Source organism: Phocoena phocoena, chromosome 1 (assembly GCF_963924675.1).
Source record: "Phocoena phocoena chromosome 1, mPhoPho1.1, whole genome shotgun sequence".
NCBI lineage: Eukaryota > Metazoa > Chordata > Mammalia > Artiodactyla > Phocoenidae > Phocoena > Phocoena phocoena.
The window spans coordinates 7,069,310-7,139,401 of NC_089219.1; the positions used below are offsets into that span (position 1 = coordinate 7,069,310).

The 70,092-nt window shown below is 56.1% G+C and overlaps 1 protein-coding gene across 1 annotated transcript; it reads left to right on the forward strand.

The window, feature by feature from the left end:
• The first annotated feature begins 19,559 nt into the window (after positions 1 to 19,559).
• On the forward strand, positions 19,560 to 28,826 carry SPSB1 (splA/ryanodine receptor domain and SOCS box containing 1). Its single transcript, XM_065891686.1, has 2 exons — positions 19,560 to 20,253; positions 28,699 to 28,826. Exons 1-2 carry the CDS (start codon positions 19,560 to 19,562, stop codon positions 28,824 to 28,826), a joined length of 822 nt encoding a protein of 273 aa, XP_065747758.1.
• The last annotated feature ends 41,266 nt before the right edge of the window (positions 28,827 to 70,092 follow it).

The following is a 70,092-nucleotide window of genomic DNA, read 5'->3' on the forward strand; positions in this document are numbered from 1 at the left end:
CAGCGGTTAAGACGCCGCGCTTCCACTGCAGGGGGCACGGGTTCGATCCCTGGTCCGGGAACTAAGATCCCACATGCCGTGAGGTGCGGCCAAAAATAAAAAGAGAGAGAAAGCCAGTTTATGGATGTTCAAACATAAAATAGCACTAAGGGGCTTTTTCCCTAGCTGGGCTCCTGGTGGGTAAAGCAGCAGCGGTTGCCATAGCCCACGTCCCCAAAGGGAGGCAGGGACGGGGCGGGGTCACACCAAGGAGGCTCTGGCGTCTTAGTTCAGTGATTCTTGTCTCCTTCCCTTCCCCCTCCAACATCCAAGTCAACACCTGAAGGTCTGGAAGAAACTTCTCCATCAACTCAAGTGAGAGGTGGAGGGGGCCTTTCTGGTAGCTTCTGTCCAGTTGTCCTAGAAATGCCCCACTTCAGTTCCCAGCGCACCAGAGCCAGGTCTGAGACTCTAAGCCTGGTATAACCCCCGCTGCCCAGCGCCCCCTAAACAATAGCTCTATGCGTCTGGGGCGGCCGGGGCTGGCCCCCAGGTCCCTCTGAGACGGGCAGGGACTCGGCTGGGTGGGCCGGGGGACCTGATACTCAGGTGAGCCAGGCCTTCACCACCAAAGGTACTGGTTTGATTTTTTATAAAGGGGGGCCCCTCAAGGTGCCTGCCACTGCCGTTGTGGCCACTGTTGGTTCCCCTCCCCGTTCCAGAGCACAGCCCAGGCAGGTCCTCGCACCCACAGGGGCCCAGGTTCTCACCCTGGAGCCGCTGGCCTGCCCGGCCAGGGAGGTCGTTGACTTGTTTTAACTTCAGGCCCTTCCTGGTTTGAGGACAGGAGACCCTGTCTGTGGGGACAGGGGAGCAGGGTGAGGCTGGAGGGTGGGCAGAGGTGCACCCCCAACCTCCTGCCCTGCCCCCAGCTCCCCACCATCCCTGCCTGCCCCCCCCCCCGCCCCGGCACCATGGGAGGCAGCTCCCACTCAGAGCCTCAGCCCCGCCCTCCCGATGGGGACGCTGGGCCAGCCGTGGCGAGGAGCCCAAGTTTGTTGAGGCTGCAGGGTCTCCACCCTCCTGCTTCCCGTCCCCTTGCTTCCTTTGCACTTCTTTCTCTGTGTCTCTCTGTCTCTGTCTCTCTCTGCCTTTCTCTCTCTGTGTGTGGGTCTCTCTGTCTCTGTCTCTCTGTCTTTCTGTGTCTTTCTCTGTATCTCTCTCTCTGTCTCTTTGTGTGTCTCTGTCTCTCTATATCCATGTCCTTCTGTATTGTATCTCTACCTCTGTCTCTGTCTCCCTCTGCTTCTCTGTCTCTGTCTCTCTGTGTCTCTGTTTTTCTCTGTCTCTGTCTCTCCTTCTGCCTCAGTCTCTCTCTCTCTTTCTGTCTCTGTCTGTCTGTCTGTCTGTCTCTGTCTGTCCCCTGGGAGGCCAGTGAAGCCAGGGTGGACTCTTCTCCCCGAGACCAGTGTGACTTGAGCAGGATAGGAAAACTGAGCAGTGTGCCCTGTGGGGTGGGGTGAGGGAATTCAAGAGGGTGAGACGGGTCCTGTTTGTCGGGGGTTTGGACCTGCTGCCACATTCCCCATCCAAGGTCAGCAGTCTGGCCCCCCAAAAGGTGCCCCACCTTCCCAGTGAGGGAGCAGGGAAGAGAGGGAGCCTTGAAACCGGTACCTGGAGGGCCTTGAGGCTCAGATGCAGGTCCATGGTGGAGGGAAGAAAACCTCTTCCTGCGTGTGCCCCCCACCTGGGGGAGACCTGGGGATGGGGCTGGGGTGTCACTCTGCTCTCCCCCTCCCCCATTTCCACTGGGGCCTCCCCACGGTTTCTGCTCCTGGGTCTGGATGCAGCCAAGGCCCTGGGCTCAGGGGGCGTCCTCTGTTCCCAGGAGGAGGTGTGCGACTGGCTGGGGGGTCTCAGGTCTGCTGCCAGGCGTCAGTTGGGGATCAGAGCCCAGGCTGTACCTGAAGCCCCCTCCCCGGGGACAGCGCTTGGCTGGTGGCCACGGCCCGGGGGCGGTCCTGGTGGATGGCCCACCAGCCGCAGCTGGAGCCTGGTAAGCAGGCACTTCATTCTTCGCTGCTGAGTTTCTGTTCGTTACATGACAACTTGTTTGGGAACAAGACAGCTGTTCGTTGCTGGGAGGGGATCTGGAAAGGGGGCAGTGGTGAGTGCTGTCGTGAATCCGCCCCTGCATGCCGGCTGGGGTCCACACCTGCCAGGCTGGGCCCACCTGCCGTTCTGGAACATGCCTTGGACACTGGAAGGGCGCACTGCCTGCCCATGACTGTTTGCCACGCTTCCTCTGTGACTCCAGCCTTGCTTTCCTGGGCGTCCCCTGAGTGGGGTGGAGGGAGAGTCCCTGGGTCTCGGGGAGGATGCCACGGCAGCAGCGGGAAGGGAACGGGTTACAAACCAGCCTCCCATTGGGCCTGCAGCCTCCCTTCTGGAGGGCTTTTAAAAACTGGCCGGTTACCTTGTAATTGTTCCCAGCAGTGAGGAGGGAGTCCAGTGTTTGTTTTGCCTTCTGTGTTCTCCTGGCCAGCGGTAACCAAGGGCCGCTTCCCCTTGGTGACGGTGGAGCTCACTCAGGCCAGGGCTGATCCAGCCCGGGCGAGGGAGGCCTGGGGACCCGCAGGGCCCGGCCACTGGCAGGGAGACACCCTGCTCCCGGGGCACCAGTGAGCCGCCTGCACTCCGCTTCCTTCTCCCTGGCCTGAGGACCAAGGGCTTCCCTCCTGCGGTTCCCCACTGACACTGCCTGGGCACTGGCCCGAAACATTCCAGAACTCCGATCCTCCGGTAGGTGTCTGGGAGACCGTGAGGCCACTTGCTGGCAGGCCATGTGGGGCTGGGTCGAGGGCAGGGTTGTGGACCTCAGCCGGGATGCTGCTTGGGCCCCGGGGGTGACCTTCATTCTAGATTCTGGCAGAAGCCAGGATCCTGAGCTAGTTTGGGGGGATACTTTGCAGGGAAATGGAGACCTGCTGTTAAACAGCCCAGGTCGTGGAGGCCAGCCAGGGAGGGCTCTGTGGCCGAGAGGGACTGATCCTGGATGGCTGGGATTCTGGCCGGGTGGGGTGTTTGAAGTGAAAGGAACGGCGTTATAACAGGTGTGGCTGCAAGGAAGCGTGAGGCTCCCGGACGCGGCTGGACTGGCTTGGCTGGTGGGGGAATTGGGGATATTTGGAGGAGCGGAGAGAGCTGAGGAGAGCTCAGAAGGAGCTTGGGGGGCGGGGCCCGGAAGTGGTGTTGCCCCCACCTTGATCTTCCCAGACCCCGAGTGACCGGGGGCTTCCAGAACGTCTGGGCCAGGGAACCACAGCCTGTTTGGTGCGCCCGACGGGGCCCTGACAGGCTCTGCCCGTAACTTCTGTTAAACTCGTCGGCTTCTAGATTTGGTTTGTTGGGAGTCAGATACGTTTCAGGACTGGCTTCCTGAAGAGGGATGGACGGGGCTCCATTTATCTTCCTTGCTGATGTGTTTCCTCCTGGCCTCTGACTTGGGGAGGGCCCACAGCACGTCCGCCATCCACCTGGGCACACAGAGCACCTGTGTTAGGGCCGTTCGGAGGCGGTCTGCATTTCCAACAGGCTCCCAGGTGATGCCCCTGCTGCGGGCCCACGGGCTCCCCGGGGCGTGACCGGATGCAGGGCACATGTGGTGACTGGCTCCCTCGCTCCTAAAGGGATCACTTCGCAAGGAGGGACTCGTACTGCTCCGCATGCAGGATCTCAGGCGCGTCTGCTTTTCCGTTTGGGGGCCTGGAGGGAGGGTGCTGTCAATCAAGAGCGGGGCTATCTGGGCGGGGGGCTGGGACACGGCGCAGGGGGAGGGGCCTGAGCGCCTCTGTCCGACTTTCACACGGATTCCTTCCACCAGCCCAGCTGTCGATACTGTTTAACCTCAGTGATTCATTGAAGTGCGTTTCAAGGGAAGGCGTTGTGTTACAGAAACGCGGGTCCCAGCGGCTTGTTTTGTTGGCAGGTCTTGCCACCTCAGCAGAAAAGAGGCGCTTTTGATATGGGAACGGAAACTTGGGACAGTGTTAGAAGCACTCAGTGTGCTGGGCGGGAGGGGACCGTGGTCTTCCTGCACTTATGGGACCGCACTGCCTGGCTCCCCACCTGGGGGTGGGGAGGGCTCCCCACACCTGGGTCTGTGGTCTGTGCCCCCCGCGGCTGTGACGAGGCTGGCCTTCCTTGACACTGAGGGGTGGGGGACACGTCCTCTGCTCCCCATGTCGCCTGTGAAGGTGATGCGCTGCTGTGGTGATTTTATGGAAAGTCCAGCTTGCAGAGGAAATACCTTTCTGAGCGCGGTCTGTATGGAGTCGCAGAGCAGCCCAGCCGAGGCGTGTGCACGACTCCTACTAGGTACCGGGGGAGGGGGGGAGCCCTGGTCCAGCTCGAATGGCCCATCCTGGGCTTGCTTGGTTCCAAAGTGGGGCTGACAAGTTTGCCAGACAGGCAAGTGCCTCCGTCTGGCTTCTTCCTCCCTCTGCCCTGATTGTCACCCCGGACTAGCCCATTAAATGGATATTGGACCAATTTCCCTTTTTCCACTTCCCCTTTCTTCCTTTTGAGTTCTCAAATGTGGTAAGTGGCCCAGGCTCACGCCAGATCCAAGTTGCTTTCCCAAGAAACTTCTCCAGATGTGTCCGTCCCGGCTGCCTGGCCCCAGAGAGCACAGAGGCATGGCACCCCACTGCCACGGCTGCCACCCCCATCACTCCCTTCCCGGAGCAGGCACAGCGGGGAATGAGGGGGAGGCGTCGGGAGAGTTCTGCAGAGGCAGACAAAACCACTGCCAGCCTCGGGCTTCCCGTGGAGACCTCTCTGTTGCCGTTAGTGAGCCTGAGATGGCGAGAGGCAGCCACAGAGCTGGGCCACGGACACCCCGAGGTGGCTGTTCTCTGAGAGATTGCTGAGTTTGCAGTGGGGAGTGGGTGTCAGGATTTGCATGGCTACATTCTACTGTTGGGGAGCTACCAGAGACGCCTTCTCAAGAAGCCCTCCCTCCCTCCCTTCCTTCTCCTCAGACCACAAACTACAAATACACGGCCAGTGTTGGCACTTTATTAAGCTTTTCATGGGATCCTCACTTAATCCTTAAAGCAAACCAGTAGGGTTGAACTGTCATTGTCCCCATTTCAGTGGATGAGGAACCTGAGGCTCAGAGAGGTTGGAGCACTTGCCCAAGGTCGCCCAGCTTGTGGAGCTGAAGGTTAAGCCTAGGCAGCCCAGCCCCAGACTGTAGTCTTCTCCATCTTCTCCTTGATCCACCATGTTTCAGTTCCAAGAAGTCTTGGATAGGGGCCTCAGGGCTACTCAGATAAGGATCCCAAAGGGATGGACTGGGCCCTTGGGGTCATAATGGCCCATCTACATTTTGCAGGTTCAAGAACTGGACTTCTTCCCCCAGTGTATCCAATATTGATACAGTTTAGAGATATCTACCAAACTCACAAGAGACTGATGTATAAACCTGAGGTGGGACACTCAGTGTACTGAAGATTTGCATTTGCCTCTGAAAGGGGCAAATGGGAGGCACTGAACCAGAGCTCAGGGAAACGGGCAAGAGGCCCTCGGGATTTGCGCCTCAAGCTTTGTAGCCCGATATCCCTGTTGTCACAGGAGTGGATGGAACGAGAGCTGGAGTCCTTGGTCCGTGGATCAGGCCGCCATCTTCCCGGGTTCTGTGTCTGCGTCCTCACTCACCGCCAGCTTTTGAGCTTAAGCAGTCCTTTGCTCAAGCAAGGTATGATCTCACCTATGGGGTTATAGCTAGTTCGGGTAACATTCTGGGTCCTACCACTTCCACCACCCCCTGGTCCAAGCTGCATCCTTGCATTGACTCCCTAGCTGGTCTCCAGCTGTCAACAGCCTCTTCTCAACACAGCAGCTAAGAGGGATTCTGTTAGAAGGGAAGCACTGTGCCCTCTGCCTGCACAAAGCCCTCTGCCGGTTTCTTGTCACACTGAAGACAAAATCCAAAGCCCTTCTTTGTGGCCCTCAGGGCCTGGTGTGCCTGCCGTCTGCCCACCTTGCACTGTCTCCTCGGCCTCTTCCTCTCTCTGCTCTGGCCGTACCGCATCTCTGTTTTTCCCCCGCCATGCCACGCATGCTCAGACCTCAGGGCCTTTGCACGTGCTGTTCCCTCTGCCCAGGACACGCTTCCCTTTGAATAGTCACATGCTTTTCTCCTCCCCTTCCCCCAGGTCTCTGCCCATGTATCACTGTATCAGAGAAGCCTTCCCTCACCACCTTCTCCCATCCCTTGCTCTGTCCTCACTATTCTGCTTCATTTTTCTTTAACACTTATTACCTGGCCCTACGTTAGATATTCATTCAGTCAACGCTTGTTTCTTGAGCACCTGCTTTGTTCCAGGCAATGTTCTAGGCATGGGGGCTCCCACCGTGAACACACAGATAAAAATCTCTGCCCTGAAGCTTGCATTGATTGTTCAAGTGATTGTTACGATGGCTGTATGTCTCCCCCACTAGACTGTAAGCTCCACGGGGGCAATGATTTCTACCTATAGAGTATGTATGTGCATAAGGTATATAGTAGGTGCCTAATAAATATTCTTGGAATGAATTCCAGCCCTGAGTCACCTTATTTGGACTTGGCTGTTTTGCAAACCTTCATCAGCTGAACATTTACAGACCACCTCTCAGATTGGGTCACTTCTGCAGGTGTCCACCTTGTAGGTTTTGTCAGTTTTTGCTGGTTTCCACCTGGGGAAGATGCTTTCTGGGAGCATAGGTGGAACATTCTCCTACTTTCTCAGACACCGACCATCTGTGGCCCCCAGTTTCGAATCATCCACTTCATTGAGGTTCTCGGGGACTAAGGAACAAAGAAAGGATCCCGGGAAGCCCGCGCTCCCCAACTGGGGTTTAGCAGGTGCTTGTGGGACGGGTAAGTAAACAACTCAGGTGTTCTTGAGCACCTACTGTATACACATAGGCCTTGAGCATGGCCCTTTGGGGCCCACTTTCTGTGTTTTCCACGAGCAGGTCTGGCCAGAAGGGGTCTGTGGGAGATGGTAGTACCTGGCATGAGAAGCTGGGGTCTGTCCAGGTCTTGAGCGACGATCCTCACGAGAACACAGAAACTCCACCCATTAGAACAGGTTTGCGTTCGGCAGCAGGTCCGGTCACACTGTGCGTTAGCCTGGGGCCCGGCTGGCCTGAGCCAGAGCCCCGTGGTGTGACGTCTTAGCTGGCAGACGGGCACTGACCGAGGGAGTGAGTAAGGGGCTGAGTGGCTGGGATGCTTTCCTGATAACACAGAGTGCGCAGCCTTTGCCAGCTTGTCCTCGGCGTGTTGACGTGCCCTGTGGAAAAGCTGGGACCTGGGAATCCTAGCCCTGCCCTGCACCCAGAGTCGGGGGTGTGTTGGGCGGGGGTCCCCCGTGACCTCGGCTCACGCACAGGCTCATTCTCAGACCAGCGGCAGCTGTGCATGTGTTGGTCAGTCCCTGCCTGCGCCGTTTCGGGTGCAGGGATGAGGATGCGGGCCCGCGTTTCGAATTCCTCCAGAGAAACTCGATCTACAGGTGCCGTCTCAAGGCAGCGGGGTTGCCAAACCACAGCTCTTCGCTTTTCTGAGGAAAGACGAGGGGGGTGGGGCGGGGAGCAGAGAACTCAGCTCTAGAAGGCTCCACGCTCCCCACATATGAATATCGTTAGCTGTGTACCCATGTGTAACCCTGGCTGACGGGCCTGGCTCTGCCCGCCAGGTCTCTGCAAGCTCTGAGCTCCTCTCTGCTCTGCAGCCCCTTTCCACACTTGCCTCCTGCCGTGCGGATTTCGGAGAAGCGCATGGTTTTCATCCATTTATGTTCTTTTATTTGTTGCGAAATTCACATAACAGTGACCTTTTTAAAGAGGACGGTTCCGTGGCATATAGTACATTCACGATGTCATGAAGCCACCACCTCCATCCAGTTCTAAAATGCTTTCATCCCCTGCAAAAGAGACCCTGACCCATTAGCCGTCACTCCCCATTCCCCCTCCCCTGGCAACCACCAAGCTGCTTTCTGTCTCTATGGATTTGGCTATTTCATAAAAGTGGGAGCGTCACCTTTTATATCTGCCTTCTTTCACCAGCATAAAGGGTTTGAGGTTCCTCCATGTTATGGCAGGTGTCAGTCCTTTATTCTTGTTTATGGCTGAATGATATTCCATTGAATATATATTCCACAATCGGCTTATGCAGTCATGCATTGATGGACATTTGGATTCATCCATTTATGGTTTTGTAACAATAGGACAACAGTAAGGAAATGTAGCTCATCCCTCTAAACAGAGAGGCATCATATTTCCACCTTCCTTTTCATCTCTTTTCCTGCATGTGCCTGTATAATTTTTTCTAGATTTTACCTTAGGGCAGATACAGCTGTGTCCTTCCTTTTACTTAAGATAGCAAACCTTTTTCCGTGCCTCTCAAAGAGTGATCCTTTCAGCTAGCATCTTGGATGGCTGTGTCCATCTCCGCAGACGTGGCTGGGGAGCCCCCTTCCTGCCTCCTCGCATCACCCCCACGTGACCAGCTGGTGCCGTGGGGATCTAGCACCCGGCCGCTTCCACTTGCCTGGAGGTTCAGGGTGAATTTATCCACCGCCCGTGGGCTTGCTGAGAACCCCACCCCCCCACTCCTCCCCGCCTTGTCGAGTTATCAGCCCAGGTGTTCCGGACTTTCCAGGTTGACAGGATTGGCGGAGGAAGACCAGCAACCTAACAGAGGAAGCTCCTGCAGGCTATTGTGGCTTTAAAGGATGCTTCAGTCCTTTTTTCACCAACTGGCCTGTGAGGCCCAGGGATTTACCTCTCCCTTGGCAGCCCGTTGAGTTCCGTGAAATCCCACCCAGGGTACGGCGATCAGGTTGCACTAGGAGACGCACTGCCCCTTCCTTTTAGAATCCTGTCCAGGTTCATTGGCTGAGGTCCATTCAAGGTCCAGTTGACAAACCTTCAGCCCAACTAGCTGTGCGGAAGCTCCTGAGCACCTTCAGACCCCACGGTCAGTTCCAAGGTCGGGAAGCCTTTTGGTAGGTTACTTTCACGTTTGATTTTCTTCTTCAAAAAATGGACAGTGAGGGATGGGGGGTTCTGAGGGCCCAAGATTTTGAGGGTGATGAGAGGAGAGGTGGCCGTGAAACTGAAAAGAAACACGGGACTTCCCTGGTGGTCCAGTGGTTGGGACCATGCTTCCGTTGCAGGGGGCATGGGTTCAATCCCTGGTCGGGGAACTAAGATCCCGCAAGCCACACGGTGTGGCCAAAAAAAAGAGAAAAAGAAAAGAAAGGAAGAAAGAAACGGCTCTAAGGCCAGCTTGTTAGGGAGAAATTCTTAACCTCCCACACGTGACCGTCATTACGGTCAAACAACCCAGATGTCCTTCTATAAGGGAAAGTTACCAAAATTGTGATAATGAAATACTCTGCAGCTACTAACGCATAAAACTGATGTAGGAGCTGATATATTACGGCTTGGAAAAAGTGTGTGTGGCGTGATCCTTTGCCGTAAGTGGGCGGCCCCTGTGTCTGCATTTGATTGGGAGGGGGACGCTTTTAATTTATACTGTATACATTTCTTTGAGATTTCTTATGAGCACGTATAACATTTGAAATATTTCAAATCAAGACAGAACAGGAAATGTTTTTAAATTGTGTTCATCAATCCAAGCCTGTCAGTTCTCACTTAATGTGGATTTGAGATTCCAGAATGTCGAGCTATAATTCCTTCAAACCAGCAGTGTCCTAATCCCCTGGAGGGCTCATTAGTATGCAGAGTGCTGGACCCCATCCTCAGCGTCCCCGATTCAGGAGGTCAGGGGTGGGGCCCAAGCCTCTGCATCTCTAACGGGTGATGCTGATCTGCTGATCCGGGGACCCCACTTTGAGAACCACTCCTGTGAACCTGTTTGCAAGAGAGCATCCCTGCGGCCTCTCCCCGCTGTAGACATTTTACGGGACATCTGCCCCTGCTCTTGACCTAAAGGGTTTACGTTATTTAATGGGGTTTTAGAGGTTGTACAACCACAGGTGGCTTTGCTGGAGCGGTGGTCTCACACGATGGGACTGGGCTCCTTGGGCCACACCGTGAGGCCTTAACTCGCACCTGTCTTGGTATTCCCTGGCTGAGCGCTCTCTTGCACTTGGCATTCAAGATTCTGTCCTTTGCTTTATCTCATGTTAAAAGGAGGCAGGAGGGGGCAGGGAGCAGCATGTATTAAGCACCTACTGTGTACGCCCGATGCTGTGTTGAGTGCTTTAGCTACCCTGAATGCTGCCCTTGCCCCTCCTTTTACACCCCCGCGTGGTTTGAGAGCATCACCTGGATCTGCCGGGTGGGATGAGGGGACCCGGGCCCCTCTGCCTCTCTGTGAGCTGATTCCTCTCGCGACCACGTCTCTCCCCGGCCTCCCTCCTGCTCATTCTCCCTGAAGGGATGTGGGGCGACCCACATGATCACTCTCAGAGGCGACCTTTCCCAGTTGGCACATCCCGCTGAAGGAGGCCAGAGTGTCACCTGCTCCCGCTCAGGCCTCCGGGCCCTAAAGCCTGGGCGTGGCCAGACTTTGTTCCAGGGACCCTGATGGAGGCCAGCGGCTGGTGGAGTGAGCGGGTAGGCGAGCATCCTGCGGGAGGCCAGGGCCTCCAGAGAGGACCCTTGTTTCCCTGTAGAGCCTTCTCCAGGTGCCCACCTCGGGGAAGGTGAGCCCCACTTTTCTCGGGACCGGAGTGAGCTCACTGGGGCCACCAGGCCACCCGGGGATTGTAGGCTTCTGCCACCAGCCAGGTGGGGTGAGGAAACACCTGCATCCCCAAGCCTTTCCCCGTGGGCACCCATGGGCTTTCCCTCGGGGGTGGCTATGGCACTGTCCTCCGTGCTGCCTTCCTGCCCCCTCTCCACGGGGCCCCCCAGCTCCTGCGTGGACCAGGCAGGCCCACTTTGATGGACCACACAGCCTGAGCAAGGTTGGGGGTCACCATCTAGACTTCGTTCCCTCTGCCGCTCAAAGGCACATCTGCCGCTGTCTCAGAAAACTTTCAGGAAGGTCGCTGTGTGTCATTGTGTGTCACTCAGCTCCCTCCAAAGAGCAGAGCTGCTCATCTGAGCAAAGCACAGGCCGTTGCCGTTATAACCTTGACTCGGCTGCAGCCGTGACTTTTTTTTTTAATTTTTAGTCTCTGAATGAATGTTGATGCTATTTCCCAGGGACAAGGCTCAACTGATACGAGCCCTTTCTGAAAGTGCCATGAGTAATCTGGGTCCTTCCGTAGGTGTTTACGGCAGGTGCATTTTTTGGTCTTTTCAAGTCAGAGGCTAGAGCTCCGGCCCGTGTGGGATTTTCTCTCCAGAATCACTCGTCAGAACTTTCCAGAAAGGTCCAATACTTTTGGTGGATTCTAGGGCCAGACACTGACTTTTACATCCCTGCTGGAGCAAGCTTTCCTGGGTCTTCCTGGGTATCCGGGAAGGGTGCAGGTGAGATGGGGTAGCGTTAGGGTTAGGGTAACCACATAGCTCTTGTCCTCTGGCTGGTGGCACCTTGGCCGGGGCTGCGTGGCCAGGCTGCACGGAGCACGCCCACCCTGGGCACTCCCACCACCGAGATGTGTTCCGGAGCCCCGGCTGATGAACCACAAAACCCTAACATACAGGCTGCAGAAGTTGCGTCCTGATCTAATAACCGATCGCTCAGGCCTGCTTCTCTTGCAAAATCCTGGGCTGCAACCAGCGATGTGTGAGGTGGGGAGGCGGAGGGAGGGAGCTTATTTGATCTGCAGGTGAAAGGAGGCTTTATAAATAGGTCACCTTGTTCCACATCCTGAATTTTATTCTTTCCCCATCTTGGGTCGAAACAATGGTTTTACTGTTCTGGGGTCAGTCAGATGCACTGAGGGGGAACTGAGCTGAAAGGGGGTGAGTGTACGTCTGCCACTCCTCAGTGGCTGCCTCTGTGTGTCCCCTGCCTCCCACCCCTGTTCCATCCATTTGTCACCGGTCACCCTAGCCATGTTTCCAACAGAGGGTATTGCTCGTTCAACAAACTTTTCTTTTTTTTTTTAAACAACAAAACAAAAGGATAATTTTTAGTAGTTCCAGGGCCAATTGATCCGAACGTGCTTTTTTGGAAGGCGGAACTGCGGAGCTGTGGCTTTAATTGAAGGGACAGCGTCAAGTTACGGGCAGGTGCTGAGTGAGCTGTCCCAGCTGAGCCAAGGTTGGCATTCTTGCCCCCTCCAGCCTCTGCTCCCCCTGCCCCACCCCTGCCGAGGTCCTCCTTCCTCACCTCCCCACCTGGCCTTGGCAGGGCACAGAACCACGTACAGCTGCCAGGGCTGGGTTTCCAGTCTGAGCACGGAGGTTGGGGGGCAGGACTTTTCTTGCTTGGGGCCCACGGAGACAGATAGCTACCCCATTTTTGCTGGGAAAATTAAAATTTGTTATGTGGAAACAGTATAATTGGAAGTCTTAGGAGAACTCATTATAGAAATACTGTCCCCTTTGGGGATGTCCCCAGAGCTGTAGCCGGGAATTCTTGTCCTTTTATTTTAAATGTCCTAGTGTCTCCATGTGTATCTTCCAGGGTAAATTAAACATTTATCCTGTGCTTGCTTTATAAGAAGTGACACACGTGGAGAGCCTGTAGGAACAATTGCTCTGGGGACAATTTGCACTTGTGACTGTAGTGCATTCAGTCAGTATTTTGCAGCTGTTTATTCTTTGCTTAACCATTATTTTCATTGCAAAAGGGAATACATGCATTAAAAATTTTTTTTTCATTTCAAAAAGTCCTTAAAGTGAACGCATCTTTCCTCCCACCACCCCCCTCCAGGACTAACCGTTGTGGAAGGTTTGGTGTTTATCCTTCTAAACCTTTCTCTATGCCTACGGACAAACGCGCACAGATAGCATCTTTTAAAAAGTCTGTTCTTACAGACATGGGATCATGCTCTGTATGGTGTTCTCCGATTTGCTTTTTAAAATCTAACAGCGTCGTGTTACATTTTGTGTTAAATCAGCACATCTGAGGGGCTACCTCCCTCTCTCCAAGGCTGCTGGAGTTCATGGTGAAGTGAGCATCTTTGCCCACATGCCCCTGGGCAGGGCTGTAGGGTTTTGTAGACCAGACCCCTGGAAAGCTGGTCGGTGGGTGATTGCGGCATATTTTACACCTGGATGGGGACTGCCACATGGCACCCGCACGCCGAGAAGCAGGTCCCAGTTGGGGTCTGTATGGGATACACGCCCACACCTGTACACAAATGGCTTTTTCCCAACATCCTTTCCAGTTCCCCTTAACCTTTGTTAACCCTGTGCATCCCACAAGGCTTGCTGGTCCCCCGTCACCCATAGAACTCTGCCAGTATCACTTTTCTCTGTGACTTGCATAGTGAAAGCCATGGGTGTATCCAACAGGCGTTCTCCACCACATGTGCCCAGGAGACACGGATAGGAGCATGCCCTTCCCTCCCCCTTCAGAGAGAATCACTGCCTTAGGTCATTAAAGGCTGGGTGCCCTTCACCCAGCCCACTGTTCAGACCCGCAAACAGTACGCTTCGGGGATGTTTCTTACTCGTCCCCACCCTCTGGGCACCACTGTCCAGTCCTGGGCTTCCTTCCCTGCACGTCTGCTAATTCTGGATCTGGTTGTCCCTCCCTCCGAGGGCACAGAGAGGCCACCTGGAGGAGCCCAAAAAACTAGAGGACAGGTGGTTTGTGAGGCTTTGGTCCTCCTTCCTGTGGATAGCTGTGGTCCCCAGCAGACCCTCTCTGAAGCAGGGCTTTGGGGTAAGAGTACTGGTCCCCGGACCCTGAGCAGAGAGCACTTAACTGGCTGCCGGCGGCAGCAGCGGGAGGAGGTGCATCCACTTAGAATTCCTCTATGGACGGGTGGCTCTGGTGGATTCTTGGGAACACTGCATGGAAGGCTTCTGCCCGTTAGAGGGTCCAAGTGGCATCCTTTTTCACAGTGAACCATGAACTGACCTTTGACCCAGTGAGGATGATGTGTGTGGCATTGGGGGAGAAGGGGGTTCTCAGTAGGTGGAAAGTGTCCAACCAAGTCAAGCCATAGGGCTTCGCAGACCTCCCTCCCCCTGTGTCCCAGAGCTTTTTTTTTTTTGCGGTACGCGGACCTCTCACTGTTGTGGCCTCTCCCGTTGCGGAGCACAGGCTCCGGACGCGCAGGCTCAGCGGCCATGGCTCACGGGCTCAGCCGCTCCGCGGCATGTGGGATCTTCCCGGACTGGGGCACGAACCCGTGTCCCCTGCATCGGCAGGCGGACTCTCAAAGACTGCACCACCAGGGAAGCCCTACACACGTATTCTTAGTCCTGGTTGGGATACTCATCCTGCTGTATTTGACGAGGGTAATGACCCGCCCACCAAGCACGAGAGTCCCCTGTCCCGCCGGAGCCCAGGGCATGCAGGTGTGTCTTCTCACCCCTTTCTGGCTACGTCATTGGTCATTGGGAAGCACCAGGTGCTGGAACCTTGTTTGCAGCCTCAGGGACTGAGGACAGTGAGAGCAGTGTCTTATTGGGGCGATCAGAGGTTGGGGGGCAGGACTTTGTTGTCTGAGGGTTGGCTTGAGGCAACCCTGAGGAGGAACGGGTGGATGTGATCTTAGGAACACGTAGCTAATGTGCAATGCTTTCTGGGAAAGAGCACTGCCGTCACGGCACTGAAAGGGAGTGGGGACCGCTGGCCACGGCACTGCCTGGACCTCCTCGCCTCCCTCCTGCTCTTTAGCCCTGATGCCACCACAGCTGCTGGAGCTCTGAGTGTACACACACACACGTGTGTGTATGTGTGTCTGCGTGTGACTGGTGGGGAGTGGTGGCAGCAACAAGGCCACCTCTGTCCCCCACTTCTCTCTTCCAGCCCCGCAGGGCAATACACGGCCACGCCCTCCGCCCCCTCTGTGGCTTTGCTTCTCCTGGGTGGGGATGAGGGCTGGGTCCTCCCACCTCCTGGGGACTCACCAAGGACCTGCTGAGCCAGCCCAGGCCCTGACACTCCTGTAGCAACTCTAGGCCCTGCAAAGCCTGGACATCCGCACTTGTGTCTCAGACGCAGGAAAGGGGGCTGGTCCCGGAGCCGGGGCCTGTACTGCTTCTCCCACTTCCTACCTGAAGTTTGGTGCCCACCGGGGACTCCCACCTTGGCCCGGCATTAACAGGATCTGCACAGGCCAAAACAGCATCTCCACCACTCGGCACTTTTGGATGGTGTAACCCACTTCCCCTCCCCCCTGCCCCCGCCCCCCCGCCCGACTTTCATGTCCAGGTATTTTAACGAGAGTGTCAGCAGTTTTGCTTGGGTTTAGAACAGGGACCAGTAAGCTATGGCCCCTGGGCCAAATCCAGTCCCACTGTCTGTTTTTATAAATAAAGTTTTATTGGAACACAGCCATGCCCATTTACTTACATATTGTCTAGAAAGCCTAGAATATTTACCATCTGGCTCCTTATTTTCTGGCCCCGGCTTAGAAGGGACCTTAAACTTGATCTGCTCTAGCTCAGCATTCCAAGCGCTTGGGTCTGGCCCAAAGACAGCGTCCATCTGTAGGACCAGGTATGGTGACCAAGAAGATGGCTAACAGTGATCTTTGTTCAGTGTACGGAGCACGGTCTAAAAATAAAAACCAAAAAGTGAAAATGCCAGTTTTCCAGGTCCTCTCTGGAACATCGTCTCAGCTGAGTCTTAGGTAAGCGTGGGACACCCATCTTACAGAGGAGCAAACTGAGGCTCAGAAAAGCTAAGGACGAATCCTAGGCAGAGGAGGCCGAGGATTGGAAGCTGGGGGAGCAGGGCTGTTGGAGGAATGATGCAGAGTCAGGTGGTGAGGTTGGGGCGGAGCCTGGAAGGGAACGCCCTGCCAGGCTGCAGTCCCCAAAAAGAGGGCTAGTGGATCTCTGCGGCCACATTTGGAAGTAGACGGAAAGCGGAGGGCAGCTGGATGGCTTTAGTGGCCTTGCGTGGCAAGGAGGTGGCTGCGTGTGGACAGCAGGAGGTGTTGGCCTGGACACAGGGTGGGGTTGGGCAGGTGACAGGTGAGTCAAGAGTGGCCCTAGGGTTGCCACAGTGATTGGCCACCTAGGAGGTGACTCAGATGGCAGGACGGCCCAGGAACAGCAGAAGGGGTGGCTCACGTCCCTGGCTAGGCCCCAGGGTGCCCTTGTGTGGGAGTGGTCCCGAGATGCTGCAGGCATCTTTGCCTGCCCTCTCTGCCCCCTCTCCCCAGCCTCTTCCTCCCAGGGACCCCCCTGTGCTCAAGGTCACATGGTCCAGGGGCCAGAAGGGCTCCCCCGCTTGGATGGTTCCCAACATGGGGGGCCAGGAGGGTAGGAGCTTAACACAAGGGCCATGTAAGTAAACCTGCTTGGCAGCCAGGAGGTAGAATCTCAGAAGGGGAAGAGCTGGTGGAGCTGACCTGGACAGACAGCCGACAAGTCACTGTGAGGTTACGTTGTCTTTTCTGACCCCTTGTTCTGAGGCTGGACTGACCTTGCTGCCACGAGATTCCTTTTCGCCTCCGTCTTGTGCTTTCCTACTGCAGTGATCCCTGTGCAGGGCCCTTTGTCTGGCTCGGGGGTTGGCCGACTACCTGCTGGCCTGTTCTTGTAAATAAAGTTTTATTGGAACTCAGCCAGGCTCACTTACTTATGCATTGTCTGTGGCTGCTCTCGTGCTACAGGCAGAGCTGAGTAGTTGTACAGAGACTGTTGGGCCCACAAAGCCTAAAACATTTACTAGCTAGCCCTTGACAGAGAGAGTTTACCGGTCGTGGTCCAGCTGAAGTAGGAGTTATATGTGTGCACAGACCCAGGTTTACTGGCCCATGAGCCCCTCTCTCTCTCTCTTCCCTTCTCGTCCCCCCCACCCCTTCAACCCTCCCCCCAACCTCTGACTTGTCCCCAACCTACTTGTTGTGGTCCTTCTCTGTTCCCACCCATTTCTCTCCAAGTATTTTAAATTAATGTGTTAGCAGGACTTCTCCCCACCACCTTCCCTTCGCACACAGCCCACCTGCCCCGGGTCTCCTCTCCCCCGACCCCCAGCCTCCCCGTGACTCTTCCCACCTGTTCCCATGGGTCGTGGGTAGAGTGGGATCTTCAGTACCGTGAGATTCTGGGAGAGAGGTCCTTCCTGCTGTGAGGCCAGAGCCAGCCGACAGGACGGCGACAGACTGCTTCACTCCAGGAAGCGGTGAAATGAACTCTCTTCAGATATTAATCCCCTCCTTGTCCTCCCAGAGAGCTGACCTGTGTCCCCACAGGGTCCTGCACAGAGAGGTTGCTGGGCACCAGCCAGAGCGGGTATCCAGACAGAGATGGGTGTGGGTGCGTCTGACTTTGAGATCTGCCTTGGACCAGCTTTCCCCCGGCTCAGAAAGATGCTGTTGGGGAGGCGTGGAAGAGGGGGGGTCAGGGAAGGCCAAGCAGCCAGTCTCTGCAGTTACCAGGACCGCGTTTCCACACCAAAACCCAGGCTCCCCGCATCCTGGTAATCAGGCCCCAGAGCCATGGGTGCTCGCTCAGCAGGGCCCTGGGGGGAGTCCTGGAGGTTTCGATGGCTCTTGAGAGTTGATGGGACTGAAATCTTGAAACTGGGATTGTCCTGGGAGTTCTAGATCGTGAGGTCACCATATCCACAGAACTTTCCAGAACCAGGGTGGTTTCCTGGCCGCCGAGGGACCCCTCAGCTCTGTACAGCTTTGCAAACATTTGACACGAGGGGTCCCAGCCCCTCTCTGAAGCAGTGCCCATGAGGGAGCCCCTTGTTCCACACCACAAAGGGGAGGGCGAGAAGGGTGACCTGCCCACGGAGGTAAGGAGGTCCGGGCCAAGGGCTCCCACTCGGGTGTCTGCCGAGAGCCAGTCTCCAGGGGCCCTGGCCACCCTGAGGACGGCGTCTCACGGGGTCTCTTCCCAGCTGAGAGGAAGGCGTCTCCAGGGCAGCCAGAGACCAGACCGGCGTCCGCCCCGCGCAGGTCCCGCCCCTCCTCCTGGCCCTGCTGGTGCCTGGGCGCCCGACAGGGAGGCCAGCGGTCCCAGGTTCCCAGATTTCCCGCAGCCGGTGGTCCCTGCCCTCGCCCCCCGGCAGGCGCTCTGTCTTCTGCCACAGTGAGACAGCAACACGCCCGCTGCAGCCCCTACACTGGGCTCCTTTGTGTTCTCCTTGACCCAGGCTCCATCGTGCTCCTCGGAACAAGTGGCCCTGGGATGCTTCTCCAGCAGGCGCCGATGGCCTCTTGCCCAGCTCCTCTGTATCCTCGTTTGGTCGTGTTTATGTAGCCAGGAGCCTGCCTGCTCCCTCGTCTGGTCAGTCCTGGGAGCCCATCCCCCCCCAAACCAGGCAGCCAAGAGCCCCTTCTGCGCGCCGGGGGCGGGGGTGGGGTTCTGATGGCGGGAACTACCTTCTCTCTTGAGTGAGTCTCGGGAAACCCCGGTAGCTCACGATTGTCCCTTCTCCAAGGCGGACACCGGGGACAGGCGTGGCAGGGATGGCCGGAGTCCTGCCCATCGCACATTTCAGCCCCTCCCCCTGGTGCTGCCAAGACAGAGGACGATGGACGGATGCACCGAGATCTCTCCTCCAGCCCAAGGCTCCGATTTCCCTTAAAGGAGCCAAGGGATGGTGGAGCCAGGGCGGGAGTGAGGCATCTTGGAGTCGGACTTCCTCCCCAGATGGGCTGTGGAGACCCGAGGAGAAGTTGAAGAGTGTGGGCGGGAAGGGGTGGCCGTCTACGAGTTGGTCCAGAGCTACCGGGGCTGAGAGCCTTTGCGCCCACCTGACTCGGGGCCCGCTGGGGGGTTGCTGCGGCCCCAGGGACCGCTGACCAGGAGCTTTATGTGCACTGGGGTTCCCTTCCCTGGTGCGAACCGGCGGTACGTCTTTGGAGGCGGCTGTGCCGGAAGAGAGAGGGACCGGGAGGTGGCATCTCAAACAGCTTCTGCTGACACTCGGGGGTTCACCTTCCTTCCAAACAGCCGGCGCAGGGAGTAAGTGTCCCCTTGCTTCGACCAGGAGAGATGCCCACTGCACTGGGCTGATTTCGGCATCGGGCCACCTTGGCCTTCTGCCCTGAGAAACCGTGATGAGGTATTTGGTGAGCCTCGGGCTGGGCACCTGACACAGTTACGAGTGGTGCCCACCCCAAGTCCGCTTGTCCACGTAGACCGTCAGGTGGACGGCCTCCCTCCTCTGTGCCAACCTAGCTGCGGGGACAGAAGGGAATTTCACTGTGTGCCGAGGCTCTGGCCTGCCCGGAATCCGGTGTGATAGGAGCCCGGAAGGCAGACTGCTGGGACGTGCCGGCGTGACACGAACCGAGTTAGTTTCTCCCCTTCTCTCCGCATCTCCTGCTCACTTGGCCTCCTGTTTCTCCTTCCATCCACTAGGCAGTACCAGATGCTCCACACCGGGCAGAGGCCGCCTAGCAAACTCCCTTAGGAGTGCCGTCCAGGCCTGATTGGGAAACTGGAGAAGAGGCCCCGTGATTGATGAGTTTGCCTTGGGCGTTGGTGACCAGGTGAAACGGGAGGCCGACATGGGTCAGAAGGTCACTGGAGGTATCAAGACGGTGGACATGAGGGACCCCACGTACCGGCCCTTGAAGCAGGAGCTCCAGGGTCTGGACTACTGCAAGCCCACCCGCCTGGACCTGCTGCTGGACATGCCCCCCGTGTCCTACGACGTCCAGCTGCTCCACTCCTGGAACAACAATGACCGCTCGCTCAACGTCTTCGTGAAGGAGGACGACAAGCTGATCTTTCACCGGCATCCGGTGGCCCAGAGCACGGACGCCATCAGGGGCAAAGTCGGGTACACGCGCGGGCTGCACGTGTGGCAGATCACGTGGGCCATGAGGCAGCGTGGCACCCACGCCGTGGTGGGGGTGGCGACGGCAGACGCCCCCCTGCACTCCGTGGGGTACACGACACTCGTGGGGAATAACCACGAGTCCTGGGGCTGGGACTTGGGGCGCAACCGGCTCTACCATGACGGCAAAAACCAGCCGAGCAAAACGTACCCAGCCTTTCTGGAGCCGGACGAGACGTTCATTGTCCCTGACTCCTTCCTGGTGGCCCTGGATATGGACGACGGGACCCTGAGCTTCATTGTGGATGGACAGTACATGGGAGTAGCTTTTCGGGGACTCAAGGGCAAAAAACTTTATCCCGTAGTGAGTGCCGTCTGGGGCCACTGTGAGATCCGCATGCGCTACTTGAATGGACTTGACCGTAAGTGTCTTCTGCTCTGTCTGCGGTGGCAGTGGCCCTGGACTCCCTGTGTCCCCTTTGGTCCTCGCTGGGCCCAGCTAGAGTTTTACAGTTGTTGAAATTTAAATGTCTTTAAGTAGACATCCCAGCATTCACATCCTCAGAGGTGACTCTTGCCTACCTCTGGTTAAGTGAGGGTTTCTAGCCAGAGTCTGCAGAGTACATGGCAGCACCTTGTGGATGGGTGGATGGATGGATGGGATGGATAGGTGGGTGGATGGGTGGATGGATGGATGGATGGATGAGTGGATGGATGAGTGGATGGATGGATGGATGATGGATGGATGGATGGATGAGTGGATGGATGGATGGATGATGGATGGGTGGATGGATGACTAAAGGAGTGAATGGATGGGTGGGTGGATGGATAGAAAGGTGGATGGATGTATGGGTGGGTGGATGGGTGGGTGGATAGGTGGATACATGGGTGGGCGGGTGGGTGGGTGGATGGATGGATGGATGGATAGGTGGGTGGATGGATGGATAGGTGGGTGGGTGGGTGGGTGGATGGATGGATGGATGGATGGATGGATGGGTGGATGGATGGATGGGTGGATGGATGGATGGGTGGATACGTGGGTGGGTGGGTGGATGGATGGATGGATGGGTGGATACGTGGGTGGGTGGGTGGATGGATGGATGGATGAGTGGATGGATAAGTGGATGGATGACTAAAGGAGTGAATGGATGGGTGGGTGGATGGATAGAAAGGTGGATGGATGTATGGATGAGTGGATGGGTGGATGGATGGATGGATGGATGGGTGGATGGATGGATGGATGGATGGGTGGGTGGGTGGATGGATGGATGGGTGGATGGATGACTAAAGGAGTGAATGGATGGGTGGGTGGATGGATAGAAGGGTGGATGGATGGATGGATGGGTGGATGGGTGGATGGATGGATGGATGGATGGATGGGTGGATGGGTGGGTGGATGGATGGATGGATGGATGGATGGGTGGATGGGTGGATGGGTGGATGGATGGTCTTTGATAAACATGGTTTGTTTCTGGTTGACCTGCCTCCAGGTTTGATCTGCAGCTGGCCACATTCTAGCACAGTAACCAGCATATTATTGAGCTGGGTTTTGCAGCTTTGGGGGTACTAGGGCCTCTCACATAAATGAAAGCCAATGGCCTCTCATTCATTAGACAGGTTTAGGGTCTTTCCTGGTGCTGGAGCCTTCTGAGTGGGCTTCTTTGGGACACAGTCCCCCGCAGGGGGTTTGTTCAGTTATGATGTCAGGAGGCCTTTGGAGAGGAGAACATGGATTAGAAACAGGCTGAATCAGCGGCAATTTGCACCTGTCCCTTTGGAAAAGGGAGTGGCCTTTCTCAGACCACGTGTGAAAATAGCCTACCTGTGGCAGCACTGCCCTGGTTTGGGAAGCGGAGGGCTCTGTGGCTTTATGGCTGGGAGCCCATGGTGGCAGGAGGCCCCAGCGTTCCAGAACCGTCCATACCCATGCTCAACCCTCACTCCTTCATGAGTGCCTTCTACCGTCTGCAGATCTCACCTTGGAAGGGGGGGCGGCTGGAAAGCTTTGTCCATCCGTGCACTGACCTCTTTAAGGGGTGGATATGGCCTGGCACCCGAGATCTAACCCCACCTGCAGGCCAGGTGAGCCATGGGGGAGGCCGAGGGTCAGGAGCACAGATGCTTCCTCTGGTCTTGCAGCCTCCAGACCTTCAGGTTCCCCCACTCTTCCTCTTCCCCACTTTAGTCTTTGGAGGATACCAGAAAACATCCAGGACCATCGGTCAGAGCAAACTCTTAAAATGTTTCTCTTTGGAGGCTTCTGCCGTCCGTCTTTCCCTCGCTGCCACTCTCAGGCTTTGGCTGGGCGGTGACAGTGAGCCCACAGCCAGGCGGGGCATCGCCTCACCTGTGCAGCCTGCACCCTAGGTCCTGGGACTCCTGGCTAGGTGTGCATCCAGCAGGTAACCTCTCTGAGGAAGTAACCTCAGACCTGGTCTAGGGAACCAGCAGGGTGAGTGCTGTGAGTCTTGTCTCTCCAGGTAACAGGGTAGAAGGTCCACAGCCACATCTGCCCCGTGTGGGGATGGGCAGGGATTGGAAGCCCCAGGACCTCGGGTCTCAGAGGACCCTGCCTGCAGCTCTGTCTGCCTTTTCCCGACAGAGAGTGACCGCGGCCCCAGGGAGTTTAATGCCCACTGTGTGCCGACAGATGGGTGAATTGTTGGGTCCGCTGCCTTGTTGCCAGGCCTCTGAGACTGTTGGCCTCTACAAGAACAGGGCAACCCTGTCCCCTCTGGAAACAAGTCCATCAGTGCTGGGGGTTCACACGGCTTCACTGTTTACATGCCCAGCTCCAAGGCAGAACACAGAGCCCGGAGCAGCTGGGAGGGGGCTGGGGCCTGTTCCCCCCATGGCAAGTCAGGGCCCAAGCAAGCAGAACTGTTCCCCTGCGGAGCCAGGGCGAGGCTCTGCAGCAGTTCTGTGGAAACAGTCCTGGAGGCCCAGACGGGCGTCATCAGTAGATGCCCTGTCAGCTCTGCATAAGATGGGAGGTCAGATGCTTTCGGAATTTTTCTTGTTTGGGAAACTTAAAAGGGGGTTGAGGGGGAGAGGAGTAGCGTGGGCATGCAGTACGAGAGGCTACCCCTGCGCTGGACCCAGGGGCAGGGGGGAACCGGAAGTGCCCAGAGGCTTGGGCCCCCTCGACAGTCTTGGTTACGGATGAGGACGCCCCTCTCTCCCCACCATAATGCCAGGCAGTGCCGGGGCCCCCTTGGCTTCTCGCCTCGCCGCTCCTGGTCAGACATGAAAGAGCCCCAGTCTGCGCTGCTGGCTGACTTTGGAGGATCCGGATGGGAAACCCCGTGAGGGTGGGGCAGGATCCCCAGCCACTCAGGACGTTAGATCTCATGTCCTAGAAGGGTCACTCTGGCTCCTGTGTAGAAATGGACAGTAGGGGCAAGAGTGGCCACTAGGAGGTCAGGGAGGAGCCGAGACGTTGTCCAGGGGAGAGGTGATGGGGGTGAGGGCCAGGGTGGGTGCCATGGATGCGGGGAAGTGACACATCCTGGTGGCTCTGCGGGTCTGGAGACAGGGTCCAGGACATTGATCAGTGGAGATGGAGCTGAAACCTGCAACCCCTGGATGAGGTCACCAAGGAGAGGAAGGAGGAGAGGGCCGTGGCCGAGCCCTGGGGCGCATCACCGGGTGGACGATGGGGAAGGGGAGGTGGAATAGCCGTGGGGCTGGAGGGGAGAGTAGTGTCCTGAGCACCCAGTGAGGAAAGGATACTTCAAGGCCACAGTGGTGCCAGATCAAGTACACTCACGGCCGAGACTTGTCCATCAGCTTTGGCAATGAGGTCATCACTGGTGACCTTGACGAGGGTCGTCAGGATGGGGTGGGTCCAAAAGCCTGAGGGAGGGGCTGGTGTAGAGAGGAGAGGAGGGTGGTGTGGTCATTTCCTGGGGCCCCAGGAACAGATGGCCGCCAGCTGGGGAGCTTAAAGCAACAGAAATATGTTCTGTGCCGGTTCAGGTGTCCGAAACCAAGGCGTGGGCAGGGTCGGTTCCTTCTGAGGGCTCGGAGGGGAGTCCGTCCCACGCCAGCACGCCTTGGCTTGTAGACGCATTGCTCAGTCTCTGCCTCTGTCATCCCGTGACCTCCTCTGTATCTGTCCTCTTCTTATAAGGACAGGGCCCGTCCTGCTCCAGTATGACCTCTGCTTAACCAATTACATCTGCAAGGACCCTGTTTTAAATAAGATCACATTCTGAGGTTCCAGATGGTCCTGAATTGGGGGGGGGGCAGTGCTACTTCACCCACAGCACGTCCCCCTCCCTGTGCTACCACCTGCAGGGGAGACGAGATAGTGACAGACAGACAGCCCAGTGCTCAGATGGTGGAGTGTCTGTGGAGTGAAGTCAGGGACACCCAAGTCCTCTGCCCAGGAGGGTTTGCTTGGCTTTCCGCTGCAGCTGAGGGAGGAGGAATGTCAGGGTCCACCCAGGGGGAGCAGGCAGTGACAGACAGAAGGTCTGGCCAGATACATCTTCTTGGTGTCAGGCCTGGGCCGGGCTCTGCTCTCACAGTCTTGGGGGTGATTCTGATCTGTTAGTGCTCCCTGGGTTGTCTGGAAAGTCTGCTCTCTCCTTCCCCGCCCAGCCCCACCCCATCCTGGCCGCCAGGTCCTGACCTCAGCAGGGAGCAGCTGTTTGCAGAGCGGGTCAGCCGGAGTCACCAGAGGCCTGTGCCTTGCCCCCTCCCCTCCACCCCGGCTGCTGCGCTGGGCATTTTGTCCTCCCAGCCCGCCTTCCCCGGGACGCCAGGTGTACCCTCCCCCGCAGAGTCTCTGCCCCAGTGCTGGGGCCATGGGCTGAGCTGGCCGAGGCCAGAGCAAAGGCAGAGTGTCCCTATGTGACCTCCACCACTGTCCAACCGCCTCTGATCACAGGCTACTGGTTCTGACTCTTTCTAGGGGCTCAAGACTTCCAGGGCTAAGGCTGCAACCAGAGGGGCTGCTGTGTCACCTTGCTCTTTTCTGGGGTGAAGGGGCAGTGATGGTCACTGTAGGCGGTGGGGGGGGGGGGACAGGGCCCAGCTTGGCCCCTAGGTCTGCCCGCCACGCTCCCTGGAGATGCAAGAGGGAAAAGGCCTATTGCAAGCAACAGACTGGCCGTCACACAAGGGAGGGTCCCTGACCCGTGGGTCCTCCCTCCTGCTGTTAATGGTGCCTCCCACTAAGGAAGCATTGCCCTGCAGTTCAGCATTTTCAAATTCTCCCCTTCTTTGGCTCCCAGATACATTTGGTGTGGTTTGTCATGATTGTGGGTTCAGGGAAGGCCCACCTCTGTTCCTGCTTTTTGCCTTGGTGACCTCCTCCTGTGGCCTCCCAGCCTCCTGGGATGCCCACACCTGACTCTGGCTCCTTCCTTCCCCCATTCCAGCTGGGCTCTGGGCGAGCTCCTCATCGGGCGGACTGATCACCCTGCCCTGCAGGGGCTTCCTTCTGGGGTGGGAGGGAGGTCACATGAAGACAGCATGTTCTCAGAACTGGGAGGCAGAGAACCAAGTGTGCCCACGTTACCTGACCGGGTGTCAGGCATCCTTCCCCAGTTGGCAAAGACAAGGGGTTGGTGTTTTCTTTTGCTTCTTTTTTGTAAAAACGCCTTGAGGTAAAGGGAAAATACACACAGGTCCCGGGATGGTCATCCTCCACCCACGACTTTCTAGAACACATTTCTGGAGCGTTTTCACGGCAAACTGCTTGCAGGAGGGAGCATAGGGCCAGTCCCGGCAGCTGTGAAGGCAGCGGGCGGGAACGTTGCTGAACCGGGCACTTCCTGACTTGAGATGTTCATCCTTGACCTCACAGACCCGAAGTTCATTCACAGCCTGTGAACTGGACCCGGCGCCGGGCTCTGGGGCTCCGGCTGGGTTGCAGTCTCTCGGAGAACTGAGAGGTGGCCCCGGCCGTGCGTGTTCAAACAGGCCACCAGGTGGCCGCTTCTCCTGGAGATACAGACGTGGGCACGTGGCCTCGTGCAGTTGCTCAGCCTTCTGCTCCCAGGAATAGCGCCGGCCTCGCTTCCTGGTCCCTGAGCACCACCCCTTCTCCTTCATATAAACCATGCACAGGAGCGGGCACCTGGGCTTCCCAGAGGTGGGCGTGGCGGCCAGAGACCCCTCGCGCCTCCGCGGAAGAGCGGTGGGCACCGACCACGCGGATGGAGCCGGATGCAGAACCTGCAGCCCCCCAGGCGAAAGGACTGAGGTCGTCGGGGAGGCCTTCTGGGTCCTGTGAGCGACCAACCAAAATCTGTGGGACAGACGTTTTCCTTGGCACCGTGCCCATGTCCGTTTCTGTAGCCTCACGCACGGTCTCTGCAATCAGACCATGACCCTGGCCATCAATGTTTTGCCCTCCCGCAGGATCAGTGGCAGTGGGGTGGGAATGACCTGCTGTTTAGAAACGTTTCTTCCTGAGGGTGTTGGTAAGTTGACCCGAAACCCATTTAGCCAAGAGGTGGTGACGGGACCTCCCTCTCGGCCCTCCCTCCCCCAGCCCGGCCCCTCTGCCTCCCAGTGGGAGCTAAGCCACATCCTTGTGGGAGGGGTGCCGGAGGAGGATGGAGGAGAGCTTCTGAGTGGAGGAGAGGAGCTGAACGTCCCCCCTCGATTGCTCAGAGGACCACTCACTCCTCAACCACAGGTCCGGCTGAGAGCTGCTGTGAGGCGTCGCTGGCCTTCAGGAGCTCAGCCCGTAGGACTCCGGGGAGGCTTTGGTCCACATCCTTCATCTCCAGCTGGGGAAACTGAGGCCTGGGTGGAGGGAGCCGTCTGCTCGAGGTCAGGCTGCTGTGCAGGGTGAAAGTGAGGGGCCAGATCTGGGGCCACCGAGTTAGGTCGAGGTCCAGTGAAGGAGACCCAAGTCTCTGCGGGCTGGCAGGTGGAAGGATCCCAGCCCAACCCACCAGGTCTGTGGAATCCTTGACCCACAAAGATGGAAGGTCATTTAGTTCATCCTCTTGCCTCCAGGGAAGGCCCCGTTTCAAAGCTTTCCATGAAAAACATTTACTACTTCCATCCCGTCTCCTGTGACTGCCCATGGGAGGTGAAGAGCCATCGTTTGTCTTCTTTTAAAGCCTGGAATTTAGTAAATGCACTATCAAGCCTAAGATGTATTTTTTTTTTCTTTTTTTTTTGCGGTACGCGGACGTCTCACTGTTGTGGCCTCTCCCGTTGCGGAGCACAGGCTCCGGATGCGCAGGCTCAGCGGCCATGGCTCACGGGCCCAGCCGCTCCGCGGCATGTGGGATCCTCCCGGACCGGGGCACGAACCCGCGTCCCCTGTATCGGCAGGCGGACTCTCAACCACTGTGCCACCAGGGAAAAACATTTTGTTTTTTTTTAATGGCAGCTTTATTGCGATAGAATTCACATGCCATACATTTCACCCGTTAAAGCACATGACGCAGTGGTCTACCGTATGCTCACGACTGCAGCCATTGCTGCAGGCCATCTTAGAATGCTTTCATCACCCCAAACGGAGCCCCTACTCAGTTGCTCCCCGTTTCCCCCAACACCCCCAGCCTTAGGATTTGGCCTTCAATCACCGAATTTTAATTATTTAATTTAATTTAATTTAATTTATTTATTTATGGCTGAGCCATGTGGCTTGCGGGATCTTAGTTCCCTGACCAGGGGTTGAACCCAAGCCCTCGGTGGTGAAAGCACCAAGTCCTAACCACTGGACCGCCAGGGAATTCCCAATAACTGAATTTTTAAATGTTATTTTTAATATTCTGAGACACACTGGTGAATATTACAGAACTTGCGTCCACTTTTTATTGGTGGAATGGGATCTCAAGGGAAATGGTGGGGGGTTTCTCAGTTTTTCGGTCTGACCTTTATTTTGTTCACAAAGGAGTTGGGGAAGACCGTGGATGAGGCCACATATGCGCTCATTTCACCTCTTTGCCTGTCCAGGACACCGTGGGGGGACCCCAGGCTGTTTCGGTGTGCTCACCTGTACGAGAGCTAGGAGGAGTCAGCTCCAAGAGGTCCAGGGTGAGCAGGGCCCACCATGCTCCCAGCAGCCTCCAGGGCCTTGGAGGCCATGACTTTCCGGTTCCTTCTGGAGCTGAGAATTTATCTGAGATGCGGGCTGCATGGAGCCTCTCTTGCAGGAAGCTAGGCCCCAGGCCCTCCGGGACACAAGGCCAGAGGTGCCCTTGCAGGCTGCAGCTAGAAGCCCTTCTCGAATCCAGATTCCTGAGGCAGCTCTGCCGTGCGCTGGGCCCAGACTGCTGGGATTTGGATCCCAGCCTGTAGCCCTGGCAATTCGGTCTCCTCTGCACCTGAGCGCCCTCCACTGTAAGAGGGACTGGAGAACAGTCCCCGTGAGCAGTTGGGTTAACACAACATGATTTCCCTCCTAAAGGTCCGCGTGGGGTCTGGGGCTGGGGGTATGTGCAGAGGAGAGTCCATCCTGTGTGTCCCGGATGGACGTGCACTGAGGGGGCCTCTAGTTTGATGGGTTAGAGCAGGGACGGCCTGGCTTGGAATGCTTGCTCCGTGTCCTACCAGCGGTGTGGCCCTGGGCAAGTTATTTGGATTCTGTCCCTGTTTCCTCATTGGCAAAATGGGGATGATGGTCATGGTATAACTCCCTGTGATTATCAAATCATTCATAATAAACCACTGTGAGGATTAAATGAGGGCTTACAAAGGGGCCTGGTCCAGTGAGTTTCCATGCTAGCAACTAATAATTCACTTAAAGTGTAAAATGAGTTAATCTGGAGTCATCTCATCTGGGCGTTAAAACTAGTATTAACGATGCTATTGCTGTTGTCAGTGTTGTTTGTTCTAGAACCACCTAGAGCTGTGCTAACCCAGCGTCCTCTGTCTCTCCTCGGTCTCCGCAGCGGAGCCCCTGCCGCTCATGGATCTGTGCCGCCGCTCGGTGCGCCTGGCCCTGGGGAAGGAGCGCCTGGGTGAGATCCACGCGCTGCCACTGCCCGCCTCCCTCAAGGCCTACCTCCACTACCAGTGATGCCCCACCCGGGACCGCCAGCACGGCCGCCCCTGGCCACCCCGGTGCCAACTCACTGAGCCACCGCCGTGCCCACGCCCTGGACCGGTGTCTGCGGCATGGAAGTCCTGCCCTTCCTCTGCAGCCTCCCTGGCTGCCCCGCCAGACACGGACTGCGCTGGACACGGGCCCCTCTGTCCCCCTTCCGGACACTGGCAGAAGTTCCCCGCATGCCGCCTCACAGCCCCTCCTGGGAAGAGGACACAGAGGATAAACTACACTGAGCTCCGATCTGCTCTCGGGGTGGCCTGGGTGCCCCCGCACCTGCCGGGTCCCATGGCGCCAAGAGCAGATCCTGGGGGTGCTAAGAGGTGCTTAGATGAGGGCCGGTGCCCGCCCAGCGGGGCAGCCGCGCCGGACGAAGCTCAGGACGTCAGGAGCTCACCGTGGCCACCGAGGCGGAAACCAAACCGGGACCTTCCCCAGGCACGTGAGCACCCAGCATTAGTCCTGGCTGTCGGTGCCCCCGTACCCTGTATTTATTCTTTTAACAATAACAAAAGCCATTTATTTATTCCACTTAGAAAGGACACCTTGTTCGGGTCACCTCTCTCTGGAGTGTTCTGTTGCTTTTCTTCCACCTGCCCCTCCCTGGGATGTGTGTGCCTCACCTGGCCTTTTTGCTGGGTCGTGTCGGTCGTGTGTCCCCACGTGGGCACAGGGGTGTCTTTGTCTGGGTCCCTTGACCTACAGTTTCCAGGGGGCTCTGCTCCGAGTGCCCGAGTGGGCCCCTGAGGGGACATCAGCCTCACGTGCAATATGAGTGCCTTGGGGGACCCGTCTGCACGGGCAGTGGCAGCTCCCCGTATCTCTCCAGGCAGCCACCCATCACTAGGGCTCATCCGTCTTTGCGCGTGGTTTTATTTCTTTAGTCTTCTGTGAGGTTTTTCGGTGTGGGTTGGGTTTTGTTTTTGCTTTACTACCTGAGATTTGCCACGTGCATCCCCGGAAGCTCTAGCTTCCCTGAGGACCACCCGAACCGAGATGGGAGGATGAGTGAGTCTCCATCCCCTGAGAGGCTGGGGGCAGGGCGGGGTGGGGGAGACCAGAGCGGAATTGCGTGTCCTAGAAGCCAGTGCAGGTCTCCGCTTGGTGCCCCTGTCTGGGTTCATCACGGTGCCCCAGAGCCGTGAGGTGGGGCAGGGGGTCGGGGCGGACAGCCAACAGGAGAGGGACGCACCCTCCCATGCACACCTCCCCCATGTAGCAGACCCCAGCACCTGCCGGCACAGTCACCGTTTCTTATGTCTTGAAGTCGACTCTCTTAGAATCTGCCTTCTGTTCATTTCTGTACAGGTACAGTAGATGACTTTATTTGTTTAAAATGTTTAATATATATGCATATATATTTGTCTGTAAGAATTGTGTTTTAAACAGCTGCTGTAGGGTACCTTTTAAAAAAAAAGAAAAAAATGTCTTCCAGTGGAGTATATTTTTTAAAGCACAAAATTAGTGCCAAGACTGGGTGAGGAATGTAAATTACCCCCTTATTATTTGGAGGTTTTATGTCCCCCAGCGGGTGGGGGGAACCTAACCTGTAAGACTTTTAAAGATTTTCCTCACTCCTGTTTCGGGGTGGGTCATGTTCTGACGAATGTTACACACGAGAGGGTCTCACTTATACAGATCCCAGCCTTATCGCCTTGACCCAGCCGTCTCCCACAGACGCTGGACAAATCACCGGGGTCCTTGCCATCTCTCTGCACCTCCCGCCCCCACAGCTCCCTAAACCTTGACCCCACCCTTCTTTCCTCTCAGCCCGGAGCCTTGTGGCCTGTACAGTTTTGAAACTCCCGTTCTATTTTATGATGGTTGATAATAGTCACCTAATAAAGGAAAGTTTATTAAAATACACAAACACTTCGGAATCCCTCTTTGTGCTTTGGGGGAAGGGAAAAGGACGGGTCCATGGTCTTCAACAGATAATTGGGTGGTTCCCCCCGCCCGACCCCTTAGCAGAGGGTGGGATGCCAGCTGGAGCCCCGGATGGAGGAGAACGAGAATCCCAGAGGGGTGATCCTAGACCATCCCCATCCTTTTCCAGAAGTTTCTGAGCCTGCAGCTCAGAGTAAGGGAACTGCTGACCTAGTAGAAAGGATTCTGCACGTCAGCAAGCGCCTCTGGCTTGTCGTTGAGTTGACTGGGCTTTTTGGAGCCCGGATGTGGGCTCGGAGCCCAAGCGCTGGGCACTCAGTGGAAGGAGGTGGTCCTTCATTCGTCTTTGTGTCCCCAGAGCCAAGTGCACAGGGATGCTGAGTGAACCCGTTCTGCCAGCTGCTGTGGGAAGAGTCCCCCCACTCCACACCCCAGCAGAGAAGACAGGAAATTCCGGCTTAGAGGATTGGCGAGTGATAAAGAGTCAAGAGGTTTACTAGATATGATCCATGACTGGTTTCCAAAGAATTAGCGAGTGCATCCAGCTCCCTGTGGGCACTTTAAATCCTAAAGGCATGTCAGGATCTGGTGGTGCTGGGAAAAGGACCCTGGTCTGAGGGCCCAAGACCCCTGGCACCAAGGTCCCGTGTCCCTTTCTCTGAGAGCCTCCTGGCCAGCTTTCCTCAGGCCACCTGCGTCAGCCCCAGCTGGGAGGTGTTTTTTAAGATGCTCATCTCAGTGCCCTGCCTGAGATGGACTGAATCAACATTTCTGGGGCCGGGGCCAGGCCCGGGAATGTGCAGTTCTCTCCAACTCCCCAAGTGACCTTGTCTAAGACAGTTTGGAGACCGCTTCTGGCCACCGGGTCAGCTCTGCCTCCGGAAAAGCTGCAGGGTAAAGGGAAATTCTTTCGGTGTATGGCTGGGTTGGACCTGCGATGAGCACGTGACCTCCTGAGTCAGACCTGGGTCCCAGTGTTGCTGTGACCCTCACGAGCCGTGTGATCTGGGATGAGCCTCTGCAAAATGACAGTCACCGTAGTGCCCACCTTGGAGGAGGGGAGCAAGAGCACAATAAAGCTTGAGAACAGGGCCGGGCCTATTAACAAGCAGGCGAACAAATGCCTTCCTAGCTCCTGCACTTCTGGAAAATGGCAGCTCCCGGATTGGAACCGGTCTCTGAGAATGAACCGAACATTCCTCAACCAACCTCCTGACAAATACTCTTTCTTCCCAGGTAAAGTCTCCAGAGATCAAGGTGCGTATTGAGAAAAGGGACCCCTAGATGCCTTCCCCACATGCAGTTGGAGGAAAAGCGGGGGTGGTGGGGGGCTGAAATTATTTTTAGATTGGAGTTCATGTCTGGGTTGGAACTCCGGCTTGCTTAGGAGGGGATGGCAGGGGGAGGAGAAGGGTGAGGCGGAGGGGGCAGGGCAGGGGGCGGCAGTAGAAGCACAGGGAAAATAAGGGCCTTTGTGCTGCTGGGAGACTTCTAGGGGAGCAGGGTTTTATGTTGAAGGGAGTGGTCTTAATAAAACCACCGTGCAGACTGGCCCATGTGGTTGTAATTAATACCCTGCCTTCGAGCAGGTAGCAGGCTCTTGGCTTTGCCATAGATGGCAAGAGCCCCCTCCTTCTGCCGTCCATCTCCCGCACACGGCTTCCCACCCGCCCGCCCTCCAGCTCCTCCGCGGCGAGACGAGGAATGTGGATTTACTGAACCATAAAGTATGCAGAGGGAGCTGGGGAGGGGGCCGAAGACAGAGCAATTAGTTCATGCTCCAGTCCAGACACCCAAACATGGTTGGAGGCCAGCTGCAAGGAATATTTGAAATAAATGAGCTGCCTGGGGCCAGGAGTTTGCTGTGTTTTCTGTGCGGGGCCATGGCAACCAGGGAGGAAACCATGAGCTAGGGATTGGGCTCTAGAATCAACAAATGATGTCCTGGCCTAGCGAGCTTGGAGGAAGCCGCTCAGGGCACTCTGAGGGTTTCTTGGGGTTCAGCTGCCGCCGGGCAGGACTGCCCGAGCATCCTCCTGATGTACTCGGCAGAATCCTGTCCCAGCTTTGGCCCTCCGCGCCCTCCATGGGGCTCTGACTTTTTCTTTTCTTTCTTTCTTTCTTTCTCTCTCTTTCTTTTATTTCTTTCTCTCTCTCTCTCTCTTTCTTTCTTTCTCTCTTTCTCTCTCTCTCTCTTTTTTTTTCTCTCTCTCTCTTTCTTTTCTTTCTTTCTTTCTTCTTTCTCTCTCTCTCTCTCTTTCTTTCTAAAAGAGAAAGCTAACGCTTCTCTGGAACTTTTCTTCCTGAGCCAGAGAACAGCTGCTGGTCTGATAATGCCATTCCTGGGCAGAGGGGATGTTCCTGCCAGAAAAGCCCAGACCGAGGGCAGCTGGCTAGATGGAAGGTGGCACTGACCTTGCCCCGGGTCTGTCTTCCCACCCAGCCCAGCGGCAGCCTGTTTGGGTCTACTTTGTAAGCAGAAAAGGCAAAGGCCTCATGAATCCCTTCCCTGGCTCTTCTGAGGGTGGACCTTCCAGCCGCCCCTAAGAATGTGTTTTAGAGAAGCACAGGAGTAAGAAGACCTAGTCTGGGGACCTTAAGGTGGCCCTGGGGAGAAAGCAAAATCTCAGAAGCTTTGATGCAGTAGGTGGAGCCTGGGAATCTGCATCTTGAAACACCCTGTAGCTGATTTTGAGACGTTGTCCCCTGGGGCCCCAGACTCTTCTGCAGAGTTGGACCCATACAGAACCCCCTGCTGGCCCCCGTTTCCTTCAGAGACCTGCAAGGGGCCGTGACCCAGAGAAGCTTGGCGAGCACTGGTGTGGGAGGTTCCATGGGAATCAGCTCCACCCACTGTTTCAGAGCGTGAGCAACAGCCCCAGAGAGCTCACGCAGGCGCAGAGGCCCTTGTCTCGGAGGAGTGAACGGAGTGGGTCCAAGGGGAGGCACCGGAGTGGGGGCGGGGAAACCTCAGGCCCGGGCTCTTGCCCCGAGCCTCGCTTTCCGCAGGGAAATCAGCCCCCGGAAAGCTGAACCAGGAGCTGAGAGGCGCCATTGCCTTCCATCAGGGCTGGACACTCCGGAGATGCTCTCGCCTCCTTCCCACAAGCTCAGCGCCCACCCAGACCGGCGACCCCCCGGCCCGCCCCTGTCTCTTCACGGCATAGGGAGCAGACGTTCCGTTCCCCCTCCCACCTGCACCCCCCAGGCCCCATCTTTTGAAAAATTTTCAACCAGAGCCCGTTTATGAAGTACCTTCCCAATGATTTCAGTTAAGCAAAGCCACCGTTGGGGCTGCTGCTGACTGCAGGTAGAGGGCTGGCATCAGGCGGCCAAAGTGGGACCAGGACGGAAAAGCAGGGAAGAAAGGGTGAGGGTTTTTTCAGCCAAAAAGCAAAGAACCTCACCTTCCTGCTGGTTGGCGTGTTGACAGGGGAAGGGCCTGGACTCCGGAGCCAGGACAGCCCGGGATTCATGCCCAGTTACCCTCCTGGCTGCCCGAAAGGGAACGAGAACCCCAGGAGCCTTGTTGTCCCCATCTGTGAAGTGAGGACAATACTTTCCTCCCGGGGGGATCCACTGAGACACCGTGTGTTTAGGGCGGGCACATCAGGGAACGTGGTACAAGGCATCCCTGCCTCTCCGCTTTCCAGCCGGCTCTTTTTAAAAATTGAGGTGAAATACACATAACATCAAATTCACCATTTTAACGTACGTCTGTAAAAAACTTAGAGCACGGCCCTGCCCATAGTAAGGGGTCAGTAAAAGCAGCCGATGTGATTATTCACACACCGCCTGGGGCGCCCAGAGATTCTTGTCTGTGCTACAAAATCTCCCGAAGCCGCTGTCAGAAACGAGACTTTCCCGGGAGGGCATCTTGCAGGGAAATTGCCTGGGCCTGGGAGCTCCTGTCCTCCTGGATGGAAATGAGGTCACTTTTCTAAAAACCAGTCTCATAATCAGGGCGGCAGGCTACCCAGCACTTACGAGCTGCGTGGTCTCGCTCACTCTCTCTGACCCCCAATCTCCACATTGTGTTAGTGTTTGGAGGCTGCCACAGTGAGTTACCAGACACCGGGGGGTTTAAAACAACACATTTATTCTTTTACAGTTCTGGAAGCCAGACGTCTAAAATCAAGGTGTGGACAGAGCCGTGTTCCCTCTGGAGGCTCTCGGGGAGAAGCCTTCCTGCCTCTCCCAGCATCTGGTGGCTTCAGGCTTTCCCCGGCTTGGGGCTGCATCCCTCCAATCTCTGTCCCCGTTGTCACATGCCCTTCTCCCCTCTGTGTCTCCGTGTCTATCTTATAAGGACAATTGTCCCTGGGTTTAGAGCCCACCTGGATTATCCAGGATGAAATCATCTTCAGATCCTTAATTCGATGGCATCTAAGGCTCTTTTTCCAAAGAAAGTCACATTCACAGGTTCCAGGGTTGGGACGCAGACCTATCTTTCTACCATTCAACCGTCTACACACATCTCTAGAGCAGAGTTCATAATAATACCCACTCATAGAGTGACGATGAGGCTTTATGAAATGATGAAGGTGGTAAACAGCCCAGTGCCAGACCTGTGAGGGGTGCTTCCAAAAAGGCAAGAATTCCCAGAGTTACTAGCTACGGTAGCATGGCCCTCCTGTCCCAGCCTCTGATGGCCAGTCCCACGAGAGCAGACCTGCTCTGGAATCGATGGGTGTCTTCTATGAGGTAGGTGCCCAGGCTGTGTGTGGAAACCACAGCGGATGTGGAGAGAACTTGAAGCGTGACCACAGACAGAGGATGTGGCCCCTCTCTCTGGGTCTCCCTCTGAGCGGCTATAGTGAGCGGGTCGCAAGGTCTGGAAAGGCGTGGACATTGCTCAGGGGTCATCGGAAACCGAGCCAGGGATGGGAGGCCCGAGTGCCAAGTTCCCCGTGGGGTCTTACTGCCCACTTTCCTCCATCTTTCTCTGGGACAGGGTGCGGTGGGGGGAGGCAGCTCGCATCCCTGCAGCCTCTCCAGCCAGGCCCCGCTTGTGCTGATCTGTACAAGGAAATGGAATGTGAACCCCGGGCTATTTAAAGAGCAAGAGAGACGGGGGCGAGGCTGGGACCGGGCCAAGCAGGGTGTCTCAGGTCGGCCCAGGGCTCCTCTTTGCACATGGTTTGATTTACTGGAGGGCTGCGAGCAACTCCAACTTCAGACAGAGAGCTATTTGAAGCAGCTGCCAGATGTTGTGTCTGAGCTGGGTTTTTACAACTTGCTTACTGGTTAGCAGCCTGCCTCCCGCTGGAGTGCATCTCGCCCCAGCGGCTTCGGGGGCCCTGGCACTGGCCCACGGGCCTTTGTTCAGCGGCTTTGCCACTTCCCCCCGCGCAGCCCAGGCCTGCTCTTCCTCGAGTGGAGCGAGAGTGGGAGTCCGATTTCCAAAGCATCCAACCCACCTGGGGTGGCAGCGTGGCCCTGACTTCAGGGCATCTTGCAGGCACCCGAGGCTTGTGGAATGTTCCCCCGGTATAGGCAGGGTCTAAAACCAACCTCGAGACCCCAAGGACAGCTCTGCAGTGAGCGCCCCTTGGAGCAGGCCCTAGTGCCAGGGCTGTCCCCTGGAAGGCGTGGACACAGACCTCACCCTTTCTTCCCTGCTTTTCCGTCCTGGTCCCACTTTGGCCACCTGATGCCAGCCTCTTCAAATGGAGCACAGAAGGCCACAGGGGACCAGGGCTGAGACCACAGTTCATTTTAGGGGGCTGGTTCTGAAAGGTTCCCAAACCTCTGGAAATCCCAGTGAACCAGGGAAGTTCCAGGGAGGCACCAGTAAGACCAACCTTTGGATGGAGGCCACCGTGTCAGGCCAGAGGCCAACCCCATTAAGCAGGCCAAGATGTCCCAGCATGAGACTGTTGGGGTCCACAGGACTCAGAGTTAGGGGGTGTTTCTCATCCCCTCTCCCCACCGAGGAGGCCTGTGGCGAGAGTCACGTGATCCAAGTGTTCACTTCCTGAGGCCACTTGGAGTGATTTCTCAGAAGTCTGCTCTGGAGGGGATGAGAGGTGGGGATCGGAGGAGGCGGGAGGGAGGGGGGCAGGGAGGGAGGCTGTGCAACTAATCTTGTTGCATGTGAAAGCACACTCGTGTCCGTCCAGGAATCCCGAAGGCCGCCAAAGTGGACAGAGTGTTCAGTCCCCTCCTGAACGCGCCAGAAATGTCTTGTCCACTGGGCAAGAAAACATCCTCTGCTAGCGCGCCCGTGTCTGGCTCGCCCTCCTCGAATGAAACGCCTCTGAGGGCTGTGCTGGGAGGGGCGGGGCGGGGTGGGTGGGTGATGGGATGCGGGGAAGGGGAAGCAGGTCGCCGGCCTACCTCCCTGGGGTACAACGGGAGACTCCCCAGCCTGCCCGCCAGCCCTCAGGCACCCACCTCTGCACCACCCATTTGCAGCCCTGCTCGCTTTGAACTTCTGAATCTTCCAGAGAACCAGAGAGAGATGGCGACCAGGGTGCCCTCTCCCAAGAGCCCGTGTGCCCAGTCCAGAAATGGTGGCAGAATTTAGGAAGTCCCCAGGCCTGCCCACCGTAGGGTGAAGCCCGCGACAGTCTACAGACGCACAGAGAGACCCGGGCAAGGGGGCGGAAGGGCTGGGGTTTGGGATTTAGATTCAGAATATCAGTTGCCAACCCCGTGTCGCGCTCCTATGGAGCCTCAGCTTCCTCTCCTGTAAAGTGGGAATAATGATACCTTCTAGCCAAGCTCATGGTGTTGCAAAAATCAAACGAGGCCTGGGTGTGGGGCAAAGCCTGGAGAAGCTGCAAAGCCCAAGCATGCCCGAGGTCTGATTGTTGTAATATGTTTACAAGAAAGTGGGGAAAATAAGCATCTTAGATAAGCCTGCCCCTCCCAGAAAGCACCCGTCCTTCTGGTCCTGTGGCTTCTCCTCATGTACCCTGCAGCCATCCCTGGAAGCTGGAGATCCCCTCTGAGTATACCCCACCCGTAGCTTCCTGGAAGGGTGAGCTGGGGATGAACTGAAGCAGCAGCCTGCCCAGACTCACCTCTGGAGGACAGGCCCTTGAAGTCATCCTGGCCACCTAGGAGGGAGAAAAGCAACCTCTTACTGCAGGAGGCCCTGTGGGAATGAGGAGAAGAGGCACCACAGCCTTTGTCATCCCATTAGGCAAGCCCATCTTGACCCCTTGTCTGTGCCAGACACGTGGGGACACCAGGGATTCAGACTCAGAAAAACTTGGGAGATGGGGCTCTGCATCCAAGTGAGGCAGAGTGAGGAGCAATGGACTCCACCAGGTGATCAGGCCAAGGATGCCCTAGCAGGGTTTTGAAGGATGAATAGGAGTTTTCTGGGGGGAAGGGGAATGAGTTCATTTGTGTAGGTTCCTCTGTAAAATAGGGATGGTGATAGGACCTGCCTCATTGAGTGGCTCTTTGTAAGGTACAGGATTCAGTTTCTGGCACACAGTGAGTGCCATTTAAGTGCTGGGTAGAAACAGTAATACTACTACTGCTGATAATAATAATGCTGTCTAAGCTCACAGCCTCTCTGCCTCCCACGGGCAGCCCCCTGAAGGAACCTTAAACCCGGAACTTCAGGAATCCGGGGTCCTTTATTCTGCTTGCGTACAGAAGTTCTTCCAGCTTTGGGCAGCTCCTGGTCTAGGCTCTGGCTCTGAATTCCCCTGGGTGCTCCAGTCTCAAAACCCACCAGAGTCTATACTCCTGAGAAGAGCCCAGGCTTATCTGTGTGGCTCCTTTAGCCCCGCCCTTTGGTGTCTGGTTTGTCTGGGAGCATCACGGTGGCTGCGTGGAGCCCGCTCAGGGCAGTGCAGAGTGTCCCGGGAAGGGGGTCCTGTGCTCCCAGACCTCTTCTGAGCACGGTGACTGTTCCCTCGGGCACCGGGGCTGTCAGTGGGTCAGCCCCCAGCGATGTTGCTGCTGTACCTTGGGGTGTGTTCGGGGGAACAGGGCCCAGCATCCCCAGGTGAATTGAGGCTGCCTTTCCCCTAGAGTCGTTCCTGAGCGGGAGTCCAGGAGGAGCTGGGGTCTGCCTCTCCTGATGGATGTGGGTTCAAAAAAGGACTTAGAGGGCTTCCCTGGAGGTGCAGTGGTTGAGAGTCCGCCTGCCGATGCAGGGGACACGGGTTCGTGCCCAGGTCCGGGAAGATCCCACATGCTGCGGAGCGGCTGGGCCTGTGAGCCATGGCCGCTGAGCCTGTGCTCCGCAACGGGAGAGGCCAAAACAGTGAGAGGCCCGCGTACCGCAAAAAAAAAAAAAAAAAAAAGGACTTCGAGTGGAGACCTGGGCTCCAGCCTCAGCTCTGCTACTGGTTGGTGCTTCTAGGGAAATGACCCATTTCTCTGAGCCTCTGCAGCCACCCTCCAAAGCAGGTGTGATCACAATGTCTACATCTAAGCAAAAACGCAATGCTGAGATCTCGCCCTGTGCCAGCAGACTCTCTTTGCACACATTAACACGTGCGATCCCGTCAGCAGCCCTCTGTGGCAGGAGCTGCCATGACCTCAGATGCTCAGAGAGGCTCATTCCCTTGCCCAAGGTCACACAGCTGAAGTGGTGAGGCCAGAATTCAAAATCAGGCCTCCCTGACACCAAACCCTGGACTCGTCACCCCAGGCTCTACCGCCTCTCTCAAGAAGTCGAGAGCTTTCTGCCACCCCTGCAGCCATGCTCCCAGTCATTCAGCAGGTGTCCACCAAGCCCTTACTCTGTGCAGGACGCTGTGTTGGGCCCTGAGTGTGGTCCCTGGGCACGGAGTAGACTTGACCTGCCACAGGAATGGGAGGGTGGGCATTGTGTCTGTCTGTCTTCCTCCTTGAACTTGGCACATAGTAGATGTTCAGCAAATACACATGGAGTGAACAAGAGGCTGGGAAGCAGGGCTCAGCTCTTGAAGGCCTGGAGGGCCAGCAGGAGAAACCCCTGGGCTTTCTGAAAGTGAAGGAGAGGCAGCCAAGTCTTCTCTGACCACAAAGGCCCCAGGCCCGGGGAATGAGGCAGGGGCCATGTTAGGATGAGGGCTTGACACTGAGAAGCCAGGGCAGCCTCTAAGACAATGAGGAAGAGGGAACTTGTACCTTCAGCTGGCACTGGGTGGGGGTCAGGGTGGGAAGGCCAGTCTGCCTGAAGGGTTTACCTGTCGTGGGCTGTCCCGCCCTGGCCTTCTGTTCATAGGAGAAGCTGGGACCCAGGTGTCCAAGCAGCAACCTGCACTCCCAAGCCCCGGGTGCCCCGTCCCTGGCAGGTGCCCCGTCCCTGGCACGCCTGCAGGGGAGCCACTAGCGCCCCCATTCCTCAGAAGCGGAAACCGAGGCTCAGAGGGGTGCCAGGATTTGGGGGCAGAGCTGGTGCTTAGCCCCGTGGGAGCTCTCTCCTGCCCCAGTTGGCCCCTCCAGCTCTGCCCCGCTGTGTCCGCACAGCAGCCTTGACAGCAGCTGCCTTGCCCCTTGGGGAGGCCTGGATCAAGTCCACTCTTGCTGCCTTCTCTTCCTTCCCTTTGCCCAGAACCGACATTTCTGTGTTTGGAGCTTAGAAATGGATCCCGGAGCTGCTCACAGAGAGGGAGACTTCCCAGCAATCCTCCCCCAGTCACTTGGTTCGTGCCATCAGCAAACACCCAGCTCGCAACTCTGTGTAGGCCCCGAAGATAGAAACTGGATCAAGTGACAACACAGAGCAATAGCAGTGCTAACACTGGGACGCCCTCACGGCGTGCCAGCGCTCTCTTATCCACGCAGTCCTCTCCCCGAGGTGGAGCGTCCAAGTCATCCCCATTTTACAGATGAGGACGCTGAGGCACAGGGCAGCTGGCTGCACCGTCCCCACAGGACTAAGAGGTTCAGGCCCCAGCCTGCCGGGCTCACACGCACATACGCTTAGCTCCCAGGCCACACCCCCCAGGATCTCAGATGGCGAGGGGGACAATGAACCTTTACAGCCCACAGAGGTGGCAGTGAGGACCCTTGCCTGGGGTGGGCGCTGCCAGGGCTTCGAGGTGGGCACGTCTGGGATGGGTGCCCCAGGTGGGACCCGGGGAAACACCATCCAGAACAGAGTGAGCAGCCCGTGGACAGGCTCCGAGGAGGGGAAGGGGGGCCCTGGGGAGGGTGGGATGCCAGCATCGGGCTGAAGGGTGCAGAGAGGCAGGCAGGGGGCGAGGACTGAGGGGCGATGAGGCTGGTGGCGAGGAAGGCTGGGTTTCTGTGCCCGCCTCGGCCTCGTGGGTACCAGGTAGCCGCTTAAGTAAGGGAGCAGTAAGGTCAGATCACTCCAACATTTCTCTCCAGGACACGAACCTGTGTTTTCAAGTCTGTTTCCCCTCATGTCCCTCTGGAAGCATCTTGAAGACAAGACCCGAACGGCTGCCTGGCCTGTGGGAAATGCTCAGTACATATTTGTGAATTGATTGAATGAACAAACAAATGAATGGATAAGTGAATGAATGAATGCACATAGGAGGTATGCCCCAGACACGCGTCTCCTCGATCAGTCACCCGGAGCCTGGCTCTCTCTTGAAGCCCAGATAACTGGGATGACCAGCAAAGGCCTCTGCACTGAGGGTGGGAGCCTCAGGAGACAGCAGCTGGGCGCTTGGCAGCCCCGGGGAGGTAAAGGCTTCTGCAGATAGAGTCCTGGCTTCTCCAGAGGCCTGTCCTGGCCAGGTGGCAGTCCTTTGTCTCCTCCTGCCCCTGAGGGGGAGACTCTGCAGCTTCCCCCCACCCAGCCCCCCATGGATCTCTGCCGAGGGGCACCAGCAGAGCCGCTGGCTTCCCCAGGGCCACATCACTCCTTGTTTTCTCTGAAAGCATCCCTGTGTCCAAAACAAATGAGGACCATTGACCGAGCTGGGTTACCTTGGTCCCCCTGGCCCAGTCCTGTTCCCAGCTTATTTTTATGAGCTGTTTAATCTGCACCCTGTCTTCTGTTCTCAATAAATGGGGTTGCGCATTCCAGGATGGCCTCGAATGATAACACCAGCTGTCTAGACGGAGGCCAGCCCACTGACACTGTCATAAATAAAAATAGCTTTGTCTTCCAGCCTCTTGCCAGAGCCAGGGGAGGGGAGAGCAGACTCCCTGCAGGCTGGCTGGGATACAGCTCCCCGTCACCCTGCCTGCCTCTTCCCCTGCCTCCAAACCCCAGCCCTGCACCTGGGGGACCGAGGAGTCCACACTGCCTGTGGGGGGAGGAAGGAGGCCAGGCACCCCTGGAGGGGCCCACGGGGACCCTGGCACTCCCTCCTTCACGTGGCCTGTGGTAGCTGCTGGAGCAGTGGACACCCAGGTGGCCACTGGAGGCTTTAACTTTGGACTTCAAGGTCAGTACTCCACCCACTGGTCCCTGGGCCCAGGTCTGGGTTGGGAGAGGCTACAGACCCAAGCCCAGAACCAGCGGGGGTTAAACCAAGAGAAGGAGCGCTCCCTCTACCCAGCCCAGACCCTGAAGCCGACCAGGGTCCAGAGCTCTGCTCAGTCCAGGAGGTCAAGGCACAAGATCAGGATTTTCAGCCGCTTGTCCTCTCCTTTTGTCATCATTTGCCTCAACTGTCACTTGCCCCCTCCTTCATTCATTCGTTCGCTTATTTGGTCTCTGCTTGTCCCTCAAACTCTGACTCAGGTCTGCCCTCGGGGAGCCCTGGGAGCAGCAGGCAGGTGGAGGAAACTTGGGGCATCCCCCAAGCTCAGCGGGGGATGGCACAGCTGTACGTGTGTGTGTGTGTGTGTGTGTGTGTGTGTGCGCCAGGAGTGTGCATGCAGGCACCTCTCTGAGGGTGTCCAGGCCAGTGTGGGGCTCCCCACAAGCACAGGCCTGGATTCTCACACTTGCCCACGTGGTCTCATATAGGTCAGTTTATATCTACGCTGACAACTGTCCTCACAGGTGCCCTAGTGCAATACACAACCTGAACATCTGTACAAGGTAGCCCTGTGCCACTTCCTCTGTCTTGCCCCAGGTCCAGCCAGACTGAGTTTCTGTAACAGAAAATCTAGCTCCTCCGTGGTCAGTGTGGCCTCTGGTGTGGGCTGGGGGAGTCCCGAGGGTCACTGGGTAAAGCAGAAGAAAGATTTACACAGAGCCAAAAGGCAGATGCTTTGAGATGGACCCTGGCCTCCGGGAGTTGTGAGCTGTTCACCGTGTGCCCAGCCAGGCCCATAGACGCTGGGCTGCTGGTCCTCTGCTGTCCCTGCCACCCCAGCATCTTCGACGAGTGCTTGTTGGGAGGCTCCATCCACACCGGGTAGGGCCTCTGGGATCCAAGTCAGAGGAAAATGGGGGCCGCAGGTAGAACAGGAGGGGTCAGTGCCATGAAACTCGTGCACCTGGGCCATTCCCCAGCTCCCCAGAGAAATAGCCGGGCGGGTGCAGGGGTGTCTTCTGCGGGGCTCTCTGGCCTATCGGGACTAAACGGCATCTTTAGGCCAGAATGTTCAGTGGGCAATTCCCCAAACCATGCCGAGCAGCTCCGCCATGAGGAGGGACCATCCCACTCGCCCCTCTGGCTGCAGACAGGTCTCTGCCAGGACCGCCTCAGACGAAGGGGCAGTCCTGGGAGAGGCCTTTTTCTCTTCGGAAAGGAGACTGCACCCTCCTGAGAGCTTTTTCTCTCCTCCCCTTCTCTCTCCCCTCACACCAACAGACGGCGTGCACAAAACAAGGGGATTTCTGGCCCGAGCATTCGGTAGTAACACCATGTTATAAGGGGAGAGTGAGTGAGACGCTTCCTGTTACCCCAGATTACACCCGCCCCCAGTCATACAGACAGACTCCGACCACCAGGGCCAGAGTGCCCTCCCCTTACTGGGGGGCCAGCCCCCACCCCAGGCATCTTCCTTCCCTGGCTGCAAGGAAGGAGGTCCTGGGAAATTCTGGGGAGGGAAGCAAAGAAGGGGACACCGGCCACTCGTCCCCCCATTGGGTGATTCTCACGCCTCCAACCTGTTGATGCCGGGTAAGCAGAAGGGGGAGAGCAAAGGAGGAGGCCAAAGAATTAGCATGCGGAGGCCTCTGCTTTGTAAAATTGAAAGTGATTGAAAATCTGCGGGTCAAGGGCCAGGAAGGAGCGGTCTGACAGTGCACAGCTGGGAGGCAAGTGACGGGAGCAAAGTCCAGGCCAGCCACTCCAGGCTGTTTGACGAGCCAGCCGCAAAGCCTGCGGCTCGGACCCGGCCCCTGCAAGGCACTGGGACATTCTGCCTCACTTACAAGCTGCCGCACTTCCAGGAGCCTGGCTGCCTGTCCTTGTTTTACAGAGGAGGAAACTGAGGCCCAGCGCGGGAAAGGCTGGCCCGAAGCGAGACTCGCAGCCGGGAGGAGGGGGGGCCTGAGTTCAGACAGAGACGGCTCTGATTCCAGGCTGGCCCGGCCCCTGTGCCTCCCCGTGCCCCCCGCCGCCTGGCACCGGGTCGGAATAAGACGCGTTTCTTCAACGTCCGACCCGGAGAAAACAGAGCTGTCCCTGCCCCACTCCCACACGTCAGCCTCCCAACAAACACTTATTGAAGACGCCGGGGTGGCGGGGACAGCAGAGGACCAGCAGCCCAGCCTCTATGGGCCTGGCTGGGCACACGGTGAAGAGAAGGACACAGAAGGGACCGGAAACACAGACTTTAGCTGCAGAGCACCAGCCCGTCGCAGGCCTGGAGGTGGAACTCAGAGGTCGGGATCTCAGGCTCGGACAGGGACAGGGTGCTTGTGAATGTCTGCTGAGGCCCCCGGCAGCCTTTTCTCATCCAAAGTGTCCAAAGTTGTCCCGACAAAGGCAGCGGGCCTCGTTTTTACAGCAAAGGAAACTGAGGCCCAGAGGGCAGAGGGGCCAACCAGCCCCTCACACAGCGAGGATGTGGCAGACAAGGGTGCGGCCTGCTCTCTCACTACATCAGAGCCTTTGTGCGGCGCAGCTGGGGAGCTCTAGGGGCGTCTGGAGCTGCAAGGGCAGACTGTGAAGTAGCAGCCCTGTCCCTCGGGAGGGTTTATGGTGTTGAAGTCCTGCAACCTGCACCCAGCACCCAGGAGCTTGCACCTACCCCCGCCCCCGACAGACTGCCCACCTCCTGCTTCCCGGATCTCTGGCCAGGCAGGACCCTGGCACGAAGGCGGAAGAAGCCCCAGGCCCACGTCTGCCCGCCCCGCCCCCACTGCTGCAGGTGACTGATAAAACCTCCGCCCACCTACCTCACCAAGCTGGAGGACACTGCACCTGACCTTTCCAGAAGTCTCCATGGTACCCTGACTTCCCCTAGGTGGGGGGGGGGGGGGTGGAGGTGCCTGCCCGGCATGTGATCCAATCCACCACTGTCTTCCCTGGGACTCCGGCAGGCTCTGGTGGGAAAGCAAGTCTCTGCTGAGAGGCTGAAGCTGGGAGGATGATAGCCACCTGGGCCCTCCCCGGGCAGAGCTGCTGGAGGATGGAGCCAGCACAGGGGGACGCAGAGCTGAGAGAGGGGAGGGAAACACACCTATTGCGGGCCATCATTTGCCCACCTAAATCCAGAGGCGCCTCAGGCCAGACCACCCCCAGGGCTTCTAAGGCACATGAGCCAGTAAATTCTCTTCTTGCCGAAGCCTGTGAGAGCTGGGCTTCTATCACCTGCAGCGACAAGAGTCTGGAGCAGTCCAGGTGGTCAGACCCCACTCTCCCTGCATCTCCACACCCTGAAGGACCCCTCTTGGAGGCAGAACTGGCTTTTTCTGGGACCCTGAGAGAAGGAGGGTACTGCCCGTGACTGTGAAGCCCAGAGAAGTCCTACAGCCCCGCACCTCAGCCACACAGCTCTGGGCAACTAATTTAGCCTCGTAGAGCCTGTTTCTTCTTTCAAGTGGGGATGATACTAATTGTAGGGACAGGAGGAGACGGAGTAGGGGCTCAGTGCCTGTAATCGGCATCCCAGCGAGAAGCAGGAGGCCCCTTTGGATCCTTCAGGGAGGGCTTATTCACAAGCTGGGGAACCTCAAGGGAGAAAAGGGAAACGTGGGAGCCAGGGCTGGCAACAGGAGAGCCGTTACCACCCGAGATCCAAGAGGACAATGACGAGAGAGAGGCGTGCGGGGCAGAGCACCTTATCGGGCAGTGACCGTCGGGCAGGGGACACAACCAGTCCAAGAGGGCTTATCCCCCAAAACTCATGTCTCCCCGAACCTCAGAATGTGACCTGATTTGGAAGTAGGATCTTTGTGGCTGTAATCTGTTAAGGACCCCGAGATGAGATCACCCTGGATCTCGGGTGATCCTAAATCTCTACCTGGCGTCCTAATGAGAAGAGGACACACAGAGGAGAGGCCACGTGGAGATGGAAGAAGAGATTGGGTGATGCTGCCACAGCCAAGGAAGAGCTGGTGCCACCAGAAGCTGGGAGAGGCCAGGATGAATTGTCCCCTAGAGCCCTGAGAGACCGTGGCCTGGAGGACACCTTGATTTCAAACATAATGACCTCCTGAACTGCGAGAGAATACATGTCTGATGCTTTCAGCCACCCGGTCTGTGGCGCCCGTAGTGACCACTCCAGGAAACTAACACAGGCCTTGAAAGGAGGGGCCTGGGAGAATGAACACCTTGTCTCAGCCTCCTGCCTCCCCCTAGCCTGCGGTGGGGCTCCCCAGCCAGAAGATGGAGGGCACAGACCCGCTGTGGTTCATACAGGCAGCCTCTGAGGCGGGAATGCTGAGGCCAGGATCTGGAGGGGCAAGTGGAAGATACTAGATAATAGTTATTATTACAGGACATCCCACCCCGATCCCAAAGGGAGAGCTGTGGTTCTTCTAACCCCAAGGAGGTGGAAACCGAAGCCCCGGGGGACCTCGGTGGACCCTGGCCTGCCCGAGGGCATGGGGAGTCCTGCCACCCGTGTCTGTGCTGATGACGGTACTGTAGGTATCTGTGCACGTCACTCTCTGCCTATTATAACCTGGGCATCCACGAGATTTGCCAGCGAGACACCATGTGCTTTCTTTCTCGTGCCCCAAGCCCAAGCCCTCGCTTCCAGATCATCGTGGGTAAAATCATCAACAAAGAGGGCCTCCCTCGCCAGGAGGGGGTCCAGGAGGACTGAGGTGGGGGCCACCTGGGGAGGGGTAGTTCTCTGTTTCCTTCCAGGCAGTGCAGTGATGGGTGGGGACATCCAAGCAGGGAGCGCTCAGGTTATTATCGCAGAAGCTCCCCAGTCAAACGGTCCAAGGAAGAGGGCAATACTTCCTGATTACCCACGACAAGCACTGAAGTGGCTGCCATAGGGATGAGGCAGGATGAGGTTGGGGAGGACTTCCCGCGCTGCGGCTGTGACTCCATCCCTTTCTTTCCCACCTGAGAAAACGGACCTCGATACAAATGGCAGGGGGTGACATCGTTATTGCAAGTGACAGAATCCCGCCTCAAACTGGGTTAAGCCAGTCGGCGGCTCTAGTGGTTCATGTGTCAGCAAGTTCAGGGTCGAGTTGCTCGGGGCTTGACCAGGAGGTCAGGGGGCACCTGGACCCCCTCTCAGTTTGGGTCCCTGATTTCTTGCGTGGGCTCCATCTCTAGGAGGCCCCTCCCCCTGCAGTGGCTGATGGCTGCCAGCCCTCTCAGCTCCCGTTCATCCTCAGTGATTCTCCTCCACGGTTTCTTCTTCAGACAGAGCCTTTTTGATTCAGGTCACCTGCCCTGGGGCTGGGGCGATGTGATGTTGTGATGTTTTCATTTTCTGGTCACCTGCTCTACTCAGGGGCTGGGGGCTGGGGTCAGTTCCACCCAACACAGGGAGGGAGTGACAGCAGGGAGGGGAGGTTCCCAGAAGAAGGTCCAGGAGCTGCCCCCAGGGAATGGGGAAGGAAGGCCGGACAAGGCAGGACAGACCTCGATGGCCCCCGTGTTAGTTTTCCGTGCTGTTATAACAAACTGCTACAAAATGACCTAAAGCAACACAAATGTATCATCTTACAGTCTGGAGGCCGCAAGTCCTAAAACCAAGGTGTCAGCAGGGCTGACTTCTGGGGCTCTAGGGAAGAACCCGTTTATTTGCCTTTTCCAATTTCTAGAGGCACCTGCATCCCTTGGTTCATGGCCTCTTCCTCCATCGCCTCTCTCCCTCTCTCCTTCTCTTTCTCTGCCTCTCTCTCTGCTCAGGCTGCCATATAAAATAACACTGACTGAATAACTTAAACAATAGAAATTTATGTCTCACAGTTCTGAAGGCTTTGAAGTCCAAGACCAAGGTGCTGGCCAATGTAATTCCTAGTGAGAACTTTACTCCTGCCTTGTAGACAGTCATCTTCTCACTTTGTCCTCACGTGGGCTTTCCTTAGTGTATGCACACGATAGTGGGTGGCGGGGGCGGGAAGAGAGAAGAAGGAGGAGGAGGAGGAGGGGAAGAAGAAGAAGAAGAAGGAGAGGCTTCCCTGGTGGCACAGTGGTTAAGAATCCACCTGCCAACGCAGGTGGCACGGGTTCGAGCCCTGGTCCGGGAAGATCCCACATGCCGCGGAGCAGCTAAGCCTGGGCACCGCAACCAGTGAGCCTGCGCTCTAGAGCCCGCGAGCCACAGCTACTGAGCTCTCGTGACACAGCTACTGAAGCCTGCACACCTGAAGCCCGTGCTCTGCAACGAGAGAAGCCAATGCAATGAGAAGGCCGTGCAATGCAATGAAGAGTAGCCCCCGCTCTCACTGCAACTAGAGAAAACCCACACGCAGCAATGAAGATCCAACACAGCCCAAAATAAATTAATTAAATAAATAAAATTTTAGAAAAAGCTTTATAGAAAAAAGACTTCAAAAAAAAAGAAGAAGAAGGAGAAGGGAAGGGGGAGGGAGAGGGGGAGGGGAAGCATGGGGGAGGGGGATGGAGGGGAGAGAGTGCAACCTCTCCCGTGTCTCATGAAGACACTAATCCTACCTGATCAGGGCCCCACCATTATGACCTCATTTAATCTCAGTTAGTTTCTTAGGTGCCCCATCTCCAAATATAGCCACACTGGAGTTGTTGGGGGTTGTTAGGCCTTCAACATGTGGATTTTGGGGAGACACAAACATTCAGTCTATAACTGTCTCTCTCTCTTTCTGGCCCTCCTGCCTCTCCCTTGTAAGGACCCTTGTGATCACAGGGGGCCCACCTGGATAATCCAGGTTAATCTCCCATCTCAAGATCCTTAATCACATCTATAAATCTCTTTTGCCAGGAAGGTCTCATAGTCACAGTTCTGGGGATTCGGAAGCAGACATCTCTGGGCAGCTCTTATTCTACCACCATCCCCTGCGAGGATTAACCTCATATCCATCTTAATGTTCAAGCCCTAACTCCTACTAGTGAAAGATTATTCAGTCTTGCCTCAGAGAACCATCCTGCCTGTTAGATCCTGCCCCGAGTTTTGACCTATGCAAACGGGGCCCAGGACTCAGTCCAGTGGCAGACAGAGAACCGTCTCAAAACACACCCCAGAGGTGGAGGAACAGAGGCCCAGTGCTGCTGAAAGTCGAGAGGACACGGTGGCATCACTGTCCCCCGCTGCCCAGGAAGTCACAGGAAGGTAAAGCCAGGGGAAGGGCCCCCTGGGAGGAGGGAGGGAACCCAGCTGCTCCCTACACTTTCTCAGACCCACCTACGTGGACTCGGGTCAGAATTCCAGACTCAATAAAGAGATTTTTAAAAAGAAGAAAAAGTGAGAGATTTACAAGAGAAGGGGGTGGGTTCCGAAATGGTCACCCTTCCCTGAGCTGGCACGTCCAGGACGGACTTGCGCATTCAGCAGGATCCTGGCGGCCTCTGCTCAGCCATTGGGCCCCAGCAGTGGTGTGTGTGGACAAGGGGCTGGGCCCTGCTGAAGGGTCCCGGTCTCAGCTAACCCCAGGAAGGGGAAGGAAGGGAAAGGGCTCCCAAGAGAGTATCCCGGCCGTGGCTGCTGCCCTGCTGCCTTCTGCCACCCTCGGGGCCACTCTGTAAAAGCCCAGCACCGCCCACGCCGGGTCCTGTCAAGCTGGACTCCAGGGGACTGAGGCCTCCGCAGCTTGAGTCCCCAGGCTCGGGCTGGGCCCTGAGGTTTCTTTCCTGGGAAGGAATAGGTCCTGCGGGGCTGGGGGCTGGAGCTCTCCCAGACCCAGCAGGCTTATCCCCTGGGATGGACTCCAGAGCCCAGAATCCCCTGTTCAGCCCTCAGCAACCAGCAGCTGGAGAGATTTCAAAGGACTCTTCAGTGAAAAAAGTGAAGCCGAGCAGCGCCCTTATTCAGGGTGGACAAGCCCGGGCACCGCGGCGGCTGCTCGGCTGGCACGGGGCCTCTGGCCAAGGCCAGCCGGCCACACCCTTGGACGAGCCAGGCTTTTCCTGAGTGGATGAAGCAGGGTTCACATCCTATGCGCGCTGCAGGACCCAAGCGGCAGGCAGGTCATCCGGGTCCCATGGGAAAGGTGGGGAATTCTGGCCGGCAGCCAGGGAGGGGATGGGAGAGGATGCTGAGATGCTTCCAGGCTGCTTCTCCACCCTCTTGAGTCACGCGGGACCATTTGAGACCAGCAGGCAGGTGGCTGGGGGCAGGGGGGAGGGGGCCGGCAGCCAGCGAGTGAAGCTGGAAGAAAGCTGGGAGGAGGGTCCAGCTTCAGCCTATTCACCCCTCCCTCCTTTCCAGGGACGTGGCCCACCAAAGGCCTCATTCTCTGGATGCACCGGCGGGCCCCACCCACAAGGACAGGGGACAAGCCTCTCCAACCCCAGTGGATCCCAGGGCATCCCACAGCCTGGACTCACATCCCGCCGCTCTCTGCCACCCCCGTGGGCTGCTCCTTCTTCATTCTACCCCCAAAGCATCCAACGCCAAGCCAGGCGGGCGATTGGGGGGCAGTAAATGCCAGGGTCCTCTCCTCCTTAGTATCATGACACAGAGTCTTTCCAGTGTCCGCTTTGCCCCAGTAGGGTTACTCACAGATTGGAAAGTAAATCAGCAAAAGCTGGTTTGCGTGCCCTTGGAGGAGGTGACCGAGGAGCAGCCTGGGCTCCCCCCGCCCCGGCCCCACCCCAGGGAGATGCTGGCGGAGCCCCTGCCTGAGCCTGTAAGCGGAGCCGCCCTCAAGCCCCACTCCCTGGGAGGATCCTGCTGTCACTCAGATCCGCAGGCTGCCTCTGGGCACCGTCCTTGTTTGCAGTTTGGCACTTCGAGCAAGCGGAGCCCTGTTTTGCCAGCTGCCGGACTGGCAGCTCAGCCCATCCTGCAGCTGGGGGCCCGAGCCGGGAGCCCGGACGAGCCCTTGGAAGTCCCTGTCTCGGCCGACAGCCCTTCCCTCTGGCCTCCCACTAGGGGATCCCACTGCCTCTGGTGTGGACAGACACCCCCAGAGCTCGGAAGAGAGCAGCCATCTTTCCAGAAAACATGCAGCCAGGAGGGGCCTGCTGGGAGCCGCTGCCTGCAGCTCTCGGGGCTGGGACCATGGGGGCCGTCGCTCTCTGCAAACTGACGTGGGCTTTGGGGTGCAAAGGGGAACCACAAGACCTCAAGGTGTCGAGGCCAGCCCGTCCCAGCCACCTGTCGCACAGGCAGGGCTGAGGAGAACCTTGGGGGGACGTTTAGTGCCAGCTGCTGCCTTGTACCCAGGACTAGAGGTCGGGCAGCTGGGATTAGTCAGAGATTCCGAGTTGGGTCTTCGGCCAGCCCAACCATGGGGATCTTCTCCAAGTGAAAACCTCGGCCCAGGCTTGGCTAGCAGTTGACTTATGAGCTGGAATCAGACCGGCCCACCTGGCTGGACACACTGATGGCCCAGACCACGTGAGCCTCTGGGGCTCCGCAGGGAGGAGGAGTTTGGCTTTGAGATCTCTGGCCCCCGGAGGACAGGGGTGGGCTCCTTCCTGCCAGGACCCAAGAGGGGTTTGGGGACCAGCAGCTAAGCCTCCAATTCAAGCAGCCAACAAATGCCCCTGAGTTCTGCTCTGTGCCAAGCCCTGTGGTTGGTTTTGAGATGTGGAAATACACAAAACCAGTCCCTAGCTTAGAGGAATTCCCTGGAGACAGGTAAAATTACAGCATCACAGTATGTCTGCACAGGTGCACAGAAGCCCAGAGAAGCCTCCAGCGAACCACCTGAGAAGTGCCCCGGAGCTGGGCCCTGCACGACGGGCAGACTGGGTCAGCAGGAAGGGGTGAGGATGCTGGAGACAGGGCTCTGCAGGGCTGAGGGGGCCCGGGGCTCATTTGTTCAGCCATCTCTCCCTTTCCAGCGTCCAGGGTTCAGGCCCTAGGAGGCGTGAGCCAGCGCGCAGGCCCCCGCCCTGGAGCCTCTGCCGTCCAGGAGGCCGCAGCTGCACCTGCCCGGCCGGCGGCCAGGGGAAGTGACTCGCCTCCCAGGCTCCTGCCGGCCGCATCCCGGGGGAGCCCACAGGAAAGAGTTTGCAAGTTTTACGGCCACTGAAGTCAGCTCGGGCCTGGGCCGGGCGCGGGCCAAGCCGGCCGGTTCTAATTAGGGGATTGGGCTCCTTGCAGGAGCCCTCGGGGCCGGGGGCGGCGCCAGGTTTGCAGAACGGCCAGCACTGTTTTGTACCGGTGTCTCCCAGCAACGGGGGGCACTCTGATACAGGCTGGGCGGGGTGGGGGGGTGGCGGCACCCCGGGAGCTGGCGAGAGCCGAGGTCAGCCTGCTGCACAGGCCTGTGAGCGGTCAGGCCTGGACACCCTGGGCTGGAGGCGGTACTCCCACTCTTGTGGCCCCCTTGAGGGCTGACCTTGGGGAACAGAGATCCCTGTTGGGCTGAGGGAAAACTGCTCTCCCTTGCCCAGGGCACCAGTGCCAGGATGGGGGCAGGGCCTGCTTCTGGGATTTACTTTATTGCCTTGGGTTGCCCTGAGCAAGCGTTCTACTACCATGCCTGGCACACACGTTACAGTAGGTGTTCAAGAAAATGAAGGACAAATAGCTGGAACCTAGTATCCGGACAATGCCTAGCACACAGTAGGTGTCCAAGAAAGGTACACTGAAGAGCTGAATCCAGTGCTTAGAACTTTGCCTGGCACATAGTAGGAGCTCAATATAAATGTGTTCAACAAAGGAAAGAATGAGGTTTGTCTTCAGCACGATGCAGTCGGCTAGAAGCAGATACCCTGCTGTGCCCCCCGCCCAGGTTCCCACACCCAGAGTGCCCGAGCCTGGGCAGGATGGGCCCCAGCGAGGTTCCTGCCCCACTGCTGGGGGTGGGGGTAGGGGAGACGCCGGCAGGCAGCCGGTCAGACAGTGTGAGTCTGGACTTTGAGTGCTATTCCCGGCAGTTCCTCTGATTCACAGCTGTCCCAGGAACAGTCATGGCTGTGTCAATAAATATTGGTGACTCTGAATGACCTCTCCATCTCGCAGGGCCGTTCGGGCCTTCCTGCCCCTCCAAAGATCAAGTCCAGGCCATTGTTATTCCAGCCAGCATGTCACTCTTCTTGCTAGTGAGAGGGCCTCGGAGAATGAATGGCCTGGCGAGCTGATAATCCAGGAAGCGTGTGCGGCGTCCCAGCTTTGCATTTTCACATACCCAGAACTGTCCAGATCTTCTGGGAATTCATGAACCTGGGTGCAGAGGGATGGGTGACACTGCGAGGCCCAGACTCAGAAAGACCCAGAAAGATGCTCAACTTTGACCCTGCCCTTCCCCCCACACCCTTGCCTGGGTGTCCCTTGCCTCCCTCTGTGCTCCGAAAGGACAATAGCACGTCTCAGATGGACGCCACCTACCGGGCAGAGACAGGCTGCCCTTGCCGTTTTCAAGGTTCACACTTCCCATGGTTTAGACTGAGAGTTTGAATTCTCAGTATTTCCTCAACTGCTCTCCCTTTACGGGGTACAGATTTTATCATGAAAGGAAAGAATATTCTGTGAGCACACAGAATTAACGGTCGTCTCCAGATTCAACTTCAAGAAATACGGATTCCCTGCTTTCTATATGCCAGGAACTCCGGGGAACAGAACCAAACCCAAGACGGGCTCGGCCTTGCCCTTAGAGTGTGTGCAAAGCAGAGGATTAAAGAAGCCGCTCCATAGGGAAGGATCAGGGCTTTGCTGGGCAACCTCTGGCTGGTGCTGCCAGAGGGATCACCAAGATGAAAAGCTCTTGCGACCAGACACCACGTGTAATTCTTGCTTGGATCCCGGATTGAAGCAAACTAAGGCCAGTCGCTAATTTTAGGGACTATCGGAGATTTAAATCATGGATCGTATATTAGATAATATTCCTGCATCAAAGTTAAATTCCTGGAGATGAAAATGGAAAGTGGGTCATGCCGGAGACTGATCTTGATCTTAGAAGACACTTGCTTAAATATTCAGGAGTGAGGGTAATTGTGCCTGTGATCGGCTTGAATGTTTAGGTGTTTTTTTTTTTTTTTTTTTTTTTTTTTTTTTTTTTTTTATGCGTTACGCGGGCCTCTCACTGTCGTGGCCTCTCCCGTTGCGGAGGACAGGCTCCGGACGCGCAGGCTCAGCGGCCATGGCTCACGGGCCCAGCCGCTCCGCGGCACGTGGGATCCTCCCAGACCGGGGCACGAACCCGTGTCCCCTGCATCGGCAGGCGGACTCTCAACCACTGCGCCACCAGGGAAGCCCTGTTTAGGTGTTTTTTGAGGAGGCAGGCACCTGCAGCCTGAGCAGGAATTAGCTGAGAAAAGCAGAGAGAAGGTGCCCGGGACAGAGGGCAGCCTGGCAGAGGCCAGCACTCAGGGGTGGCTGCACGGAGAACAGCTTGGAGGCTGGGAATCTTAGGACGTGGCAGGCAGGATGCAGCAGGATGGAAGGACAGGGGTGCTGGTGGTGGGTGAGGAGAGAAGCAGGGGCTATCTGGGACGTAGAATTGACAGGGCTTGGTGTTGGCTTGTATGTGGGGAGAAGGGGTGCAGAAATATCAAGAGACCTGGTTTCCGGCTTGAGATCCAGGACGATAGAGGTGCCACTGTCAGAGGCGGAGACCCCGGGGAGAAGCCGATTCGGAGCGGGAGAAGGTCAGAGCTCGGTTCAGACCCGCCAAGTTTGGGGCTTGTAGGGCATCTCTGTTAGCGTCCCAGGAATTTGAAAGTGCCTCTGGCCAAATACCCGGGAAACCAGAACTCTGACCTCAGGCATGGGCCGTGGGATGCTGTGTCCTTTGGCAACACCAGGCAGGCAGGCTGGACGCTGCAGAGCTGGGGCCTGATGAGGACGGACAGAGGGACGTCTAGAACAGAAACTGTGTGGCTGCCCATCCCACATCTGTTTTCCCAGGTTCCTCTTCATCTGCCGGGAGGGATGGGTTGGGCTGGGACCGTGCCATCCCTCATCCCCACAAGGCCCTCGATGGGAGCCAGGATTCTGAGATGCACCCAGAGGCCACCCACCTCCTGTCACGGGTCTGATTTCCCAGAACTCAGTGGAAACGAAGCCACACATTTCAGCCTGGATCTTCTGCGTTCCCACGTGTCTTGTTTATTTATCACCAGGGCAATGCCGGGTGGCTTGGTCAGGTGGGGGCGGGCTGGGCCAGCCTCAGGGATCAGGCTGGGTGCCTGGGCCCTTCCCAGCTCCCTGGAGGCAAAGACCTTTCCCCCACTATATAGTCACTCAGCGCGTAATTACTGAGCACCTACTGTGTTCCAGGCATCATTCTAGATGCCGGCAATAGAACAGTAGGCAAAACAAGAGGCCAATCTATAGTAATAATCATTTTTTATTGTGGTAAATAATTAACATAATATAGATAATAAGGGGTCAGTATATGGTCATGGCTACTATTTATTGAGAACTCAGTACATGCCAGGCACTGTGCTCGGCGCCCTCCATCCCCCGTAACCTTCACGGCCACCTACTGTGTAGTATTAGTATTCTGATCTGACAGATGGGACAACGTGGGCTCAGAGAAGCTAGCTGCCAGCCCACCCTCTGGCAGGTGGGAGCTAAGAAGTATGAGACCACAGACGTACTGGAGAACGGACTTGAGGATATGGGGAGGGGGAAGGGTGAACTGTGACAAAGCGAGAGAGAGAGGCATGGACATATATACACTACCAAACGTAAGGTAGATAGCTAGTGGGAAGCAGCCGCATAGCACAGGGAGATCAGCTCGGTGCTTTGTGACCGTCTGGAGGGGTGGGATAGGAAGGGTGGGATGGAGGGAGACGCAAGAGGGAGGAGATATGGGAACATATGTATATGTATAACTGATTCACTTTGTTATAAAGCAGAAACTAACACACCATTGTAAAGCAATTATACCCCAATAAAGATGTTAAAAAAAAAAGAAGAAGTTTGAGACCAAAGCCTGGTTCAGGTGCAGGTCTGCCCCCAGCGGTCCAGCCTGACACATCACTTCGGCGTTCTCCCGCTCCTGGGCTCCTCCTTGAGTCTGGATCCCCACCCAGAGGGATGGCTGGAGAAGATGACCCAGGGTAGGTTCAGGTAGGTGCGGGTGGCACAGAGCCGCCAAACATTGCGAGGGATGTACTTAGACTAAAAAGTTATTTGTCGTTTATCTGAAATTCTAATTTACCTGGAAGTCTTCTTTTCACCTGCTAAATCTGGCACTCTTAGGGGCGGGACTGCAGAGCAACGTGGCAGTTCCCAGCAGGTGGGGGCAAGGGAAGGGGGTTTGGATGAAATATCCTGGGAAGATTCACCTTTGGGCCTGCTATTTATCTATTTATTTGTTTATCGTTGAAGTCTAGTTGATTTACAATGTTATGTTAGTTTCAGGTGTACAGCAAAGTGATTCAGTTATACATATATGTGTATATATCTATATTCTTTTTTCAATTCTTTTCCATTATAGTTTATTACAAGGTATTGAATATAGTTCCCTGTGCTCTACAGTTAAGCCTTGTCGTTGATCTATTTTATATACGGTAGTGTGCACCTGTTAATCCCATATTCCCAATTTATCCCTCCTCCCACCTTCGGGCCTTCACCAGTCCCCCGGTGCCAGTCCTGTCAGGCAGCAGATGCGTGATCTTAGTCGAGGACCCACTGCACCAATCATCCTCCCGGGTGGACTGGTCCTGCCACCAGGGATGTGCTTTTAGCTTGTGCCTGCTCAGGCGGGGGTCCTTGCAGGCTTTGAACCTCCCGCCCGGCTTACCCTCCCAGAATGAGGCTCACGCAGATTCTCAGACATTTGAGAGCCTTTCCTTCCTGCCGCCTAGAAGTTCAGGTGTCAGCTTCCTGTCTCCTGATGGTTTCGTTCAACCAACATTCGCTTATGAGCTTCACTAGCAAAAGAGTGACATGTAAGCCTGGCTTAGAGCTTACTATTTACAGCGGTCACTGTGACCCTTCTTCCCCATCTAGCCCTGCACATGCTGCCGCTTCCCCATCCTCCACCAATTCCGGCCATGCTTCAGAGCTGCCGGGGCCTGTCCCTTCTGCCTGGAACACTATCTCCCCAAGAGAAAGAAAGATAAATGAGCTGGATGACAGCACCCAGCCCAGAGCCGGCACAGACAGGATGTTTTTTGAATGGTGTTTGAATAAATGAATGACTCAGTGCAAAGGGCCTGGTGCCCAATATTTTGCCTGCTAGGCTGGACTCACCCTGAGTGTGCCCCTCGAGGTCACCCCCCCATCCCCAAAGGTCACCTAGGCCCACATCCTGCCCTTCCCACCAGCTCAGCCCAGGTTCACCTGGGGTCTCTGGGCCATCTCCCAGGATGGGTGGGCACTGGACCCATCCAAACCAGGAGGCCCTCACCTCGGGTTCTCAGATGCCTCACCGGCACACAGGACACAGCCTGTGTGTGTGCCAGGAAGCCACAAGGATGCCCAGCCAAGGTGTCTTGATGGGCAGGGAGAGTGGACCCTGCAGGCCATGGCTACAAGAACCAGTCCCCACCTCAGCTCAGACGCAGGTCACCTTCCCACGGGGCTCCGGCCGCAGGGCCATCGGCTGAACTGACACTGCGGATGGAACACTGTCTCTGCATTAAGAATTTTGACATCCACGCTCACGTTCTGTGCTGTGCTGATAAATGCTTAACAACCGGCTCTCTGCGGGGAGGTGTGCCCATAAATCTACGTACATAAGTTTAGTATAAATTTTACTACAAATAAGTGCTTGATTACCCTCCACCTCAGCAAAGGAAATCATTCACATCATCGAACAGAGAGTGCTGCTCTGACATGAAGGTTGATTAATATTTCCACTTATATTAATGCGTGAGGAAGGGTGAAACAGGGAAGATATGCATCGGAACTTCACTTTTTTATTGAATTGCGTCACAAGTGTTTGAACACAGGAAGAATACGTCCTTCATTTCTTGTGCTCTTCACGATGCAGTGACCTGAGACACAACTCACTTTCAAGTTTAACCTGCATTATTACCATTTTTCCTATCACCTTCTTTTTTTTTAAATTTATTTATTTATTTCTTTTTGGCTGGGTTGGGTCTTCGCTGCTGGGCGTGGGCTTTCTCTAGTTGCCGTAAGGGGGGCTACTCTTCATTGTGGTGGCCAGGCTTCTCATTCCGGTGGCCTCCCTTGTTGCGGAGCTCCGGCTCTAGGCGCACAGGCCCCAGCAGTTGTGGCACGCGGACTCAGCAGTCGTGGCTCACGGGCTCCAGGGCACAGGCCCAGTAGCTGTGGTGTACGGGCGTAGCTGCTCCGCGGCACGTGGGACCCCCCTGGACCAGGGCTCGAACCCATGTCCCCCGCACCGGCAGGCGGACTCCCAACCACTGCACCACCAGGGAAGTCCCCTATCACCTTCTTAAACCTAGAAAATAAACAAAACAACAAAGCAAGCCCTGACTAATGGCGTTTACCCACTTCCCTGGGGTAAAGCTTCCACCGAGGCTGAGTCCAAGCCACCAAGGCAGTGTCACTGACCGTGGAGTTGAGAAGAGACACATAGCAGCCGCCGTTGTACAATGTTTCCACCACGCAGATGCGACAGACGTAAATAACCTTCAGAGCACAGACAATAGTAAAATATAGTAAAACAATGAGGAAGTGCTGAGTTTTGAGTAGTTGCTTTGTTTTTAATAGAATTTATTGAATTGTAAGTTTGTAAAACTGAATTGTTCATGATGGCCGTATTTAACTGCTGGCTCACGAAATTCCTGAAAACTGACAATTCCACCCTCATGAGCCGGCCCAAGCTGGCTCCAACAATCCAGTGAATGCACATCTCATCCCCCTACAGCTCTGTAGGGTAGGATTTAGTCTCCCTGTTTCACAAATCAGGAAGCTGGGGCTCAGAGGCCACAGGACAAGGGCTTGTGCCCAGGACGGTCTGATGCCATGGTGACATTAGACATGCACCCGTGGCTCAGTGGGGCCGACGTGAGCAGGGACTGTACGGCAGGTGTGTCTGGGGAGTTGCTATTGTGTCAGGAATCCATGAGCACACTCCTCTCAGTCTGGTGTGGCCTGCAGATGTCACAGCCCCAGCACGTAGAATCCACTAGAACAAAGTTAACAACAGGAGACTTTCAAAAGAAGATAACATGGTGGCAGATTTTTCCTTTCCATAGCACAGTACAGGAGAGCTTTGCCCATCTAGTTCTAAAAAGAGGGGTCAAGTCTCATAACCCAAATGCTGAAGCTCTTCAGCCAAAAACATTGACTAGTTCAAAAGCGTGGAGTCAGGCCTCAGGGTTCCTCAAGCTCAGGGCTACTGACATCTGGGGCTGGTCATTTCTTTGTTGTATTGAAGGGAGCTGTCCTATGCATCAGAGGATGTTGAGAGGTATCCCTGGCCTCTACCCGCCAGATGCCCTAGCACCCCTCCGCACCCAGAGTTATGACAAGAGCCAAAAGTGTCTCCAGAGGTTGCCAGGAGAGGAGGGAAGAACCATCCCCATGTTGAGAACCGTCGGGCTTGGGAAAGGAGGAGCAGGGAGAACCCAGCTCAGAGTGGACACTTTGAGGGCACAGACTGATGAATGGGCTACACGTGCCCCGGGCCCCAGAGTTGGCCTTGGCTGCTGGCTGAGCAACAGGAAGCCTTGGCAAGAGTGGGAGGAGCCAGGCAGTGGGAGGAGCTAGCAAAACACACTCCAACATATCTGCCAGCCTTGAGTCTTGAAGTCTGGGCTTTTTGCAGAATGGCAGCCATAGGGATTTGTGTGAGAGAGAGGCCTGGAACAGTGGACTTCTTTCAGACTCACCCACCGTGTCTCTGATTAATTTAAGAGCTATGGAGTCCACCGGGTGCCTGACACTGCCAGGTGCTGGGGATACACAGCTGAGAGGGGAAGAGACCCTGTGCTCTGTCCCTTGCTGGAACAAAAGCTCCATGGGGACAAGAATGTTGGGTTTTGCAGAACCCACAATAGGTGTTCAATATATACCTGCTGAATGGAGGAATGAGAGATGGGAGTTTTCAGCCTGGCTGGGGGACGGACACATAAACAGATAGTTATACGAAGCCAAGGAAAACTTTGTGGACCTCTGAGCAGAATCAGGAAGCATCGGAAGAAGCCAGCCAGCTAGGAGTGCCAGGCAGAAGGCACAGCATGTGGGAAGACATGAAGGTGAGAGAGAGACCGAGAGAGACAGAGCATTGCTGGCTGAGTGTATTAGTTTCCTACTGCTGCTGTAACAAATTACCACAAGCTTAGGCACGTAAAACAACATGTTTACTCTCTTGTAGCTCTGGAGGTCAGAAGTCTAAAGTCAGTCTTGCTGAATGTTATAGACTAAATTGTGTTCCTCCTCCCAAATTCATATATTGAAGCCCTAACCCCTAATGTGACTGTATTTGGAGAGAGGGTCTTTAAGGAGAAAATTAAGGTTAAATGAGGTCATAAGGGTGGGGGCCTAATCCGATAGGACTGATGTCCTTTCTCTTGGCCATGCTGCACGGCTTGCAGCATCTTAGTTCCCCGAGCAGGGATTGAACCCTGGCCCTTGGCAGTGAAAGCGCAGAGTCCTAACCACTGGACCGCCAGGGAATTCCCAGGACTGGTGTCCTTATAAGAAAAGGAAGAGATACCAGAGAGCTCTCTCATTTTTTCTCCATATGCACAGAGAAAAGGTCAGGTGAGGGCACAGTGAGAAGTCAGCCATGTCCAAGCCGGGAAGAGAGCCCTCACCAAAAATCAAATTTTCCGGCTCCTTGATCTTGGACTTCCAGCCACCAGAACTGTGAGAGAACAGATTTCTGCTGTTTAAACCACCTAGACTATGATATTTTATTATGGCTTACCCAGTAGACCATACCCAGGGCTAAAAGCAAAGTGTCAGGGTTATGTTCCTGTGGAGGCTCTTGGGGAGAATACATTGGCCGGCCTTTCCCAGCTTCTAGAGGCCACCTGCATTCCTTGTCTCATGGCCCCTTCCTCAATTCGCTCCAGCCTCGGTTCCTGTTGTCACCTCTCCTTCTCTGACTCTGACTGTCCTGCCTCCTTCTCTGACTCTGACCGTCCTGCTTCCCTCTGATAAGGATCCTTGAGATTACAGGGGCCCACTGGAATAATTCAGGACACTCTCCCCATCTCGAGGTCCTTAACTATAGTCACATCTGCAAAATTCCTTTTGCCATGTGAGGGCACATAGTCATGGGTTCTGGGGACCGGGATGTGGACGTCTTCGGAGGACCCTCATTCTGCCTACCACACTTTGGTCAGCCAAAAAGCAGCTTGTGCAGTGTGTGTGTTAGGGGCTGGGGGTGCCATGAGGACACAGAAACAATCTGGGTCAAGACTTTGTGTACCGGGTCTAGTTGTTAAAAAAATCAACTTGAATCGGTTCCTCCTGAGGACCCAAGCCATATCCAGCAGAGTGGAGCAGCAACAATAACCCCTGTGGTCTTCTCTCTTACTTACTAGTACCAGAAACCCAATTCATTCTGGCTTAAAGGGGGAAAAACCTATGAGCTCTGATCTGAAAACTTCACGATGGGCCAGCTTCAGCTTCAGGTACATCAAGATCTATGAGGTCAAATGATGTCATCAGGTCTCCATCCTTCTCTAAGATAAAGTCTCTCTAGGAGCAGATTGGGGGGGCGGGGGGGGGGTCACCTGAAACCTAAAACTTGCCGTTTTTCCAATTCACCTGCCCTCACCAGCAGGAAGGAGAGCTCCTGCCCAGCAGAAAATTCCTGGGAGGGCTCTGATTGGCCAGCTTGGGGCATGTGCTTATGCCTAAGCCAATCACTGCAGTCAGAGGTGTGAATGGGTACCCTGATTGGCAGGCTCTGAGTCATGGGCCCACCCCTGAGGAGAGGAGGGCCGGGTCTTGGAAATGCTGGGAACAGTGTGATAGTGGGCTGCTGCTACCAGGGGATGGGAGGGGTGCTGGTCCTGCAGAAACAGCAGTGCCCCCTGGTTGGGGTGGCCTTGTTGAGGCTCCTCCCAGCTTTAGCTGTGCAGTCATCCTTCCAGTGGACACCCCAGTCTCTGGGGACCTTTCTGTCCCTGAAACCAGAGGAGTCCGATCACAGCACATAGGGTGGTTCAGGCCTCCTTCCTCTGCCTTCTGGGTCACCACCTTGTCCTGGGTGAGCGGCCACCTTGTGGGTTCTGCCACTGATTCTGGGGCACCTTGGTGTCTGAGGCCCCCTCGTACCGCCCACAAGGATGTTAGAAATACAATCTCAACCTAAAATAAATGTCTAATAGATTAAAGGGAAGTCGCTAAGAAGTTTTACTTAAATTCCAACACACCAGGCCTAGACAGGAGGCCAGGTCTACATAGCATCGCTCCATCCCCTGAAGGGCCTAAGACGTAAGAGACAGCACCGCTCCAAGTCTGGGCTAGAGGTGAGCAGTGGGATGACAGAGGTTTCCCTTGAAAACAAACCATATATTCTGCACCCAGTAGGTGATTAGCAGATGTTTTCTGATGGATGTAGGCTGTTAGAGAATGGAACCAAAATAATTCCCATCACTGAAAAATAAAAACGTGGCCATATCCTGTGCCACATCCCCTTGGGCCCTGGGGAAGAGCATCTAGTCTAGAAAAGTACTCTGAAGTTCCTCTGTGTGCCAGGCTCTGGAGGGCAGTGCAGCAGGCAGTCCTGGGGTGCTGCGTCCCTCCCTCCCATGCCTGCTCTGGTCCCTGGTCCCTGGTCCCGAGCCCAGCCTTCCCACCCTGTCCTCACCCTGACCCAGCAAGCAGGGCTTGGCTAGCCTGACCTGTTTTGCCTTCTAAGTGGAAACAGTCTGCTGAAAAAGAAAGTCAGCTCAGGGCAGAACCCAGTAACTCTTGATTCATGTTCACCTCTGACCAAGACAGAAACCCAGCTGTGGTTATCAGAGAGCAAGTAAGAGACTGGGAGTGGGAGTGGGGGGGCAGAAGGAGGAGGAGTGGTTACGGGGAGGGATGTTGGGGGGAACAGAGAAGTTCTGAATCACGGGATCTTATTCATGGGGCAGACGTGGCCACAGGATGGGATGGGGCGAGGGTAGAGAGTCCGAGTCCTGTGCTGAGGGCAGGCTGCACGGAGCAGGGCTTCTGCATCCCCTGCCTCCCTCCTGCCCCCCTCCCCAGAGTGCACGGCATTTCCTAGGAAGAGTGGAGGCAGCAACTATCCCTGAGATCAAGGGCGTGGAGATGGTCCCAGGCCTGAGAGGAGTGAGCTGGCCTGGTCTATGGGGGTGAATGAGTCAACAGTCACCTGAATCCTGCTAGCACATTACCAGGGGACCAGGGAGGTGGCCTTGGCAGAGCTCTGGAGCAAACGTCCCCAACTGAGCAGGGCGAGGCCGGGCAAGGCCCAGCAGGCCCGGGACCCACTGAACCCCCAGGGCCAAACCTGCCTGATTGGCCAACCCGTGGAACTGAGATGGAAACCCCCAGCCTGTGGCCAACAACTGCCAAAACCATTTGAAAGGGAAAGTCTCCCACTGGTTAGAAACTTCAGACTTTGCAAAGGTCAGGATTAATTAGCAAATCGGTTGCTTAGAGATCCTTAGACAGGCAGTGGAGGGCGCAGGACCAGGACCTAGAGGCCAGAATAGAGAAGGTGGGCCTGGGGGCAGCCCGTCAGCAAGCTGGTTCCCGGGGGGTCAGCTCTCAGGTTGGCGGTGGTGGCCTCACCCTGGCCCGAGACTCCACGCAGGGAACAGCTCTCGTCCCAGGAGCCTGAGCCAATGTCCTAACTCTTCCCACAGTCACAGGAAACTTCCAGGGAACTGGGACCTCCAAGCCCAGAGAGAACGCCTCCAAAATTCCTTGGGATTTTTCTTTTCTAGTCAACCGAGTGTCTATTTATAGATGTGGAAATATGCATGGAGAAAGGACTGGAAGGAAATACGTAAAATGTTCACATGCTTGTTTTCTTCTTTTTGGTGCTGTTTTATAAATTTAAAAAAAGACTCTCAAGATAAGAAAAAAGATTTTTTTAATAAAATTAATCTTGATATAAGTATTCATGCTTGTTATAGAAAAGTGGGAAGGAGAAATTAGAAATCACCCACGGCACTGTCAACCATTAACATCTCACTGTGTTTTCTTTCACTATTTCTCCTATGCAGACATGTCTGATGTAAGGTTGTTGTTTGTGTCACATAGCCGTGATCACCTTACATTATTACAAACCTTTTTCATGTGACCACAGAATCATCAAAGCATCTTTTAAAATGTCTATCTAATATTTATGCAGTAGATAATACCATTACTCCTGTAGCCATTCTCCCATGTTAGCATATACAGGTAGTTTCCAGTTCTTCACGGTTATAAATAACACTGCTGTGAACATCTTCATCTGGAAAAGTCTTTCATGTTTTGGAGATTATTGTCTTCAGATTCTCACATTTCCAGATGTGGGATTACAGTGTGAAAGGTGGCCACACATGAAGTAACAGGGTGAACTTGAACCCAGTTAGTCTCCCTCCCAACTCCCCAGCCTTTAATCCTAACAAAGGGTGTTGAAAGAAAAATAGGAATGAGGCTCCTCTGGGGACAGGGCAGGGGTGGGATCTCTCCTGCCTCCCCCATGCCCCCTCCCCGACCCCATCCACCCAACACATGTGGTTTTTATCATTAACAGTGGTGTCGGCTGTGAGCCCAGCCCTGCCACATTTGACAGGATGCTGCGGCGGGGTGAAGAGGACTGAAAGACTCCCCAGCAGAGTTGGGGAGCTAAGGTCTTAAGAATGAGCAGCTTGGACCACGAGGGAGAAACCCCTTGTGCCGCGAGTGGGAAGGCTTCTCACACATCATGCACCAGCCACATCTTCCAAGGTGGGTAGGGTTCCTGCTGTCAGCAGGAGGAAAACACGCTCCCGGGGCTGGGGCCCCGGGGCCCCGGGTTGGCAGTTAGGGCCCATGCAGAGGAACCCAGGAGGTAAGAAAGCAGTGAGAGGCCAGGCTGACATAGGGGCAAGTCAGTTCCAGGTGGGCACATACAGAACTCATCCCCCAGTACATCCCCGGGGACGTGAGGCAAAGCCCCGCCCCCCCCCTCTTCAGTGTCTTGGAGCATTTCTGAAGTTTCTTCACCTTGCAAGCATCCCAGCCCCTGGTCTCCCCCACCCCACTCCAGGCCTATCTCCCACCCGACCCTCGCAGCCACTGCCTCCCTCAGGTCCCTCCCTGGTTCCCGTTGTTCTATGGAGACCACAGCATCCTGTCCTGGCCCAGGAGGGCTGCTGCATGTGCCGAGGGTGAGCGACCTCCTGTCCCAGCCAGACTCCGCGGGGGGTCCTGTCTCCTGGCTGGCCCAGCCCCAGAACAGAGGGCAGGCTCACGCTCACACACACACTCGCTCCCACCTTCACACACCCTCTCCACCCTCCCCGTGGCTCGGAACACCTTGCCCTGCTGCCCCACGAGAGGAGAAGGGTCCTGGTCAACGGGACCAGCTGGCTGGTGTCCACTGCCCCCAGCAGCTGCAGCCCCCGCCTCAGCTCTTGCCCCCTCCATGGACACAGGGGGACACGCCCAGAGGAAGGACCCAGGTCCCAGCCCCGGTCCCACCACTTGGGAAGAGACTGGGCTCGGAGCCTGTTTCCTGGCCTGCAGGGGGCTTGGGCAACTAAAGGACGTAACGCGTGCTAAGGGCTGGGCATGGTGGGAGCTATGTGAGTCACACGGATGGGACTGTAAGTGGCAGAGTTAAATATCACCACCATTAGAAGACCTCACACGTTAGGTGCCAGACCGGCGCCAGGGCCCCGGGGCTGAGCGCCCTGCCGCTGCTCTCTGTGCCCCAGGCTGAAGCCCAAACCCAGCAGCCCGGGCCCTGCCCAGCTTCCTGCCAGCCAGACACACCCAGACAGCACTCATCCCCAAACTGGGGCAGCTCCGCCCTCGATCTGGGGACCCCTCGGCCCCTCCTGCCCAGGGGCCTTGATCAATAAGCATTTTATAACTATTTTATAACTGCCCTCGGCTCTTCCTCTTTGCTCTGATCACCGTGGTGCTTTCCTTCCTTCCAGCCCTGGGGTGCACGCTGCCCCCTCCCCCTTTTCTGGCCTCAGAGCCCGTTTCTGCTCCATCTTTCCCCTGTCTTCTCTGCCCACATCCCACCCCGAACCGCTTCGCCACTTCACACCCATCCCCGCCTCCCTCTCCCCCTCCCACCTCCTCCACACCTGCAGACTCTTTCCATGACCTCCTGCCCCTCCCCTCTGACGGCTGACCATCCTCGCCACCTAATCAGACCAAGCTAGCTCCCTGGAACCTGGCCAAAATTTCAGCCCAAGAGGGTCCTCTCCTTGGAGCAGTCTCTCTGCAGACGAGGGCTGCGGTGGGGAACGGGGTGATTCCAATGGGAGCGTCAGGAGAGCAGAACCGGGCGTGACCAGTGTGAACCGGGCTCAAGGGCCACACCTGTGTCCATCCTGCCGGGAGCCCCAGATGGCTGGGGAACTCACATTGGCTCTGCCCTCCCTCTCTCTGGGGCCAGGCGGTCATCCGAGAGGCGCATGTTGGGGCAGACTGGGCTGAGGCCTCCTGCCTGTCCTGGAATAGCGCTCCTGCTACACGTGGAGAGATGCCCACAGCCAGGGACAGCGCAGGCACCCAGCCCCTCCTGCAGAGCCGTGAGCCCATCCCAGGCTGATCTGGCCCATGGCAGCTGGGAGGCCCGGCTCTGCCCCCAGCAATCTCCCCAGGACCCTCCTGTGGGCTGCAGGTGGGGATCCGTACCTCGGCTGGGAAAATTCTACCCTGGCCATGGTGCCCAGGGCACACTCACGTTGGTGGCAGGCATTTGAAATTCATCTGCCCAGGATGGTTCACCTCATGTGGGGCTGCTTATCATGAATTCGGTGCCACCAGGTGAGAAACACAAATGCAGTTCGCTCTGCTTTGCACTCTGTACAGCATGGCAGCCAGGTTTGGGACCAGACACACGTGAGTCCGAGGCCCAGCAATGCCTCTGCTTAGCTGTGTGACCCCAGCAAGTTACTTAACCCCTCTGAGCATCGGCTTCCTCATCTGTAAAATGGCGACTGTCAGAGAACGTACCTCTAGGATTTGGAAAGTGAAATCAGCTCGTGCTTCTAAAGCCAGGCACAGGGTGGGCACTCAAACGTCTCCTCGGAAAGAAGTAGCAGTAGATGCTGTCATTGATATTATTTCTCAGCTCGGAGTATAGGAAGTGAGGCGTTGTCCCGGACGCCCAGGTGGGGACAGCAGCCTCAGAGCCCCAAGCCAGGACCAAACGGTGGAATTTGAGCACGAGGCCTGACCCAGGATGTCCCCGTCTTTGCAACCTGGAGCCCACCCTCTCCCACACCCCAGAGATAGAAAGGGAGAATGAGTCCATAGCAGGTTTGTTTCCACTCGCTCTCAAAGGAACAGCAGGCCAAGCTCTGCTGGGCTGCCCATTTGCTTTCGGCTGTTGTCACTGGATGAAGGATCGCGGTAACCCTGCTGGTTTCCAGGGCTTGTGGAGGAGATAACACCCGACTTCCGCTCTGCTTCTCCCTCTTCCAAGAGGGCTGTTTCCTTCCATCCTTCATCCTTTTCTTCTCCAAGAGGTCCCAGGTGGTAAACGGGTGGGTGGATAGACATCACAGTTCAGGTGGAAGCAGGAACTGGTTGCTGTGAGAGATAGAACCGTCCTCCTAGTTTCACCTTCTTTTCCTACGTGAGCCTTTGCCCGGCAGAATTAGGTATGAGAAAACCACTCCCACCCACCACATACACGCACCCCAATTTTTAAAAAGTTTTTAACATCTTAATTGAGATATAATTTACTTACAATAAGCTGTACCCACTTAAAGTGTACAATTCAATGAGTTTTAGCAGATGAATATGGCTGTGAGACTACCACCACAATCAAGATAAAAACCAACTCTATTTAATTGGCTATGGGTGGCCCATCTGTATTATTCACGGCGTTTTTATTGGCAGATGGCAGGAACTCAACTCACACTGCCTAGGCAAAGAAAGGGGAATACTGATTTGTGTGACTGGAACATTCAAGAATATACCAGCTTCGGGTGTGACTGGATTCAGGAGCTCAAGTGACATCATGAGTGTCCCTTTGCTCACTCGCTTTGTCTCTAAGAAATTCTCTCCCTGTGGCTGACAAGATGGCTGCTGAAAGCCCCAGAATAACATACTATATCTCTTTATCAGCGCCAAGGGAAAGAAATGGTCTTCTCTGATAGCCCGAAGAACTCTGATACAGCACCTCCGGGTCACGTGCCCATCCCCGGATGGGGCAGAATCAGCACCACTGATGTGCTGTGAAGGTTCAGTGATGACATGTTTGTAGCTTGAAACTGGCCATGGTGGGAGCACAGGCAGACCTCAGAGATCCTGCGGGTTCGGTTCCAGACCACTGCAATAGAGCAAATATCACACTTAAGCGGGTCACGTGATTTTTCAGTTCCCCAGTACATATAAAAATTATGTTTACACATAATTTTTATATAATTACGTAGTCTATTACAGACTACATAATTATGTAGTCTATTACGTGTGCAATAGCATTATGTCTTTAAAAACAATGTACAGAGCTTAATTTCAAAATATTTTATTCCCCAAAAATGTTAACCGTCTTCTGACAACGCCAGGTGGCAAACACACCACGGAGTCAGCCTACCTAAACCAATGAAACAGGTTCTCCTGAGGAAAGACACATTCTGTTACCGAAAGAGGGGGGTCAGACAGAACCCTCGTGAGAACACTGACCAGGCCAAGGCCGGACCCGCCACAGAAACAGTCCAGCCAACGTGCAGGAGAAGTGTCCAGGCTCTGTTCCCCAGCCTCCACCTCCCCCCACCACTGCCAGTCACGGAAAATTCAGGAACTTTCTGAGCCCACCACTTTCTGCAAAGCCATACCAGCAACCAGAACCATGATTTTCAGCTTGTTCAGCTATTTTAAAACAACTCTTTCAAAGCAGCCCAGAAATGGGGGCTGTGGCTTGATTTGAGGTTAAACAAATAAGTGTCATTTATCCAGCGACACTCTAGGAATGAGAGATTTCTTAAGGCAAATTCCCCAGCTACGTGCTCCAGAAAAACTACTGCCCCCAATTGCTGGGTTCTAGTGCACTGTTCTCCATTTCTGAAGATATCTGGGTTGCTTTCGGCTGCGCTCTGCACAGAGCATTTGGACTGAGGGTGGGACTGGCAGCCGGGCACACAGCCTCTAGGCTGTGTCAGCCTCCCACCCAGTGCCCACAGGACCCTGGAGCTCCGGGGTATTTCTTGGCCGGCTGGCAGATGGCTCCCCTCCAGCCAAGGGAGCCAGGCCAGACTGCTGGCTATCTGAAGCAGACCGCTTTTCTTCCCATGTTTCGAGGGTAGGCAAGAATGAGAAGGAAGAAGAGAAAAAAAAACCAACAATCACATTCTCAGACAAATAAAACTCAGCCCTACCAGACAGGAAAGCTGAGCTTCTCAGCACATAGGGTGCAGGAGCAACTCAACAGAGAAATTTTCCTTTTCTCTCTGAGAGATAGCAGTCTTTGGGCCCCTGCTGGAAACCTGGGTCAAGAGTTTTCAGCTCTCCCTACTCTACGCACGAAGTACCCGGCAGCAGAATCAGTGGTGCTCCCCAAGTATGCCATTTGCTCCCCTGCCTTTTCCAGCTGTGCCGTGTGACTAGTTTTGGCTGATGAAATTGAGCAGAAGGGATGCACGTCATTGCAGGCTGAAACAGTAAAAAGCCCAGGCCGTGATCGCTAGTCTCTCTCTCCTGGCCACTCTGACCATGGAAGCCAAGTGTTCCAGACAGTGCGGCTATAAGATGACGGAGATCCCGCCCGCCTGGGTCCCTGAGTGAGTCTGTGGAGCGGAACTGCCTGCTGATCTGCTGGGATGTACAGCGTGAGCAAAACCCTTGCTGTGTTCAGCCACTGAGACCCAGGGTTGGTTTGTTATTGCAGCATTACCTGGCACGCCCTGACTGATTCAAGCTCTGGTGTACTTTGCCATGTTGTCACTGGGAGAGCCCAGCATGCAAGAGGTGGAAAACCACACTTCCTCCCTTTCTGGCCAACAGCCTTCACCCAAAGAATTGCTTATATTCAGGGGCCCACGGTTCTCTGTCT

Coding starts and splice junctions, on each gene's coding strand:
- SPSB1 (XM_065891686.1), top strand. CDS start 19,560: ATGGGTCAGAAGGTCACTGGAGGTATCAAGACGGTGGACATGAGGGAC. Junction 20,254..28,698: donor CTACTTGAATGGACTTGACC/GTAAGTGTCTTC, acceptor CGGTCTCCGCAG/CGGAGCCCCTGCCGCTCATG.